The sequence below is a fragment of the Girardinichthys multiradiatus genome, chromosome 9, assembly GCF_021462225.1.
Source record: "Girardinichthys multiradiatus isolate DD_20200921_A chromosome 9, DD_fGirMul_XY1, whole genome shotgun sequence".
Classification (NCBI taxonomy): domain Eukaryota; kingdom Metazoa; phylum Chordata; class Actinopteri; order Cyprinodontiformes; family Goodeidae; genus Girardinichthys; species Girardinichthys multiradiatus.
Genome location: NC_061802.1, coordinates 47,694,675 through 47,766,763, shown reverse-complemented (window position 1 = coordinate 47,766,763; position 72,089 = coordinate 47,694,675). Strand labels below are relative to the sequence as shown.

Genomic DNA, 72,089 nt, shown 5'->3' with positions numbered 1-72,089 from the left:
TGCCAACAAAAGTGACGATACTAAGTACTGAGTTAACTTTTTGTTATGGACCAAATATTTATTTCCCACCACAATTTACAAATAACATCTTTAATAATCCTACAATGTGATTTTCTGGATTTGTTTTCTCATCTTGCCTCTCATACTTGAAGTTTACCCATAATGAATATTACAGATTTTTTTGTCTTTCTAAGTAGGAGAACAGTATTGTGCTAATGTTTTAGGCAGATGTGAAAAAATGCTGTGAACAAAGAATGCTTTCAGAAATATAAATGATGATTGTTTATTTTTATCAATTTGCAAAATGCTAACTGAGCAAACCCAAACATACAGCCAAAGTTATTAAGAACTATCTTAGGTGTAAAGAAGAATAAGAATTACTGATCTGAACATCATCAAGTGTGTCTGGGATTACATGAAGAGACAGAAGGATGTGAGAAAGCCTACATCCACAGAAGATTTGTGGTCAGTTCCCCAAGATGTTTGAAACAACCTTCCAGCCAAGTTCCTTCAAAAACTCTGTGCAAGTGTACCTAGAAGAATTGATGCTATGTTGGAGGCAAAGGGTGGTTACACCAAATATTGATTTGATTTAGATTTCTGTTTTGTTCATTCACTGCATTTTCACACCTTTTTGGAGGGTCTATGGGGCGCATTTGCACGCTGTGGGCTTTGTGCATGGCTTTTGCTTGGAGTGCTCATCGCTGAGTTCTGTCCTCTGCTTTATGTCATGCTGTGGTGTTGGGGCGCTGGTCCTGTGCACGCCGGCTCTGGCCTCCGAGTGTGGTTGCTGCAGGACGGGCATCGCTGGGCTTGGCGGTTACATCGGCCTTCTCGGCCTTATACTGAGGTGGGGTTTGCTTGACTGTCGGGTGGTTCCTGGTAGGTGGTTTATGCTTGGGGTTGGTGGTCTTCACCATGCCCCTACCGCATTCTCTCTTGCTCTTGGTGGAAGACACACGTGTTTTCTCTCCCTCCCTCCCTGCTTCTAAGTCTTTACTTATATGTGTGTTGCTTACCCCTGCTGAGGTTTTTGTACTATTTCAGACTCTATTCTGCTAAGAATAGAGTCTGAAATATGAATTTTTTTTCCTCCTATCTTACTTAAATGTGTGATTTCTTTACTTTTCATAGATTTTCTGATTTCTTTGAAGGATTACCAACAAAAGCCAATTATTAGTAGTAACTTGGACTTTAGCTGCTCTTACACCAATGACCCAGCTTTCTAAATTAGACTACAGTGGACTGTTATTACTTAGTTCATCTTCAGTACCAGTAAAAGCAATATATTATTAGCACCTGAAAATGTGGATTAAAGCTGTTTTGTACCAGTGACTCAGCTTCCCTGGTTAGAATTCAGTGGAATGATGAGACTATCAATATTATCATCTTCTTATAGCATAATATGCTTTATTATTAAGAGTGGCTTGGAACCAATTTCTACCAGTAAACTTGGAAGGATTAATTATTATTACTCCCAAGGATTATTAGTGTAATTTGATTTGTTCTGTATCTGTGTTTATTTTCTTTGCGATTGTATTGTAATTGTTCTTCCTCATGTACAGCACTTTGAATGTCTTGTTACTGAAAAGCACTATATAAATAACCTTACCTTACCTTACCTTAGGTGCGGAAGGATGGGTGGTGTTACTGTGGCGTTGGCTTGGGCGGAACTGCGTCTTGGCTTGACTTTTTTGTTTTTGCTTGGCTGACTTGGATGTTGGTGGTTCTGCATCTTGGGGAGGAGTGCAGCCTCTTTGCTGTGCGTGCGGTTGGGTGGTCCCTATATTTTGGCTTGATGGATATGCCTCTCTCTGCTGGAACTCAGGGAATAGGGGTGCCTATTGGGGTCAGCCGGGGAGCTGGCTCCCTGGGAGAGCATTTTATCCCCCAGTTCTTCCCTCCCCATGCCCGGACACCTCCCTCCTCCCACTCCATCAGATTACCACTCATGTAGGGCCTTGGGGTGTCGGTGCATCATTGTAGTGCCGCAACGGTTTTCCATCTCTGTGGTCTCATGGCACTTAGACTCTCATTTATAACATTTTCATGACATTCATATGTAGGGCCTTGGGGGCGGGCGTGCTCAATGGCATCAAGAGGGAGTGTATTTTATTAATTTAGCCTCTGGTGCATTCGCTCACCTCTAAGGGTTAGGTTGCATGTAGAGATTAAGGGTTGTGGGTGAGGGGGCAAGGAACCCCATGGTTCTCCTGGGGTTCCTGAGGTCTGGGAGGCCTTTAGATGGCTTTGGCTCGGACCTCCACCGTATCTGTCCCAGGTCCAGGGGGGCAAGTCTATGGCTCCTTACACTCGCTATTGCATATTTTTATGGAGAAAGCTTGTTCTTGTTTGTTCCTGGCCTGCTTATACACGGCCCGGTCTCCACTCCTGTGAGCCTCTTCCGTATCCCTGCACAGCTGCCTCAGATGAGAAATTGTTAGGAATAACTTTGCTTACTGTTACTTATAGATGAGATTTCACTCACGGACCAGAATGATAAAGTATGAATGCTAATGTTTTTACTTCTTTCTGCACTTCTCTGAGAGGGTTAAGGATGGGAGCCATCAACGCTGATCTCTGTAACCATTCCTCTGCCTTATTTAGAATAAAAGTGTTGAGAGTAAAGAACAGTTTGAGTCATTCCTTTTAAGAGAAAGTGATTGTAAGCAGAGAGAATGCTTCTGGGGAAAAGAGTACGGGGGAGATCCGAGGTGTCTGACTGCAAACAGGATGCGGTAGCTTGGACAAAGTAAACCGATATGCAAAGGTTTTTGGTCTGCACACACATCCTCACAGAAACTAATGTATGATGTCACCACCTCAGTGAGTTGGTTTAAGTCAATGGCTGAAGTTTCAAAATCAGTCCAATCTGTGCAGTCGCAGCAGGCCTGTAACATCTGCTTTGACTCATCAGTCCACTTCTTTACAGTCTGATCCACAGGTTTGGAAGCTTTTAACTTCTGTCTAAAGGTTGGGATGAGATGGATCAGAGATTAGTCGGAAAGTCCAAAAGCAGCCCTGGTGACAGCATTATATGCATCCCTTAAAGTAGTGGAGCAGTGGTTCAGAGTGTTTTTATCCCTTGTGGGGCACTTAATGTGCTGTCTATATTTGGAACGTTCAGTGGAGAAGTTTGCACTGTTAAAATCCTCAAAAACGATGATGAGAGAGTCTGGATGTTTTTCTGTTGTTTTTAAGCATCTGATGTGGAGCCTTGAGGTGATATGTAAGCACCAACCAGTGCAGATGAGAACTCCCTCGGTGAATAACACAGTTTACAGTTTATGAGAAATGACTCCAGTTCAGGACTACATGTCTTCTTGAACACTTTGATATCTCTGCACCAACCTTTGTTTATATCAAACCAGATCCCACCTCCTTTTTTTTTATTTGTCCGTGTTGCGGTCTCCTTTTAACAGCTAAAAGCCGGGTTTCCAAAGTGCACAGTCTGGGGTGTTCTCACTCAGCCAGGATTTGGTAAACCAGAGGGCGGATCAGCAGCATCACAGTCAGGGACTTAAACAAGTTTAATACGCTAATAAAGAAGACTGGTGTCACGATGTGGTTTTGGATTGGACCAAAGTGCAGACAAGAGCTCGGCAGGATCATCTTTGTAATTCAAAGTTTTATTTACAAGGTCAAAAAAACATAGCAAAAACACTGCAGGAAATGAACCAGAGCCTAGATACAAAGCTTACAAAAATCACTGCAGGTTTCCCAAGGTAAGGCGTGGCAAAAGATTCCCAAGGCAAGGTAATGCAAAAAACATAGCATAATCATGGACGAGAACAAGGTGTGACGAACACAAGGAACCAGCCCTGAACAAAGACACAAAACCAACTTATATACTGTGAGATAACAAAGGCAGATAATCAACGGAACAGGGAACAGGTGTGACAAGGAGGCAGGGAAGCAGAAGGAACAGGTGAAACAAATACAAAGGCTGAGGATGGGCAAAGTAACTAATAAACAATAAACACAGACCAAGCAAACCTATAGACAAAGATAAATAATCAAATGGGGAATAAGAAAACTAGAATAATCATGACTAAAGCAAACAAAGAAACTAGAGGGAACATAGGAACAACAACAACCTAAGAACAAACAAAGAACCCATAAAGAAAACCTGAATACAAAAGTTAACAAACCTAACCACACCGACTGAATTAACTGGAAAGGAAACAGAAAATAAACTAGTAAACAAGAAGAGTGCAAAGGAACAAATAAAACACAATTAACCACAAAGATACTAAAGAGAAATAAAACTAGAGAATCCAGGGAAGACCAAGAACTATAATAATTACAATAATAATAATAAACCATACAATGTAATAAGAAAACAACCATAAAAAGAACTTAAGTCGTAAACATTGGGAGGCGGAAGAGGGAGAAAAGAAAAACATGATACAAAAACCAAAATAGAAAAATCTAAGCAAAAGGTAAACAAACACAAAGAAACAAACAAAGTCCAAAAATGTCACTCCGTGACAACTGGTTCTGGTCTGGGGACTCCTATAGAACTTTTGGAGATGATTGTGCAAAGAAGGATTCTTCATAAAATGAGGAACATTATGGAGAACCCTGAGCATCTTCTTCATGAGACTGTTGTACAACAACAGAGTGTTTACGGTCAGAGGCTTCTACAGATCTGCTGTAAGACAGACCGCTACAGGAGATCCTTCCTGCCCTCAGCCATCAGCATCTATGATGGCTCTTTAAAGATACCTGGATAATATGAGTTACAACAACATTTAATTTCCTGTAAGGACTAATAAAGTATTTTTAAATTTCGATTGAATTCAATATAGCACCGACAGGGAAGATGGAGAACCCTGTCTGGAGCCTCTTTTAAGATTAATGTTCTGCGAAACTCATTCATCTGCCATGGTGAGCTATAAAATATTCTCATCCATGACAGCAAATGCATGTCCAAATCCAAATTTATTTGGGGTAGCAAAAATACATTTTCAATTCATCCAATCTAAAGCCTTTCTGCATCTAATGAATGGAATAAACAAGTTCTTTGGGGGGATGTTCCCGTAGTCTATAAAATTTTTCTTGTCCTGTTGTATTTTTAATAAAATATCAATATATTAAATCCAGTCTGTTCTGGATGTATAATATGAGGTGTTAATTTTTCCAGCCTTGTGGTAAATGTCTTGCACGCCATTACATTCTGGACTATTTTAACATGAGTTTGGGTAGTTATTTAATCAAAAACACAGAGGACGTGTCTAGGCCTAAGAAAAATCTAACAAGGAAGGTCACGATCCATGATGAGAGAGGACTGAAATGCTATTGTTACTACTACCCTCAAGTGAGCGAGGAGGGGATAAAGTCAAATGCTATACTATAAGTGAGTGAATTGGGGCTTAATGCTAATACTACAACCGAAGCTACCACAGCCCCCTGTTGTGCCCTTGAACCTTTTATGCGAGCATTGGAATGGGTGACTGATAATCTCACAAGGGTTTTTTAATGTCAAGATAGCTGCAGTCCTTGAGGCCATCAATAAACAAACTGCTCAGATAGAAGCAGTGAATCCTAGAGTTGAAGAAGCGGAAAAAATGGATCGCTGATGTTAAGACTGTGGCTACTTATTTAGAGACGATTATTGCTAACATGAAGAAGCAAATTAAATGCATGCTGGAGCGCACTGACAACTTGGATAACTGGGGCCTCAGGTACCATGTATGAATAATGGGCATCCCGGAGGGGACAGAAGTCTCTGATCTTGTGAAATTCTTTGAAAGGTGGATTCCTGAACATCTGCAGTTGGAGAGAACTACCAGTCACTTGAAATTAGACAGGCCTCACAGATCACTAATTCCAACACCGGATCCCAACCAGCGTCCGAGATCTTTCATCATAAGTTTCATAATTTCACAGACAAATGTGTAATGGAGGCTGCTTGGCACATTGAATCCCATCGACTGGATCAGGAGAACTGGTGCAGAGACGCAAAGTGTTTGATGGTATGAAGACAGACTTAGGGAAATTAACGTGGATTACTTGCTGATGTATCCGGCAATTTTACGGGTGAAAGTGGATGGGAATCAGCAGAGATTTGATTCACCTGAGGAATCCGTGTTTTATTAGTTCTTTGGAACATAACAGCAGTGGCACTGTTACTCACTGGGGGAATGCTGTGTTTATTAAGATTTTAGTTCATTGGCTTTGGGATAGTAGAGTTAATGACTGTGTACTTTACCATACACAGGATTATAATGTTTCCAGGAGCCACCTCTGATACAAGTCTGTTGGTTCTAGGTTGTACTGCCAGAAGGAGGTGAATTGCAGTCCTATTAGCGTTTTTGTCCAAGAATGTACATATTTATTTGGGACATGGGCTGCTGTTGCTGAAGTTTTGGGGCAGGTAGCCTCAACACAGAACCAGTTTGAAGTTTCCTGTAAGTTTGGTTATGGAGAAACTGACCTTAAAGTTTTGTTTGTATTTTGTTTGTGTGATTACTGTATGTTTGCTGGTTTAGCAGTTCATGTGTACGCCTGTTCTTTTAAGCTTAGACTGGATCTGTCCTTGCATTAGTTTGGTTTTTTTTTTATTTAAACCCGGTTTAGTCTTTGTTTACCTTCTGTCTGTGTTATAATGTAAATTGGTCTCACTCCTTCTGTCTCCGTGCAGGTAGGTCATGTTAGATTACGCCTGGTTCCTGTTTCTTATGTCCTGGCCCGGTCCTGGTTTCCCTGCCTAGCTTGGGAATAAATTAGAAAGAGATTTCGCCTCACATACTCAGAAATATGTCCAAACACAAGCAGAGTTTAAAACACGACAAAGTCAGGCAGCTGCGAACCCCACAGCACCTAGTCCAGCAGCACCAGAGGGGAGCTTTTTCACATGGAATGTCTCATCTTAAAAGTACTTAAAAGTACACAGCGATTACGATTATAAGCTCAACAAACCACAAGACAAAACATGTGTTGACATTCACAATGATTACGGAAATAATATGCAAACAACCACCTATCACGGACAAACAGACTCCAGTCCACTGGAGCCAGCCCATTACTACTACAACCCTTCACTGAATCCCTTCACTGAATCCAAAAACACCATCATTCATTCCTCAAGCTATGACAACTCTGAACATTGTAACACATGAAACAGAACAACTAGCACGATACCTGGCTCGCCATGAACTGGTGAGGGCAAGCCTGTTACAATTTAATGACATACCTGCGTGTTATCGTCCATGGCAGTCGTTATTCAGCAATACCACCTCAGGCATAGGACTGTTGGGAGTATGATTATTGATTGAATAATCTTGATCAATAATTATAATTACAAATCATAATCTGACAAAATCAATTTCTTAACCATAAATCCTCATTTACGAATCGAGACCAGAGAGGTTTCTGGTGTTGTAATTGTGGCTCAACGCCTCTGACAATTACAACCGTTAAATACTCCGTAATAGTTAATAACTATTGCCGGAGATGTCACTGTTTAATCGACCGTTTCTGCCGAAACGTGTGGAACTTGAACCTTATTTTGACTGACACATCACTTTTTGCACACAATGAAACACCAAACGCTCTCTCTTTATCTATGTGAATATTTATTAATTTTCACCTACTCAACATGCAAAATTCTACACACACAGGGGTAAACACATCTAAATAAGCAAAATCAACAAACGGTAGTGGGTATGGATTGAGTCAACCAGCAGTTTATGGCACAACAGAGGAAAGGAGAGGATATGAAAAGGGGGGTGTGGTGATGACTGGTGGGGGGTTGGAGCGCAGCTTAGAGTGTCTTTTATGATCTTCTGATCATAAAACTTCCCCCCTTTACTCCTGAAACAAAGGATTGATAGCTTTTGGCGGCAAGCTAGCACAGTGAGATTGAAGACAAAGGTAAAATGGAGAATTTTACCATGAGGTCGTTTTAACAGTCCAGTTTTGCAACGCACCTGCGTTCAGATAGTAAACACAAACAGCTCTAGGAACACGGCGGATCCCGATATTACATAACACATCAAAGTTTCAACAAGCAAGGTTACATGCACATATTATTCAGAACACATGAGATCCTAACCAGCGATTCTGATCGCTTCTACAACCTCTGACCCTGCCCAGGCCTTCTAATAAAGAAATAAAAAAAAGAAATGGGTTTTACTTGTGTCGTCTTCTTCCTGAGCGAGGGAATTCGAGCGAGGAAACGTGGGGTTGAGTTAATTGTGCGTCCACAATTAACTTCAGGGGAACGGTCAGTCTTTGTCCTTCGGTCTTCTTGACAAAAAGGAAAAATATGATCTGGCCATCAAAGTCGACTTGAAAATGAAACACGGTAGCGGTTCGTCTCTCCGAAGCTCCGTGTCTCCAGTTACGTGTTAACTCACGTCTTCGATCGGCAAAAGTGAACTCTGCGGCCTTCTTAGTCCACAGACTTCAGTTATGAATAGTTCGTTGTCCAACGAGAGAGAATGAATGAAACTCTTCACAGAGTTCTTCTCTTAAAGTGGCGCTCTTCGATCCCTGGATCTGATTTCCAGCAGAAGGCAGCTTTTCAAACATGAGCGCCTCCTATATAGCATCCTGTGACGTCAGACTGGGGACGCCCAGTCATATCAGTCGCAATGCTTGATGGGATATGTAGGAGCGGGCTGTCCTGGGTACAAAATGGCCGATGCCATTGGAGGGGCACAGTGACGTCCAACAACGGGCAGATAATCCAATACTCAGCAAACAAGTGGTCCAACAGGACTCAGCTAATGAAATAATGGATTTGATGGTTAAGTGGCTTGGGCCTGAGTCTGGCAAACATGTCAGAAGAAGTCCCTTTGTACATGCTGAAAGCCCACATAGCGCTGCAGAAATCCTGGACACAACTTGGACACAGAGGAGTCTTTATTTAAAAGAATCGACGAATTCCCCAAAATATCCACAAAACATTGTGGAAAGCTAAGAGACTTAGGTGATCTTGTCATGGCGTTGCAAGGTGCCTAGGAAGAGGGCTTCTGGTCAGATTAATATACCTGGACTTCTAGAAAAATTACTCAGCCGGCTCAAAATTCAAAAAGGAAAATGATTATTTTCCCCGTTTGATTACTGCCAGTTTTTACTGTCATAAGGCACATAGGAGGAACAACCCAAGTTTTATTTCTCCACACACAAGCGGGTAACCAAATCAGACTCTCTTGAGGAGTTACGTCAGGAAAATATCTATTCACAAAACTAATATCTCCAAAGAGAAAGAGCAGCAAGCAAACCTGTCTGCACAGAGAACTGATGGATTCGAAAGAAATTGTCCCATCCACAACAAACCCTACTCTACTGCGCAGTGATTGGCATTGAAGCTCTGACATCATCAGACCTTATAAAAAGCAGAGGAAACAAACCTTTAACTGCCATTTCCAGTCGTAGCTTACGAGACTACTTTGAAGAGGCAATCCCTCTGTCTCCCTGCTACCCGGTTCCTCACCTATTACCATTTACCTCTGATTGCTTTCCACCTCTCTCTCATTGGTCCATACTCCACCTCCCTCTGCATATTAGTTTGGTTGTTTTCATTGTTCCTCACTTGGTCCTCCTGTTAACTTCCCTGCTGCTAGTCGCTGTCACTTGCTGCTCAGAGACGAGGACACCAAGTAATCCTGTTCCTTTTGTTGGTAGTATAAAATTGCCTGGGCAGGATAAAGTAGGATAGTTAGGGTGATTTTAGAATCAGCTCAGCCCCTCTCTTCACCCGAGCGTCCAAAACATGCGGCCGAAGGTCTGATGATGCGACAACAAAGTCGATCATTGACCTCCTGCCTAGGGTGTCCTGGTGGCAAGTGCACTGATGGACACCCTTATGTTTGAACATGGTGTTCATTATGGACAATCCGTGACTAGCACAGAAGTCCAATAACACAGCACCACTCGGATTCAGATCAGGAAGGTCATTCCTCCCGATCATGTTTCTCCAGGTGTCACTGTCATTTCCCGCGTGGGCGTTGAAGTCCCTCAACAGAATATTGGAGTCCCTGGTGGGGGAACTATCCAGCACCCCGACCGGGACGCCAAGAAGTCCAGATATTCCGCACTACCGCTCCGCCCGTAGGCCGAAACGACAATCAGAGACCTGTCCCCAACCCGAAGGTGCAGGGATGCGACACTCTCATCCACTGGGGTAAACCCCAAAACGAGAAGGCTGAGCTGGGGGGCAACAAGCAAACCCACCCCAGCCTGCCGCCTCTCCCCGTGGGCCACGCCAGAGTAGAAGAATGTCCAGAAAAGTTTAAAATATTTTACATTAAATTTTATTACCAACCTGCATCTGGCCAGAGTCGTTGCTTTACGACTGCATCATTAATTTACAATAATTACCAAACACTGATGAACACACTTATTTTTTTTTTATCACAGGTAAACTATTATCAGAACTACGGAACATGTAAAACAATTTAAATAGAAAAACTGATAGTCAGTCGAGAATTACAGGGAACTGATACATTGACTAATCATAAGCAAATATTTATATGAAGCAGAAGATGATTAGACAGTGGAGTAGAGGATGGCAGGACATGAAGAGGATCAGAGCTTCTGGCATCCAAACCTGGAACCGTGATCTCTTCTACTGCAGAGCCATCTGCATAAAACTATGAAAAATTAAAAATATAAAAGAGTTCATACCCCACCAAGCTAGGTTTACATGAAAAGACAGTCAGGGAAATGTGTATTTTTTATGTACTTGGAAAGTTTAAAGTGCTTGATTATCAGCACTGCATCAAAACATTTGTAGTGAAATAGTTAATTATTAATTCCCAAAATAACTTAATATGTCACAATTTCCGTTGAAAAAATATTAAACGTTTCATATTCACTTTCAGCCGCCACAAACAGTTAACAGGAAGTGGGAAACAGGAGAAAGTTTAAAATGTTTATTGTAACTGGTTTGATAAGTGAATCAGGAATCCGCGACAAGGAACAGAGAATGAGTCTTTAACTGCACATGGAAGAGGACAGGTAAGATTAGTAATGATGCTGGAGGATATTGGAAGTTTGAGAAGGGAGAATGTGCTAACAGCGGGGTCTGGGAGTCAATGATCAGCCAGAGGAGAGTGAAGTTGATCCAGGAGGAAGATGAGCTTGGCGCAGCGTATGGGTCTTTGCAGGGCGACTTAGAAAGTGAGCAGGGTTCGATCACAGATGCGTCCAAGGAAGGAGGAGTCAGTTCGCTGCCAGACAGAAATTTAAGTCCAAAGGAGACCTTTTGAATTCATGCAGGTAAGTTCAGGAACCAGGAAACGAACTGCAACGGAATTCAGAACACAGAGGCAACCTGAGGGAGAACGGCGTTAGTAACTGCATTACTTTTTCGGTAACGGAGTAATCTAACTAATTACTTTTCTCATATCTGTAACGCCGTTATGACATTTATAATGTAACGAAACGCATTACTACAACTCAATAAGCGGCGTTTAATAGGAGCACATTCTGCTGCGGCAGAGTAATCTGCTTTTCTCCCGCAGCTGCAGTGACTGTTTTTTAAAACTCTTCAAGGAAAAAGCAGGAGATGGGGGACAGGGGGCATGAACCAATGGCGGCATACGTATGCCGAGTGGCTGAGAAGGTATCAGCAGGCTGGTTTTCACCACACAGAGCAAACCAACAGCAAGAAAGAAACATGACGATGGAGAGGAGTCTTGTAAATTCAAAGACAGCATTCGAAAGATCGAAGCATTGGCAATATGTCACGTTCACTGAAATTAAAGGCAAAAATGTGCATGTGATTTGCAAGTTATGTCCGGGAACAAAGAAATGATCCACATCTGTAAGCAGCAAATCCAACCTTTGAAGCACCTCGCATCGTCTCTAGGGTGACCAAATGTCCCAACATGTGTGAGACTGTGGCGTATTTTTCAATCTTGTCCCCAGTGTCCCTCAAACAGAAACAATGTCCCGCATTTGACTGGGTCAGATTCTGATAAGTCAAAAAACTATCCCACTGGAGCTTTTCTGAAATGTAAAGAAAGCAGAGCTGCAGTCATCATCACAGAGCTGCATCAGTGTCCCACATCATGTCCTAGTGGCACGCAGGTAAAATAAAACAAGAAAATTAATTTCTGAATATAAATTACAGACTATAAAGTATGTCACGGAAAAGAAAAGGGATTGTTATTAAGTTTACCAAAGTTAAAGCGGATCATGATGTGAAGCGACACAGTAAAAGTGAGTTGCACAAGAAATGCACAGCTGAAAATCCACCTGCTGATCTATGGACTCATTTTTACTCAAACCCAGAGATGACAAGGTAACAGCAGCTGAGATTACCAGTGATAAACTTTAAAAGCTTGTAATGTTTTTTCAAACTTGAGCTAATTCATTGTTTTGCACTAACAAGCAAAGCAGAGATTGATGAATGTAATGAGAGATCTTAGTAAAATTAAAATGTATGACCTCATCGTAGTGTTGATGATGTGTCCCATCATTGGCATCCTTGTTGCCCCGCATATCTGGTCACCCTACTCGTCTCGCCCTTCCACGTTACTTGTGGCTAACAACCCTAACCCTGCTGCGGCCAGTTCCACCATCCTACACCGTGCAAATAGAAAAGGCTTGAATTTTCTGGTCAGAAACTGGTAACTTCATTTTAGTTTCTAAAAGTAACTGAATAATTACTTTGCCTAGTAATTGGTTACTTTGATAGTGTAGTAACTGAGTTACTAACAGTAACTAGTAACTATAGCTAGTTACATTTTTAAAGTAACGTTCCCAACACTGACTTAACCTAAGCTATTTGTGTCTGATGATAGTAAAATAAAACACAACTTCATTACAACCTCCGTTGGGGATAGAACCCTGGTGTCCCGCAAGACAGGTAAGGACTCCAGGAGTCCTTACCTGTCAAGTAAGTTCTGGGGCACATACTTATCCCAGAACTTACTCTTGAGTTCTCACTGACCCTGCTCTCTAAATGAGACCCTGAAGGTGAATCTTGAATGATCTTTTTAGTATAAAAACAAATCAGCTTGGCTCTGCATTGGTTGAACCATGAACTGAGGGATGGGGCCAGTCAATTTTTTAAAATGAAGACATCAATAAAAGAAGCAAATGGATGTCCATGTTCTTTTTACAACTGAAGGTAGCCTGTTTCTGTTCTTAGTCGTAACATACAACCTATAGAACAATGTAGACATTTTCCCTACAGATAAAAGACTGCTCTGCTTTTTTAGCGTCAGTCATCAAGGCTCAGTGAAGGTCATCTAAGTTCATGTTCAACATGTATTACTTAAGTGTCTTCACATACAGGAAAAAAAAAATTCATTAACTAAGGTAACATTTTATTTTTTGTATTTGCTCTGGTTGAGCAGAGCTAATGGAGTCAAAGCTGCATTGACAGGTTTATCTGTTTTTTTTTTATAGAGAACATCTGGTGTTCCTTGCAGATGAGTCATAGTTGGGAACAGGTGTGTACAACACATTGTGTGTGGTTATAATGGCTGTGGTTTTGATTTCTCTTTTAGGCTGGCTGGACTCTATGTCTTCTCAGGGTGTGATATTGCACAGGATTAGCACTGAGAGCTGACTTCTTCAATGAGAAATGTGTTACTTTTCTGGCTCTGGACCCAAAACTAACTTTGCAGTAACGTGCCACGTCTTATTGAAAATGTATTTATTGCTTTAAAATAAGATAAGATAACCTAAGATATAAATAGCATATCAAACTGAAAGTGATGTAGTCAGATAAAACAAAAAACTGCAAACAATACTCCACTACTAGTGCTGCAAGTCACCAGGGATGAGTGAGATTCATCCACAGATGTTGAGAGCCCTCAACATTATGGAGCTGTCATGGTTGACACGTCTCGTCAGAGTTGCATGTTGGGCTGGTACAATAGCTGTAGAATGTCTGTTTGGGGTGGTGGTTCCAATTTCTAATGACCCTGTCTCTCAAGGTACTATTTTAGGTGGGTGCTGAGGAAAGATGGGATACTGACATGTTCTAGGCAGGGGCCAACAGGGGCCAGTGCTCCTATAGAACTGGCCCTGGCCCCAGTTATGACCCCTGTACTGAAGACACAATACTAAATCAATTTCTTATGATGATATGCACTGGCACAGAAACTATAACTGATTGGTCCCTTTAAAAATGAAGATGCACTTTTAGCTTCAGCCGTATTGAGATAGGATCACAGTTTTCATCTGCAACCAGAGCTGGAAGTGGCTCTGTGGCTCATTTAATATATTAAACGATGAAATATTGTCCTGTTTCTTTCCTTTTCCTTCTTTTATTCTGTGCCCACATGAACAAACAATGGCCCCACCCAGGCCATCCTGGTAAATTTGGTCTAGTACCGCCAATGGATACTGAGGATAGTTTTAAGGGGCATTTGCTTTTTTTATAACCTAAGGATAAGCTGTTTCCACTTTCTTGGTACAGTTCTAGTTTGTGGCCAGTGTGGGTATGAGTCCATGGTTCTCAGCTAGTTCAGTGTCTGCCTCAACAGGAGGAGGTTTACAGTGGGGGCTAGAATGGAGAAGTAAATAGATAGAAGCACTGAGGCCTCTTCTGCAATAATGCAGGCACAGCTCCGATATGTTACGAAAAAGAAATAGCCGAGCCAAAACGGGAAGCTCTTCATTTACCAGTCTTTCATCATTCTGACCTTCACCTTTGGCCATGAGATATGGGTCACGATTGAAAGAACGAGATCCCAGATACAGGTACCTAAAATAAACCTCCTTTATAGGGGTGCAGACACAGCCTTAAAAAAAGGGAAGTAAGATTAGTCATCCGAGGGAGCTTCACATACAATTACTGCTCATCCTTAATAAAAGAATTCGGTTGTGGTGATTCAGTTATCTTTTTAGGATGTTTCCTGGGAAGGTCTCCTTTTGGAAGTCTTCCAAGAATATTCCACTTCGGGGAGACAAGTCCAGTGCCAGAACTTGCTGGAAGGACTATATTTCCCCCAGAATAAGAGCAAGTGTATTGCTGAGGAGAAGGATGTCTAGATCTAACTCCTGGACCTGTTCTCTGATGGACCTGATCTTGAGTAAGTGGAAGACAATGGACTGATGAAGTGTGGTGCACATATATGCTGGTAATGTATATCATCAAATGAATGATTTCATATTTTCATAGCTCTTTAATCAGTTTGGTATTTTTACACAACATGATCATACAGGCAAGTTGCGTTTCGGTGTCGTTCCGGATATGAAATGGTAAAGCTGGGCTCAAACTGACAGCGGTCCAGCAGGCAGACAACACCCCTTTTGGTACAGCAATAAATATTACTTTGTCAATGATGTTGAAGCTGTATGTTGTCACGTGTTCCAATGAGCTGCACTACAGAGAGTTTAAACCAGGTCAGGGACACAGTCCCTTTTTACGTACTGTTTTTTGACACTGAATGAGGAACTACATCGAACTGTTTTTGCACTTTTTGGTACTTAAATATAATTTTCATTGTATGCAGAATGTATTTGATAAACTGTTGAGCATCACAATAACCATACTTTATTTGAACTGTACAGTTCATACCTACACACAACATAAGCCCCATTCAGTGTTCTGTTTGTGCCAGAAATACATTTGTCACAATGAATGTCTCTGTCTACACATTATTGATAAGAAATGTATCTGAAAAAAAATGTTGGAACATTGAAAAAAAAAATTTTTTTCTTAAATAAACGTTAATAAAACAATGAGCTCTGGTATTCTGAGAGCTTTATTTCAGAAAATGAAAGCTGTTGTGGTGATTCACTCTCTCCATTAAGCCAGTATAATTTTGGCCTCCGGCTGTTATCTACATATAATTCCGTGTTTGAGCCTGTATGTCTGGGAATCTGTAATTAACAGGCTTCTAGAGAAGTTACAAACACCACACCTTACCTTAGGGGTGTGGACTGTTTGGTACTCTGTGTGATCGTTGGGTCACTCCTAGTTAAAGTCTCCTTCCTAAATCTGATCGGAGCAGACGAGCAACAAGCCCATCTGGACTCCGTGGGTTTACTGAAACCACTGGACTTCATCCGGTTATCATGATTCAATTGTCCTGGTTTTTGTTGGGGTCACTTTTGTTTGGGGTGAGTACAGCTGAATTTTGCGTATTTTAGAGGTACTTTTAAAAACAAAATCCCCATTTCTCTCAGGTAGAAACTCGCACCTTTGCTTTTCACTACAAGCCCAGGGCGTTGGTCTGCATCAGGGAAATCGCACTCTGACTCAGGAAACAAATTCAGTCTGTTTTCCACGTTGGCTACTACCCAAAAAAACACAGCGGACTGTCCTAAAATGTAATCCGTCACTTCTTTATTCATTTCCGGGCATGAGCTGATTTGCTGAATGATGGGATCTTTATTACTCATGATTCTGACGATGCTTTCCTTTAAATCCGGAAACATTACGTCAGTTGCAGGCCTTGTTCTGGAACTGCAAGTGTCGGCTTACAGGCCTGCTTTTCATTAAATGTTTCTGCATGTTACTGTTGCCTTTAAATGCTTTTACTTGAGTGACGGCGGGATGATGTAGCCCTGTTCCATACAGCTGATCAACGACCATACTCCTGCTTTGTTTGCGATCAGGACAGTTTCATCCACTCATCATGGGTTGAACCCAGCACCAAACTGAATGTATTTAGGTCACATGTATTTGTTTCCCCTGTTTCCCCTACCGCTGTAATAATCTAAAAATGTTTCATACATTAATAATGTATAGTCAAATATGAACATACAAACATACAAAGTTAAAATGTGAAAAAGTTTTGTAAGAAATACTAAATGTAAACGTCGACAAAATTATTGAAAGTATTTAATAATTTATTTGCTGGGGGGTTTGAGGACCTTTTAATGGAGCTTCGATCAGGATCCTGAGCAGACAACCCTAATAAACTCTTTACATTTTAAAGTCATAATGCTGACACTGGGCTTCCATAGTGGCCCCTTGTTATTTGTGATCGATTAGTCTTTCATATTATCTTCATCAACGATGCCTTTGATTACCCAACTGTTCTTATTATGAATGGGGTTTTCTGCTGCTGGAGACAATTTGCCATGCTGTTTCTTTGAAGATATTAAAATAATATTGAGATTTTGTTTACACTGAGAGGACTGGTTGGGATTTTACCCATTGGTCAGTATGGCTGTTATACCCACAAGAATTGCTTAACTACATAACAAAATAAATAAGAAAAACAATGTGAGAGTTTGAGTCAAGTATCATTGTTCAAAGACACTAAGAGCAGGTTCAGGGTTTGTGTTATGTTTACTTGAGGCTAGAAATATTAAAACCAGCTTTGGGGGGCTTATTTTAGCCAAATCCATCCAACCATTCTGAACATGGTTCTCAGTACTTTACACATCCGACTGATGCCAAAGCATGCAATTTAGATTCAATTCAGAATTACTTTACTAACCACAATGGGAAATGATCTTCAACTCATATTATCCAAGCTTCTTCAGAGGCTGTGGGCAGGAAGGATGAGTACTCATGATATGCAGGCCGTATTTGTTCTGACGCTAAGGAGACTGTATTATTTAGCTGTCAGGGTTGTTTATGTCAGGCTACAGGATGGCGCAGTTGGTAGCACGGTGGCCTTGCAGCAAGAAAGTCCTGGATTCAACTGGGTCCTGGGTTCCTATTTTATGGAGTTTGCATGTTCTCCCCGTGCATGCGTGGGTTCTCACCGGGCACTCTGGCTTCCTGCCACAGTCCAAAAAAAATGACTATTAGGAGAACTGGTCTCTCTAAATTGCCCTTAGGTGTGAATGGGTGTGTACGTGGTTGTTTGTCCTGTATGTCTCTGTTGCTCTGTGATGGACTGCTGACCTGTCCAGGGTGTACCCTGCCTCTCGCTTGTAGACCACTGGAGATAGGCACCAGCTCCCCCTCAACCATTTTCGGAAGAAGCGGATATAGAAAATGGATGGATGGTTGTTTATTTCCTGGTTCTGCTAGAAAACATCTCTCAAAATGATATCACCCGTTTCTGTTAAATAACGTACAACCTGAACACTGATGAAGGGTCTGTGGCTGGAGGATCACTTTCTGTATCCTCCTGTACATTTTCTGAAGTCTTTGTTTTTTTGTAACTGTGGGTGGAGCAGCTTACCTGTGGATGATTCCAGGTCTTTTTTATAGTAAATAAAATGGTGGAGTCTGTCATGATTGCTGTTTGTAAAGAATGACAATAGATTTGGCTTCAGTGAGGAATATACTTTTTCTCAGTTGATTCCATTAGCCAACACATCAAACCCAGTGGTGCTTATACAAGCTTATGAAAATAAAACTGTTAATGACAATTAAAAAGTTGAGGTAACATCCTAGCCTCTTGTTCAATAAATTTACTTAAGTATGTAAGAACCTTTACTTACAGAGGAACTAAACCCAAAGCCAACTATTGTTTGCAAATAAACTGTATAAATGGTGCCTTAAGGGAGCTATCTTTATGTTACTGTGCAATGTTTTTTAAATTTCATGTAAACGTTTCTAATTCTGGAATATCTGTCCTAAAACCATCTTTGTGCTGCTCTCTTTGGGTTGAACGGTGGTTACTGCAGTTGAATTTTTGTGTTGGTTCAAATGGTACGGCTCGGTATATGCTTGTTTCACAGCCCCCGCGTTCGGGTATAAAATCGTCTCACTCAGACACGCCCCCGTAGCGAGTCAGGAGTTTGAATTGCTTCTCCAATGCCGCGGCTGCGCCAACTTTGGGCATCGCTGAGTCAGTGCCTTTAGCCAGCGGCTGGAAATGATTAGGCTCAGGCCAACTGGGCTCCTTAAAGGCTTTCTCGACCTCCGATAATCGGGATTAGTTCCACTTTAAAAACACATCCAGACACCCTGCAGACAGAGTTAGGGTCAGAGGAGCAGCTGCTTACCCGGGGGTCACCAGATTTCACCTGAATCTTTATTAGTTTTAATTATGAAATAAAAAAGAAAAACTCCTTTCAGTTGACTTCTTCATTAACCAATAGCTATGGAGGATAAATGTAGAAGATTAAGAAGGCTTAATTATAATACAAGCTGATGTCATTTTAAGTTTTTTCACTGTTGATAAGAAACATTCCAGTACCTACAGAGGTGGACAGAAAATTCACACATTTCGGTCCAAAGCTGTGTGCTCATCTCATTGTAAGGCAGATCTTTTTAAAAATACGCTTTTTTTTAATTTATTTTTATTTTTTACAAAATATGCCCTTGGCTGCTTTCCCTGAACTAGTTTAAATTGGATCAACAAATCCAGGCAGCAACATTCTGAGGTGTCAATATCAGCAAAGGAAACAACACCAAAAAAGAAGAGGACTGAACTAAAAAGCCCTTTTACATTATCATTTACCATTATCACTTACAGACCCATTCAGTAAATTAGAATATTGTTGAAAAGTTCATTTATTTTAGTAACTAAGCTCACTGAATGAAACACATTATATAGATTAACTGCATACAAACTGAAGTTTTCAAACCTTTATTTCTGTTAATTATGAGGATGCTGCTTACAGCCTAATGAAAACATGATATTCAGGATTATATTACATCAGAGCAATAAAAAAACTTTTAACATGATACAGAAATGTGGGGCTTTTGAAAGGTTTGTATTTGACCTGGTCAAAGGTTATTTTCAAAAAATACTCTGACAAACTTCATTGGAACACATATTCTACGTTATTGAATATGACTGCAACGAAGCAGAGGGCTATCTTCATTAATTATTATTACTATGTACTGATTCATCCATTCTGTGTTTATTAAGTAATATTGTGACCATAACATGTCCTCAGAAACCAAATAAAGAAATCTCACTGATTTGTGTTTCTATGACTTGTGTGCTTCCCAATCTAAAACAAATGTTTTCTGTCAAATTTGACCTAAATATGATTTTTTTTCTTGTGTTCACAGCTTCAGGCTGCTGTGGTGATAAGAGCTCATTCTGGAGTTAATCTGGTGCGACATAAAAGAAACTGGGTTCCCCCTCCATTAACTTTGAAGGAAAATGTTGACTACACTCAACTGGAGTCTATTGCCAAGGTGAGTGACTCAGAGCCAATTCACTGACATGGAAAATCTGGTTGTGGTGGAACATGAAGGACAGAATTACAGTTAGACCAGGTAAATTAGATTCATTCGTGTTGCTTTGTTTTCTCAAATTGTAATAGATGTTTGACAGTTAGAGCAGGCACTGCTGCTGCTGAGTGGACTGGGGGCCACTTTCAGCAGGTACAGTCATCACATGAAAACCATGTCATAGCAGACTCAAATAATGAAACAAAAGATCGAAGGTCATTATTAGCATTAGCGCTGGGTGTAAGATCAGGTACCAGCTGTGTGTGAGGTATTTACATGCAGAACCATCTTCAAAGTGTCTTCAGTGGTTCTCCTTTTCGCTCCAGTGAAATCATCGAGTCTCCTTTTGTTTCAGATCCGTTCAGACCAACAAACTGGAACAAATATTCTCTACTCCTTAGAAGGTATTGGAGCAAACCAGCATCCTTTTCATGTTTTTGTGGTTGACGCTCATACTGGAAACGTTCGAGTGACCAGAAAGCTTGACAGGGAGCAGATTGACAAGTACCAGGTAAGTTTCCGGCTGTAATTCCAAACACATGGTTGTCTGTGAGAAATGTGAACAAAAAAAAAAAAAGATTTTCAGATACAGTACAACAAGAGACAATAGAGCTCCAATCTTGTTCAGCATTAGTTGAGCTTTACCCACATTAAATACGCTAATGACCCCACACAACATAAATGACACATGATTTGTGTAAGAATCAACATTTTTATTTTTACTAAGATAGTTTTTTTGGGCTTAAATGACCTTGATCAGGATCATATTTTAACTTATATATGTGTATGCAGAGATGATGATGATGATTTACTGAGGTGTTTCTGAGCTTCTGCAACAATGTATACTATAGAAAAGTCATGACCTTTTAGCTTTAATTTTCTTTATAGTCTGTTGTGTGAGAGGATAAATTCACCAGTGGTTTTCGAAAATGAGACTGAGAAAAACGGACGAATAAAAAGTGTTCTGCACAGAGCGAAAAACCTTGGTTCATCCTTGCTTCTTTAGAGATATTCTAGTAGTTTGTAAGCCCACGCATGGCCGCATCATCTGCTTAAAGGTTGGAGCCTACAGATTTCAACATACTGCATATGCAATTGCTCTCTCAGTATGAGGTTTTTAGGCAGCATTTCAATCAGCAGCCTATCTGCTGAAATAGTAACTGCATGTGTGGGACGGTCTACGCTCAGTTTTTGTCAGTTTGGGACAGGTCTTGGCAAAAACAATTTTAGGCAGCTGTATCCACCACTGCCACTCCCACAGCTTCTTCTGTGAGCAGTACTGAGAACATTTCTATCACCAGCTGAACATGTGGGGGTGAAGAACAACTGCAATGAAGTCACGTAAATCCTGTGCACCTTCTGCTGGACAATCTCATTTTAATACATTCAAACTTTATGTATTCTTAGTATGTGTCTGTGATTAATTTTTATTTTTGTTTGTAAGCATGACAGGTAACAGCACTATGATTTATCGTTTCAGCTTGGAGGTTTTGCTAAATTCCCAGATGGCACTGAAGCAGAGAAAAAAATTGACCTCAAAATTAAGGTTATTGATGAGAATGACAATCCTCCGATCTTTGATTCATCACTGCTGAGAGCTTCGGTGGACGAGAACAGTGCTGCAGGCCAGTGTTGCAAATATAAAACTCACAAATCAATAAAAATCAAAATGGAACTGTTTCTAAATGGATTAAACTGATATCACAGAGTATCACAACTTGTTCTGTTTAAACAAACGCTCAAGCACCTTGTGATCCACATTTTATTACTCAATTAAATACATTTTAAATGTATCATTCTCAAACTCTTTATTATCTCTTAAACCACGTATTATCCAGAGTAAAACATTTTTTACGTTGGTTTCATTTAAAACTGTTTTTACAGGGACGTCAGTTACAATAATCAAAGCCACTGATGCAGATGAACCAGGGACGAACAATTCTAAGATCGCCTACTCCATCATAGATCAGAAACCCCACCACTATTTCGGCATTACCAAGGATGGCGTGATCTTTGTTCAGAATGCTATGTTGGACAGAGAAGTATGAACTCCACCAGGAACTGCTTTTTTCCTGTTATTTTGGTATTTTGTGCATCAGTGTGTTGTAAACATAACAGACCTTGAGCAAACAAACAGTTCATTGCAAAGAGGTCACAGAGGTTTGCATTGACACTTTACTGTTTGTCCTAGAAAAGCTGCCTTTATATAAGAAAACATTTTCCACATAACTGCTCACATGGGTGCCAGTTATGGTCAACATTTAGTTTATGTGCTCTTTAGCACTGAAACAGACTCCCTGACAACCTGAGATGTGCAGAAACAGTTGGTTATTTTAAATCAGGACTGAAATGTCTTGTTTTACTGCAGCTTTTGATCAGAACATCTCATTAAAGTGTTTCCTTGATCACTGACTAATGGTAGAATTGGTAATTAAATTTAAATTTTAAAATTTTATTGTTTGAATGTAGTGGTTTTGGGTGTCTTGTGTGTGTTTAGGGTTTGAGAATTAAACGTGTCTTACCTTTGTTAGGCTAGCAATGTATGCTATTTTTCTTTCAGGAAGAAGACACATATATTCTAACAGTGACTGGTAAAGATCTATATGGTGCAGAAGGGGGAAACATTGCAACAGGAACTGTTACTATCACCATCCTTGATGTGAATGACAATTTTCCAACTTTGGAAAAACCAGATGTAAGCTTTTATCATGTAAAAATGTTTCAGTTAAAACATGTTGCTGTTTAGTGGAACAGCTAACCTGAAGAATTGGGCACTTTGTGATCCAAGCATAAAATCTGGTACAGTTACAGCCAAAGGCATCCCAGAAAGATGTGCATATGGAGCCATCCTGAATTTTCAACATGGCAGCCACTTTTAGAACTGGCCACCAATAATACCCGATTTATGACCAACGTTTTTATCAGGGATGGATATGTAATTATATCTAAGATAAATTTATTCCAAATTATCTATCATACACAGTTTTTAGAAATTGCAACATGAATGATAACATTTTCAAGATGGCTGCCATTAATTGCTGTGAAAATAGTTTGCAATCAAGTTAAAAGATTTGCCTAATTAGGATGATGTTGTGTCAAATCCTACATTTTTTTTAAGATGGGAAATTCAAATTTAAAACTGAAATTGCAGAGAAGCGTCCCTCCATGTCACGCTTTAAGACCACCATTTTTATTCAATGTGGCGATGAACCAACATTTAAAGAAAAACATAATGTAATTTCGACCAAATAAGTTAAGGCCGCTATACTCATAAATCCCTAAGTCTGTGAAATGAAGACTTTTTATTGTTAGAGTGTTAAAGTATTGTAGAAAATGTAATAGATAGTAGGTGTTGAAGCATAGCCAGGGCACACTGGTGACACCACTCAGCATGGGGTTCAGTGTCAGCTAAATACACTTATTCTGTTATTTCTGAAGTTATTGAAAATCTACTGCTTGTGGGAATAGTTTAGTGAAAATGTAGTTTCCTAAAATCTATCTAATGTTAGCCCCACATGTAGTGAATATCATGTAGATGTAGTTGGATAGACAGGATGTGCTACCGCGGGACAGCCGAGCCAAGGGTAACGGGGCTTTACTTGATTTTCAAATAGTTACCTGGATGGTGTACAGATCGCACATACAGGTCCTTCTCAAAATATTAGCATATTGTGATAAAGTTCATTATTTTCCATAATGTCATGATGAAAATTTAACATTCATATATTTTAGATTCATTGCACACTAACTGAAATATTTCAGGTCTTTTATTGTCTTAATACGGATGATTTTGGCATACAGCTCATGAAAACCCAAAATTCCTATCTCACAAAATTAGCATATTTCATCCGACCAATAAAAGAAAAGTGTTTTTAATACAAAAAACATCAATCTTCAAATAATCATGTACAGTTATGCACTCAATACTTGGTCGGGAATCCTTTGGCAGAAATGACTGCTTCAAAGTGGCGTGGCATGGAGGCAATCAGCCTGTGGCACTGCTGAGGTCTTATGGAGGCCCAGGATGCTTCGATAGCGGCCTTTAGCTCATCCAGAGTGTTGGGTCTTGAGTCTCTCAACGTTCTCTTCACAATATCCCACAGATTCTCTATGGGGTTCAGGTCAGGAGAGTTGGCAGGCCAATTGAGCACAGTGATACCATGGTCAGTAAACCATTTACCAGTGGTTTTGGCATTGTGAGCAGGTGCCAGGTCGTGCTGAAAAATGAAATCTTCATCTCCATTAAGCTTTTCAGCAGATGGAAGCATGAAGTGCTCCAAAATCTCCTGATAGCTAGTTGCATTGACCCTGCCCTTGATAAAACACAGTGGACCAACATCAGCAGCTGACACGGCACCCCAGACCATCACTGACTGTGGGTACTTGACACTGGACTTCTGGCATTTTGGCATTTCCTTCTCCCCAGTCTTCCTCCAGACTCTGGCACCTTGATTTCCGAATGACATGCAGAATTTGCTTTCATCCGAAAAAGGTACTTTGGACGACTGAGCAACAGTCCAGTGCTGCTTCTCTGTAGCCCAGGTCAGGCGCTTCTGCCGCTGTTTCTGGTTCAAAAGTGGCTTGACCTGGGGAATGCGGCACCTGTAGCCCATTTCCTGCACACGCCTGTGCACGGTGGCTCTGGATGTTTCTACTCCAGACTCAGTCCACTGCTTCTGCAGGTCCCCCAAGGTCTGGAATCGGCCCTTCTCCACAATCTTCCTCAGGGTCCGGTCACCTCTTCTCGTTGTGCAGCGTTTTCTGCCACACTTTTTCCTTCCCACAGACTTCCCACTGAGGTGCCTTGATACAGCACTCTGGGAACAGCCTATTCGTTCAGACATTTCTTTCTGTGTCTTACCCTCTTGCTCGAGGGTGTCAATAGTGGCCTTCTGGACAGCAGTCAGGTCGGCAGTCTTACCCATGATTGGGGTTTTGAGTGATGAACCAGGCTGGGAGTTTTAAAGACCTCAGGAATCTTTTGCAGGTGTTTAGAGTTAACTCGTTGATTCAGATGATTAGGTTCATAGCTCGTTTAGAGACCCTTTTAATGATATGCTAATTTTGTGAGATAGGAATTTTGGGTTTTCATGAGCTGTATGCCAAAATCATCCATATTAAGACAATAAAAGACCTGAAATATTTCAGTTAGTGTGCAATGAATCTAAAATATATGAATGTTAAATTTTCATCATGACATTATGGAAAATAATGAACTTTATCACAATATGCTAATATTTTGAGAAGGACCTGTAAATGAAATGGCACTGGATGAATGATCGGGCTAGCTGTAGGTCAATTTTCATATCCGAACCAAGTTGTATCCCATATCTGAATGTGTATCTCTCAAGTAAAAGGTGGTAAAAGGATAACCCTTCTGCCATTACTGCCAGACAAAATGTCAAAGTGTTTCAAACTTGTTATTATTGATGGTCAAGGGCCATCGGCTTCTTGTACACCAGTAGACTGACTGGAACCTTTGTATTATGTGCCAATAACACAAGGCAGAGACATTAACATTTCCTTTGCAGTCCAAGCGAATTGACAAGGGAAGTGGATACAGTTCACTTGCAGAACATTTGATTCAGTTCAATGAACTTGGCCAACTCCCTTCCACACTCCTTCTTGAAAGACTGGATGAGGGCCAAGGTATTGAAGCAGCCATGGTTGCGAACAAAGTTCATTACCATAAAACATGCAGGCTGAAGCATAATACTAACTAAGCTTCAAAGAGCAGAAAAGCAAACACTAGGAACAGGCAGTGACAGTCATGAACCACAGAAAGTATACAAGCGCACAAGGTCCAAGTTACCAAGTACTTCTGAAATAAGACAAGACATCTGCTTCTTCTGCAGAAAACCTCCTGGCCATGGTGGCCTGCTTCAACACTTGAATTGGACCAACGAGTGCGTAATTGTGCAACCTTACTTCAAGACACAGAATTACTGCAGCAACTTAGTGTGTTATGTTGACTGTTTCCAGTTTAAGTTTCACATTTACATGAAACCTAATTATATTACTAATGTGATCAAATGCCGTTGTCAATTCAAGTTTCAAGAATATGTAAAATGTAGAGTAAATTGTAAACAGTTATTTTACACATTGGATCAAAACATTCCACACAAATCCATATTCTAGATTTCAAAGAAAAGAAAAAGAATTCTGACCCAAGTCCCGCCCACTTCTGTTTTAAACCCCTGCTCTAAGCAACATACTTGTCAATATTATGGTAGACAAACCAATTGGGCCTTAAATATTAGTAGATATATATATCGCTGATCAGAAAATTTATAAGAAACCAGTTGCAGTGGCGGTCATTTTGAATAATGACTGTCATGGGCGCCATGCTGAAAATTCAGAGTGGCTCCATATCAACATATTTCAGAATGATTTTGTCCATAACAATTATTGTGAAATGTCTAGCTAAGCTGCTCCAATAATTGAGGTTTTCAGATGTTATAATTGTTGTGGACTGAGCAGCAGTGTTAATATTACTGTTCTATGTGTTTCAGTAACTAACCTTCTTTAGGTGTCAGGTTTCTAATTAGCTATAACTATTGTTAGAATCACTTGAGTCTATGACCAACTTGTTCCTGTTAGTCTTTGGGACATTGTCGCCTATGAGATATTCACCAACCTGACCAACATTTTGGGTCCTTCTTCCTCATTTCGTTAAGATGTAAAGGCTTAAGAACCTTCTCCAGGGACAGCCTGGTCCTGAGGTGTTCATCCAGCCATGACTCAGACTTAGTTTATGGAAACCTGGGTTTCAGCGGAGCTGCAGCTTTTACTAGAGTCTGGCAGGTGGAATGAAACCAAGAGCTAGGGTAATCTGTATCAGGTCATACAGTCCCAGACAGGACATGTTTTTGATTGAAGAAGTTAGTAAACAGGACTGCAGTGGAAGGGTTAATAATCTGGACTTGGTGAACAGAAGCACTAGATTAAAAGTGTTACCAGGAATTAAAATGTCAAACAAGACAGGCCAATGGTCTAAAAACACAGCGTCACAGATCTGCAAACTTGGAACCAAAAGGCAACACAAGGCACTGACAGCCCGAGGAGCTTTGCGGAGAAGTCACAGGTTTCCCACATTTCACCCTGCGATGCTGGAGAACTTCTCAAGTAGGACTCAGTTGTCCACTGAGCCCTTACTTAAGAACCTGGCTCTTCTGTGATCTGTCCACTCCTTGCTGCTGTAGACTGGAAACCTCAGAAAAACATTTTTCCAAAACAACATTTCAGTGTCCTAAATACCGAGCAATACACCTAAACAAAGAGATTCACTGTAGGACCATGATAGAGCTCTTGAATTATTCTTGACATTATAGGACTGTCATCAAGCACCTGGAACAATTGTGACACGGAATGAAAATCCACGCTATTTCTTTGTTACATATGCAGGTCACAAAAATTGTGATGAACAACTGTTCTATTTTACGTAATTACAATAACAATAATTATTATAATGAACCCTCCTACCATCATGTTGTACTGTACTGTCTTTTTGCAGTATGACGGAACAATTGAGGAGAACACATTTGGTGTTGAGGTGATGAGGATCACAGCACAGGATCTGGACCTTCAGAACACAGACAACTGGGAAGCGGTTTTTGACATAGTCAAAGGCAATGAGGCCGGATATTTCAGTATAAAAACTGATCCCCGGACCAACGACGGCATCCTAATGCTTGAGAAGGTATAATACTTTTTTTTTTTTTTAAGCCCAAAATTATTCAGACCCCTGGCAGATTTAGGTTTAAGGTAATCTTTTCATTTGACTAATATGTTTCTTCTGACAGGAAGTAATATTAAAGTTTTCGAGTGACCCAGCCAAAATCTAGACATGAATCTGATAGAGAATCTGTGGAGAGAGCTAAAGATTAGGGTGATGGCAAGGAGGCCTTCCAACCTTAAACAGGTCCAAGTCTGTGAAAAGCTGCTCAGTTATAAGCAGGCTTTACTGTAATGTCAGTAAAGAGTTTTCTATTGATTGATTAAGAAGGATATAAATAATTAACATGCTTTTTTTCATAAAATGCAAAAAACATTCAATATTGATACTTCTTTTACATTGCTTTATGATACTTGTAGAAATGCTTGTCTCATTTACTGTCAAAGACAAACTTCTTGGTTGAATAAAAATCAGTTTAAACCTAAACCTGCCCGTGGTATGAATAATTTTGGCCAGAATTCTATGTGGGATTCTCTGTTTAAAGGCAAACATGAACTCCTGAACCACTGCCAAAACATGTCACTATGTACAGCAGAAACCGCAGATATTCTCGCTTAATCTCTATGTTGAAATTTTTGTCTCTAAATTGATACCCAAGATACTTATATATGTTAATGATGAACTGTTAGCAATTACTTGATCATACAGTTGCTGTCTGAGTTGCTGACATTTTGTTTCAGCCAAAATGTTGTTTTTCTGTATCCTTTTTCAGCCTGTGGACTACGAGGATATGAAAAACCTGGAACTAGGGCTAGCAGTGCGGAACAAGGCTCCACAGTTTGATGGATCAGGCTCAAATGGAGCTAGTATAGGTTTTGGAGGAGGAGCCGGAGGGGCCACTGGCGCCAGTGGTGTCAGTGGTGCCAGTGGTGCCAGCGGTGGCAGTGGTGTGGGTGGCTCCACTGGTGCCACTGGCGCCAGTGGTGCCAGCGGCGCCGGCGGCGCCGGCGGCAGTGGCGCAGGTTCCGCCAGCGGCACCAGTGGTGCCAGTGGAACAACATTTAAAACCTACCCAATCAAAATCGCTGTAAAGAACCAGCCAGAAGGACCACAGTTTGATCAAGCAGTTAAAGCTATTCCTGTCGTAGAAGGAGGCGATATTGTTAATAAAGTGATTGGCCGTTATCCTGCAACAGATAAAGACACTGGGAAACCAGCGGAGAATGTCAGGTCAGTTAATCACACAAACACAAGGTTTATAAAGATAACGCTTCAGTTTTTCTTAACTCATCTAATTATTCCTTTATATTATTTGTAGATATTTAAAAGGCTCAGACCCTCATAACTGGTTTACAGTTGACCCCGAGACAGCTGAGATCAAACTGAACAAGATACCTGACAGGGAGTCTCCATTTCTGGTCAATGGGACATATACGGCTAAAATACTCTGCATCACAAAAGGTACAGTTTTATAATTGTAGGTTTAATATATTAGGACACAATAGAAAAACTTTGGAATTGCTAGATGTATTAATAATTTTGTTCCTTGTAAATGCTGAAAACTTGAGATGCAGGAAGTTGCTATTTATCAAATATCCACCTGCTGTACGTTCAAGTTGTCAAACAACATTATATCTTACTCAAGTTCAGTAAAACTGTCTTGAACTGGTCATTTTTCCAGGACATCTGGTATTCCATATAACACACAAGTGCACCCATGTGCCTTATGTATCTGGTGTTGTGTTTTTGTAAGACTCATCTCCATGTAGATATTAAAGGCCACTAAACACCGTATAGCAGTTATCTTAGTCACTGAAGGTGGGTTAGAGATTAGCAGAGCAGGATTTCAGGGGATTTGTTTATTGTGAGTTTTTGTTTTCTTTCAGCTTCTTATTTGATAGGATGAATAATCATGAAAAAACATGCTTCTGAAATAGGAATTATCTTTAGCCAGAGAGTTTTCCTGACCCTAGACCTCGCATAAGTCCAGGATGGAGGGAAGGTCAGCCCTGAGGATTCTCTCTGCAGACCTGATTGTTTGTTGCAGTCTGGACCTGTCCTGTATTGTGGATGAGCCAAACCACACTGAGATGGAAGAAGACAGGACAGACTGAATGATGGCAGTGTAGAAGATCTGGAAGGTTGAACAGTCTCTGCTGAGCCTTCTTCTGAACATTATCTATGTGTGAGGACCATCTCAGGTTTCGAGAAATGGTGGTTCCTAGGAACCGGAAGTGGTACACAGCAGACACAGTGTTGTTGAGGATGGTGTGTGGGGGTGGTGTTCTCCGAAAGTCCACTATCATCTCCACAGCCTTGAGTGGGTTAAGTTCCAGGTGGTTCTGACCACAGCAGTGTAACAGCCAATCCACCTCCTGTCTGTATGCAGACTCATCACTGTCCTGGTTCAAGCCAATTACAGCGGCGTCATCTGCAAACATCAGGAGTTTCACAGACGGGTCTGCTGAGGTGCAGTCATTTGTGTCCAGAGAGAAGAGGAGTTGGGAGAGAACACACCCCTGGGGGTCGCTAATAGTTCTGGTGTGGGAAAAGATGCTCCCCAGCCTCACTTGCTGCTACCGGTCCTTCAAGGAAACTAGTGATCCACTGACAGGTGGAGGCCAGGACTTTGAGCTGGATGAGCTTCTGGTGGAGGATGTCTGGATTGATAATGTTGAAGGCCGAGCTGAAGTCCACAAACAGGATCCTGGCGTATATCCCTGGGTGGTCGAGGTGTAGCAAGATGAAGTGTTGAATTCATCCTGTTTACTAAGTTGACTGCATCATCTGTCAACCTGTTTACCCAGTAGACGATCTGCAGGGTGTCCAGCAAGGCTTGTGATGTCCTTCAGGTGCTTCAACACTAGTGGCTCAAAGGATTTCATGACCTCTGATGTCAGGGTGACAGGCCTGTAGTCATTTAATCCTTTGATGGGGGGTTTCTTGGGTACTGGGATGATGGTGGAGCATTTGAAGCAGGTGGGAACCTCACACAGCTCCATTGACTTGTTGAAGATCTCAGTGAAGATGGGGGCCAGTTGGTCGGGTCAGGGTCTCAGGCATGATGGGAAGACATTATCAGGTCCTGAAGCCTTCTTTGTTTTCAAGCGCTGAAAGATCATATTTACATCTTCCTTTGAGATCCGTAGTGCATGCAGGGGGTCTGAAGGTAGGGTGGTGGTGGGTGTATGGCAAGAATTTGTGTCTGAATAGGATGTGGAGGAGTTGGGTTACAGTGCAAACTGCTGCTTTTCATACCTGCAGTTAGAAGCTATTCAACTGATTTACCAGGCGAGGATTCTGCTCAGGGTTGGGGGGAAGGTCTCCTGTAGGCAGTCAGGTTTATCAAACCATTCCATACAGCAGAGGTGTCTCCATGTGAGAAGAATTTCTTTAGCTTCTCTACGCTGCTTTGATCTCCTTGGTCAGTTTTGCCCCTTTTCCACTGGCTCCATTTGGCCTGACTCGGCTCCATTTGGTTTGCTTCGTGAGCATTTCCATTACTGTTATTTCAGTGCCGGTACTTCCTTCTTAGCAGGGCTAAACGAAGCCGAGTCGGTACTGTATGTGACGTGAACAAACGACTGTTCACTGATTGGCCGTGGGCGCTGCCAGCCGTAAGAATCGACCAGCATAAAAAAAAAAACAACCACCATTTTCAAACGTGCATTCAAGCGAGTAAGAGAAACATATGATGGAGTCCGGACAGTTATCCAAAAAAGTCACCCCCTGGGTGCAAGCTTTTCTGGCGATCATAGGAGACTGCAATATTCAGTGGCAGCTGGATGGGGCGACAAGGAATGAAAAGGTGTATGCTGATGTAGCCGATCAAATGGCCTGCCAAGGTTTTCACCGCACATCGCGGCAGTGTTTTATTCGCGGTTATACAGCATGACACATGATGCTTTAAAGCTGCGCCTCCAGGAGGTGTTCCTTTCAGCGGAGTGAAAGCGGGTCTATGGAAATGCAACACACAACGTGCAGAGCCATGTGGAGCTGTTCCAGGCTGGCCAAATCGAGCCAGTGGACAAGGGGCATTTGTTCCTGGCCTGCTTACACAAGGCTCGGTCCTCACTGCTGTGAGCCTCTTCCTTATCCCTGCGGAGCTTCTTCTTCTCTAGATGAAAAGTAAACCAAGGTTCATTGTTGTTGTATTGGTCTGGTCTCCACACAGGTGTCCTCACAGAAACTAATGTATGATGTCACCACATCAGTAAGTTGGTTTAAATCAGTGGCTTAAGTTTCAAAAACAGGCCACTCTGTGCTGTCAAAACAGGCTTGTAACATCTGCTTCCAGTCATCAGTCCGCTTTTTAACAGTCCGAACCACAAGTTTGGAAGCTTTTAATTTCTGCCTTTAAGTTGGGATGAGATGGAGTTTTCAGAAAGTCCCAAAGAAGCCCTGATGACAGCATGAAATGCATCTTTCATAGTTGTGTAGCCGTGGTCCAGAGTGTTTTCATCCCTGGTGGGACACTTAATGTGCTGTCTGTATTTGGGACATTCATTGGAGAGGTTGGCACTGTTAAAATCCCGAACAACAATGATGAGACAGTCAGGATTTGTTTTTTCTCCACATCTATCAGCTCAGTCAGTTGTTTTTCAGCATCTGAAGTGAAGTGGAGCGTTAAGATCCAACAGCAAGGGCTACGCGCAACCCTGCCTTCAATGCACTTGGCAAATGTGCGTTGCCTGGCCAACAAGATGGACGAACTCCTTCTCACCTATAAAAGCTTGAACCTCAGCGGATCTGCCGCCCTCTGCTTTACCAAAACCTGGCTGAGTTAGAACACCCCAGACTGCGCTTCTGATAATGGGCTTTCAGCCGTTTAAAGCGGACTGCAATGCAGACTTATCAGGGAAAAAGTGAGAAGGTGGAATCTGCTTTTATATAAACGAAGGATGGTGCACAGACATCAAAGTGCTGAAGAAGACATGCAGTCCTGACCTGTAGTCATTTCTCAAACTGTAAACTGTTTTATTGACCGAATGAGTTTTCCTTGTCTGTACTGGTTGGCGCTTCCATACCCCCTCAAGGAGCGTACCAGCTTTTTTCCCTCTCTGCTGTTGCCGGGGGTGTAGCCTATAGAGAGCCGCAGCTCTGCTGGCCAGGATCGTTGAAGCCGGTCCTCAATGAATGATGGTGGAAAAAATGCCAAGAGAGGACTGTCTGATGTTTAGAAGTTCCTCTCTGCTGAATGAGACCATTAAATATTGGCAGAAAACACCACAAAAACATGAATAAAACAAGAGAGCAAAGCTCCGAGGCTGCCATCAGCAGCACCATCTTGGTCAAAACGCCAACCACTGAAAGATTGGGGTTTCACCAAAATCTAAAATTGCATTTAAAGATGGAAACTGGGCATAACAATGGAGGTGATAACCATGATGGGTATTGAACACTTCACAGCAAAAAAATTTAAAAAATAAAAACCAAGCAGAAACATTTCTTGTGGTATTTACTTGTTTCTTAGTGTGTCACCTATTCTCTGTTGGGATACTGTCCCTTCTATTTGTCACAGAAATGTCTTTTTTTTTGTGGCATTTTTCATTCATCAATTTGTAAAATTCTGTGGAATAGCTCAGCTGCTGTCCCTGTACAGGACGGTGACATGGCTAAACATAGAAATTGCAAGACAATAGGAATTTCTATTAAGAGAGAAAAAAAAAAACTGTGAACTTAAAGTTGATGGCAGCGGTAACTGCAGATAATGTATATTTGGTGAGTAGTAGGATAAAGTAGTAGAATGAGGAAAAGTAGCCAGTATGTCCTCCAGCATCAAAATTCTATAGGAACCTAAAACTAGAGATTGCTCTGGATGACCTAAGCCACTCTAACCATAAGCTTTATAGCAGAGTTTTAAGAATTAACATTATCAACAAGACGATAAATTTGTAAGGAGATAGACAGGGGTGAAAGTGAGCCGGTACGGTACGGTACTGCGTACCACTAAAAGATTCTGCGCCAGTACGCAGTATCGGGAAGAACGGCTGTCTGCTATGAAGCCATCATCCAGAACCAGTTACGGCTGCAAAAATTCACGAGCACACAAAGAACATCAGATTCGCTACCAATAGGCAGTCTAAAACATAAATATAGCTTTTTCCCCCCTCATTCCAAATTGTTTCTGAACTGTTCTGCTATGCTGGAGCCTCAATGCTCTTTGCTTCTCTCCCCTCGGAGCTCGAGGCTTTTGTGAACGGCCAGCCTTTAAAACGAGCACCGCTATGTTTAATGTCTGTCTGCTCGCTGCTAAATACCCCAGTTAAAAGCAAAGGGAGAGTAACTAGTTGTGTTTCATGTTATTTTGCTGAATTACAGCAACACAGTACAACTCGAAAACACCGCTTATGACCAGAGAGTTCACATACGCTACACGAGAGCGCATGCGCACTTACCTCCGAAACAGAACGGTTACCAAGGAAATCGGGGTGTTCGATTTAATGGACTGGGATATTTTACACAGGTGGTGCACAGACATAAAAAAACCTCAGCTTGCATTAGGACAGGACAAACAATAAATCACTTAGTATCTGCAGACTTTTATATAAAATCGCGAAAACAACCGAACTGTCAATTTTTTTATTTAAATGAAATCAAAACTTGACCAAAAAGCAGAGAACAATAACTTATTTGTTCAAAAGAAAAGACGGAAACTGAAGATGAAAAGTTATGCATCAGAAAATGGTTTATTATTGTTTCATACATGGCAGTTCTTTAACAATTGAAATATATATTACATTGTCAAGTGATTCTAATTTCTGCCTTATACAGACAGCCTACAGTAAAGTAAAATATTGATACATTTTAATTAGTTTGAGTGGACTTTGCTGAGAGAAAGAGATCTCGAAGGGGCCACAGATGAGAGTAACAAATACAACACCAAATATTTTATATATATATATATATATATATATATATATATATATATATATATTTATATATATACACACACACACACACACACACACACACACACACACACACACACACACACACACACACACACAGGGGTTGGACAATGATACTGAAACACATGTCATTTTAGTGTGGGAGGATTCATGGCTAAATTGGACCAGCCTGGTAGCCAGTCTTCATTGATTGCACATTGCACCAGTAAGAGCAGAATGTGAAGGTTCAATTAGCAGGGTAAGAGCACAGTTTTGCTCAAAATATTGAAATGCACACAACATTATGGGTGACATACCAGAGTTCAAAATTCAGTTTTTATTTATATAGCGCCAATTCACAACACATGTTATCTCAAGGCACTTCACAACAGTCAGGTACATACATTCCAATTAATCCTAACCATTGAACAGTGCAGTCGGAGTTAGCTTTTTATTCAAATTGGATAAAAAGTTTTTCTATCTAAGGAAAACCCAGCAGATTGCATCCAGTCAGTGACTTGCAGCATTCCCTCCTCCCAGCTGAGCATGTAGAGACAGTGGACAGTCACTGGCGTTGACTTTGCAGCAATCCCTCATACTGAGCATGCATGTAGCGACAGCGGAGAGGAAAAACTCCCTTTTAACAGGAAGAAACCTCCAGCAGAACCAGGCTCAGTGTGAGCAGCCATCTGCCACGACCGACTGGGGGTTTGAGAGAACAGAGCAGAGACACAAAAAGAACACAGAAGCACTGAGCCAGGAGTACTTTCTATGGGAAGGAAAAGTAAATGTTGATTGATGTAGCTCATTTAGTTGTTCACCTAGAAAGAAAGAACAGATAAACTCTGAGCCAGTTTTCAAGGTTAGAGTCTGAAAGAGAGCACAAAGAGTTTGTTACAGTTAAGCTCAGTGAATTGCCATGTCTAGGAGAGAGAAAGGCTTAAACACTAAAAGACAGGGCTATGTGGATCATCGGTACAGGGTGAGCATTAAGTTGTTGCCAGCAGAAGCTCGGATGATTCCCCTCTCCAGAAAGGTGGACACAGAGCCAGGCCAGGTGTACCTTCTAGGAAGAGAATAGAGAGAACAAAGTTAAAAGCTGGAATAACAGCAAATAATGCAAAATTGGAGAGTAGTGTGAGAATGTAGCGAAGAGGGTGAAAGTAGTCGTTATGTCCTCCAGCAGCCTAAGCCTATAGCAGCATAACTACACAAATAGTTTCAGTTCAGATTATTTAGTTAAACTGTGCTTATTTACAACAATGTCGTCTCAAGGCACCCCACAAAGGGTCCCACTGATGGTCATTGTTATACTAAAAACCACAAGGATTGGGATACCTCTCTTTGTCAGACTGATTATAACCATTGGAAAAGAGAAGGGGTCATACAGGTAGCAGAAATGGAGGGTGTGTTTGCACCTCAACCATAACTGAGCCGGTTTAGGCTAAACCTGACTCCCCCTTACTCCAACCAACTAAGCCACTCAAACTATAAGCTTTATCAAAAAGGAAAGTTTTAAGCCTAGCCTTAAAAGTAGACAGGGTGTCTGCCTCACAGACTAAAACTGGGAGCTGGTTCCAGAGGAGAGGAGCCTGATAACTAAAGGATCTGCCTCCCATTCTACCTCTAGAGACTCTAGGAACCACCAGTAAACCTGCAGTCTGAGAACGAAGTGCTCTGTTAGGAATATATGGAACAATCAGATCTCTGATATATGATGGAGCTAGATCATTAAGGGCTTTATATGTGAGGAGGAGAATTTTAAAATCTATTCTAAATTTAACAGGGAGCCAATGAAGGGAAGCTAAAATAGGAGAAATATGATCTCTCTTTTTAATTTTCAAAAGAGGACAAATTGTTGGTGCACGTCTTGCTGGCGCATCTTTGACCAAGACAGCAAGTCTTTGTGATGTATCAAGAGCCACGGTATCCAGGGTAATGTCAGCATACCACCAAGAAGGACGAACCACATGCAACAGGATTAAATCTGGACGCAAGAGGTCAAAGGGATGTTCGGTGCTAACCGGGATTGTATCCAAAACACATAAAACCACGGCTGCCCAAATCATGGCAGAATTAAATGTGCACCTCAACTCTCCTGTTTCCACCAGAACTGTCCGTTGGGAGCTCCACAGGGTCAATATACGTGGCCGGGCTGCTGTAGCCAAACCTTTGGTCCCTCATGCCAATGCCAAACGTGGGTTTCAATGGTGCAAGGAGCGCAAATCTTGGGCTGTGGACAATGTGAAACATATATTGTTCTCTGATGAGTCCACCTTTACTGCTTTCCCCACATCCGAGAGAGTTACGGTGTGGAGAAGCCCCAAAGAAGCGAACCACCCAGACTGGTGCATGCCCAGTGAAGCATGGGGGTGGATCAGTGATGGTTTGAGCTGCCATTTCATGGCATTCCCTTGGCCCAATACTTGTGCTAGATGGGCGCGTCACTGCCAAGGACTACTGAATCATTCTTGAAGACCACGTGCATCCAATGATTCAAACATTTTATTCTGAAGGCGGTGCCGTGTATCAGGATGACAATGCACCAATACACACAGCAAGACTGGTGAAAGATTGGTTTGATAAACATGAAAATGAAGGTGAACATCTCCCATGGCCTGCACAGTCACCAGATCTAAATATTATTGAGCCACTTTGGGGTGTTTTGGAGGAGCGAGTCAGGAAACGATTTCCTCCATCAGTATCACGTAGTGACCTGGCCACTATCCTGCAAGAAGAATGGCTTAAAATCCCTCTGACCACTCTGCAGGACTTGTATATGTAATTCCCAAGACAGTGGTCAGAGGGATTTTAAGCCATTCTTCTTGCAGGACAGTGGCCAGGTCGCTACGTGATACTGGTGGAGGAAAACGTTTCCTGACTCGATCCTCCAAAACACCCCAAAGTGGCTCAATAATATTTAGATCTGGTGACTGTGCAGGCCATGGGAGATGTTCATCAAACCAATCTTTCACCAGTCTTGCTATGTGTATTGGTGCATTGTCAACCTGATACACGGCACCGCCTTCAGGATAAAATGTTTGAACCATTGGATGCACATGGTCCTCAAGAATGGTTCGGTAGTCCTTGGGAATGACGCGCCCATCTAGCTCAAGTATTGGGCCAAGGGAATGCCATGATATGGCAGCCCAAACCATCACTGATCCACCCCCATGCTTCACTCTGGGCATGCAATAGTCTGGGTGGTATGCTTCTTTGGGACTTCTCCATACCGTAACTCTCCCGGATGTGGGGAAAACAGTAAAGGTGGACTCATCAGAGAACAATACATGTTTCACATTGTCCACAGCCCAAGATCTGCGCTCCTTGCACCATTGAAACCAACGTTTGGCATTGGCATGAGTGACCAAAGGTTTGGCTATAGCAGCCCGGCCGTGTATATTGACCCTGTGGAGCTCCCGACGGACAGTTCTGGTGGAAACAGGAGAGTTGAGGTGCACATTTAATTCTGCCGTGATGTGGTCAGCCGTGGTTTTATGTTTTTTGGATACAATCCGGGTTAGCACCCGAACATCCCTTTCAGACAGCTTCCTCTTGCGTCCACAGTTAATCCTGTTGGATGCGGTTCGTCCTTCTTGGTGGTATGCTGACATTACCCTGGATACCGTGGCTCTTGATACATCACAAAGACTTGCTCTCTTGGTCACAGATGCGCCAGCAAGATGTGCACCAACAATTTGTCCTCTTTTGAACTCTGGTATGTCACCCATAATGTTGTGTGCATTTCAATATTTTGAGCAAAATTGTGCTCTTACCCTGCTAATTGAACCTTCACACTCTGCTCTTACTGGTGCAATGTGCAATCAATGAAGACTGGCTACCAGGCTGGTCCAATTTAGCCATGAAACCTCCCACACTAAAATGACAGGTGTTTCAGTTTCATTGTCCAACCCCTGTATATATATATATATATATGTATGTATACCCCCAGTGCCTCCCCAGCCCCCCCACTAGCTCCGCCCCAAAGCACCGGCAAGAATTTAAAACTACTTTCACCCTTGGAGATAGATATGAGGTTGCTTCCCTCTGCTGAGGAAATGATCAACTGAGGAAATGATCAACAAAATAGACGCTTTACGATTTGGGATAGCATTGCCTGAGAAAGACCTACTGTATTAAAATTTTCTTTCAGAGTTGTGGGGTCAGTTGGACTTAGCTCAGAGGTTCTTAAAATGGCAGAATCTACATCTTCTTCCAGATAATGCATAAAACGTGCAACCACAAAGCCCCCATCACAAATCACTGTCCATTAACATCATACAAATAATTTTGATAAATACATTTAACATGTAATATATTGAAAAATTTTAGAAGACGTTAGAATAAAATGTAATCTGGATTTAACAGAACAAACAAAGTCATCGACATTCAGACATCCATATCCACCACAGAAAAATAAATGTTAAAATCTTCACTCTTTACTAATAAATGTCATCTGACTTCTGTGTGTTTTTAAGGATATTTGTAAATTTACATTGTATGCACCTGTTTTACTAGCTAGTATGGTTCCTACTTGTTCTCCGCGTTTACTCTATTATCAAGTTTTTAGAAAAAAAAACTCCAAAACAAATTTTTATCCCAATAAACAAAGGAGCTTTATTATGGGGAAATAGCACATTATTTGTAGGATAAAGATTATGTCCTTAACTGTGTTACTGAGGGAAAAATAGAGCAAACCAACACTGTGAATTATATACTGTTTTTACTTTTCCATGACAGACATGCCAGCTAAAACGGTTACTGGAACTATAGCCATCCAGGTAGAGGATTTTAATGACAACTGCCCCATGCTGACCAGTGACTTCCAGTCTATGTGCACATCAAAGGACAGTGTCATTGTCAATGCTAAAGATGAAGATCAACATCCTAATGGAGCACCTTTTGAATTTACCATTGTCTCAGAGGACAGAAGGGGAAATTGGCAAGTGGAGCACTACAATGGTAAGGGAATTTATTAAAAGTTCTTCACCATGAAGAAAAGTTGTGTGATGCAACTATTGATGGAAATAACATTATGATGTGTTTTGAGATTTTCAAAAGTTTTTATTTTATTTTAAAAAATGTCAAATGAAAAAGTCACAACATGGGAAAACCTGACTTTTTTCAACTGTCAATAGTAGGATTAGGCTTTTGCAAAGAAAAACAAGCTTACAGTCTGCAGTGCTCACATGTTGCCATTGTGAAAAAAACAGAGACATAATCTCAGCTGTGTAAATGGTGATTTATTATGCATACGATAATTATTAAAAAGAATGGTGTGTATCTAGAGTCTGTCCACACAGTAAGTGTACAGCAGTGGTACTCAACCCTTTTACTGAGAGTCTTTTTTCTCTTTTAATCAGTCTGAAGAATCTTAAGGGCATCACAGCTAATTATATGTCTTTATTGCCACACTTCCTTTGAGAGGCAGGCTTTGTGTAAACTCAGTAAAACCAGACTTAATTAAGTTCCAAATTATGTTACAAAACAGTGCTAGAAGACTCACAAGTTTGACATGTTTTCATATTTTTTTTCTTCAGGTGATCTACAGTGTTTCATTTGAAGGCTGCATCAGCCTGTAGATTTCAGTGAGGCCGATGAATATGTTTTATTATGAAAACATTTGTCCAATATAGTTAATACAATGTTTTCCTATAGTGTATTTTAGTCCTCTATTAAAATATATAAGTGTATAATGATTAGTAACTCATTTAACTAAGCAGTTTTTACCAATGGGAGATGAACGTCTTTTCTATTAAGTTGTCAGTTATTATACATTTAAAATGCCCAGTTTTTCAGCATAATGACTTCTTTTCAACCAACAACAGGAATGTGCCAGTTACCAGTTGAATCTAATAAACTGATATGTATCTACACACATTTATTAATTAGAAATTATAACTAATAAACCAAATTAGAATAAAATCAAGATGAAAAACAAAGAACATATAAACTACTCCTACAAAGAATCAAAGGGTCTGATCATGAGAGAACATTCAGCAAAGCTGAAATGGATTTTAAAAAGCTGTTGTCTCAGTTGAGACAACCGGTTTGGTCTTTCAGGTTTCAGGTGTAGCAAGGACAGGAGTCCAACCTTTTTCTCTCTATTTTGAGGGAGTCTGGACCAACGTCCCTGGGGCTGGAGCAGGTGATCAGATCCCAGCAAGCACCTTGTGTTAGTTTATAACAGCTGACAAATTAAATATCACTTATCCAGTTTTGTTAGTAATGAATGCTGAAAATGGGACACAGAATCACACAGAATAATCTTGTCAAGAAGGCTGGTAGAAAAATAGCAGGGTTTTTGGAGTGCAGCAGGGAATGATGCCGATAGGCGGCAGCAGGTGATAAAAACTACATACAGCAAGATAATTTTCTCTGTCAGTCTGGCTCAGTCCATCAAGATGGCACATAGGCTCTTTTCTTCTTCATTGTTATTTTTCATCTGATGGATTGTTTAGGTGTCCACTTTTTAATGTCCTCCTCACTTCCTGGAATGTCCCACCAAATCAATAGTAGGTGATGTGTATTTCAGGAGACACATATGATGAATGTGGAGATATTCCCCCAGAAATCTCATAAAATTCTCCAAAACACTTAGGAATACATTACATGGTGTTATGACCTCGCTCAAAGCCCACAAAAAAAAGGGAGACACGTTCAACAAAACTATAGTTATAAATCAAAAGTTTCTAATATGAAGTCAGTTTAAACAGTGGCGGGTGTATGGTGTGCATGAGTAGAGAATAAATGTGAAAGTGTTGTCCACACAAAAACCTTGCTGCACAATGTTTTACGCACAACTTGGCATGTACAAAAATGAGCGTTGCATGAAAGTTTGCAGAAATCCATGCACACTTTCGATCAGCAATAATAAATCACCACTAAATACACTAAAATATGATATTCAGTTTTATTGAATTCATGGATCATCAAACCTGATGTTTTTTCATGAGTTTGACCTTTTTTGGTTTAAACCCTAGTGATGAAACTGAATCACATTTGGCCTCATACAATAACGTAACACGCCTCAAAAAATGATGGAAACAACTTCAGTCGGATATAAACTGTAAAACGTCCTCTGTTTCTGTCACCTGTAGATGTTAATGCTCATCGATCTGTCCGCTGAGGAGCAAAAAATGATCATAAAAGAATCATTTTCATTCTCACTGAAAAATAAAACGGTGTCGGATCAGCAGATTAATTCCTAACAAGTCAGGTTTGATGATTACTAAGGTGGACAAGTTGTAGACAAGCACACGTGTCCATAAATAGCTGTGAAAAGTTGCGCGTTATTGGCTCAGCTGGAGGACATCGCCAATGGAAGAAGGTGGAGTGAGCGTTTTTTTTTCCTGGCACTTGATGATGCATGGCTTATTAGCTGCTTCAGATTTCCCAGGGTAATTATTTGGAGTTTAGTGTGGAGCTGGCCTCAGTGCTTTAGATGGATACCTGGAGGAACCGTGCCAGTTCAAGTTCTCATGCTGCGAGCTTTTCAGACGGAGCTGACTGACAGGTCGGGTATTCAACAGTCTTCACTCAGATATATAAAGTTCTCCTAAACTGTGGTTCTTATTTGCGGCCAAAAGCCGATTTGTGACTGTAATCAGAGCTATGGACTGCCCTCATACTGCTATAAGGGCACCAACTGTGTGATTTATTTTTTTTGTTTCTGTGAATAGAAAGCAATTTTATTTAATATATGTGCAACCTATTTGTGATGCACAAATGCACTGGCATGAAGGCCTCCTCAACTCATGATTCCTTTATACTATAAAAATAATTATAATTAATCTAATAACAATATTTGGGAACAAACCTCAATTAGGCTCCATGTGTGATGGCTGGCTTCTTGGTAATTTGTTTATATTTTTATGTGGCGTCCTGTGGTGACAGTCTTCCTAATAGAAATATGGGAGGAATATTCAGGTCATTATTATAATCAGCATTGAGCTATGACTAAGCTTAGTGCAACAACTAGACAGCACCATTTGGATTTGATGCAGACCTTGTAGAACTAAACGGGTTTGAGCCGACAAACGCTTTATTTTCAGTCAGGTTTTAGTTGCTGATGTCATTAAAAAAGTTGTTGGTTTACTGTAATTTGCTACAAAAATCCCTCGTGGTGTTTTTCCACCAAAAAGAACCGTCACGGACTGTAGCAGCAACGTTGCCATGGTTATTTGGACACGTAGTGTGTTCTTTCGGGTTATTTGTACTACTTTGCATATGTGCAAAGTAGTACAAATTTGTACACATTAGTACAAATAGTTGTTTCTTACAACCGGGAGCAGCTGATTAATATCTCAAAAGCTCAAATAATACTTCAACTACAACCCCAAATCCCTGATGAGTTGAAAAGGAGACGCCGTGGATGCAGAGCAGGAGCTAAGAGAAGAGAGAGAAGGAGGAAGTTCAAACCATCTCTTCCGTCAATTATGATGGGCATTGTGAGATCGTTGGGAAACCAGTTGGATGAACTCCAAGCCCTACAAAGGACCCAGCCAGAGTACCGGGCATGCAATATTATGTGTTTTACTGAGACATGGCTGCAGGATCATATCCCCGACTCCAGCATCTCTCTGCTGGGCTTTTTAACCATATGAGCAGACAGAGATTTAAAGAGGAGCGGCAAATGTAAAGGAGGTGGACTGGCAGTACTTGTGAACAACAGATGGTGTAATCCAGGACATGTAACTGTGAAGTGTCATCTCTGCACTCCAGATATTGAACTGTTGGCAGTCATTTTTTGTCCATATTATTTACCCAGAGAGTTCACCAGTTTTATTTTGGCAACAGTTTACGTTCCACCTTCCGCTGTTGCCGACACTGCATGTGATGCCATGAGCTCCGTTGTTGCTAAGCTACAGACACAAAACCTCAATGCTTTTGTGGCAATTTCTGGTGATTTTAACCATGCTTCACTCTCTGCTACAACGTTTCAACAGTTTGTCAGCTGCTCTACCAGATAAAACAAAACATTGGAGTTGTTTTATGCAAATGTCAAGGACTCATACATCTCTACAGCAAGACCTCCTCTAGGCAAATCAGAACACAATCTTGTTTTTCTCTGCTCGAAATATAAGCCCCTTGTTCAGAGGCAACCTGTAATAAAGAGGACTGTGAGAAAATGGTCACAGGAAGCTGAAGAAGCTCTGCAAGGTTGCTTTGAGGCTACAGACTGGGACACACTGTGCTAGCCACATGGAGAGGACATCAATGCCATGACTGAGTGTGTAACCGACTATATAAACTTCTGTGGGGATAACATAATCCCCACCAGAACCCTGAGATGCTTCCCAAATAACAAACCTTGGATCACCAGTGACCTGAAGGACCTGCTTAACAAGAAAAAAAGAGCCTTCAGAGAGGGAGACAGAGAATTATTGAGGAGTTTACAGAAGCAACTTAAAGTCAAGATAAGAGACAGCAAGGAGGTGTACAAGAAGAAGCTGGAGAGAAAGCTCCAGGAAAACATTATCTGAGATGTGTGGACAGGGATGAAGAAGATCACGGGCTTCAGGCATAGGGATGATCGGACTGATGAAGGTCTGGACAGTGCCAATGAACTGAACACATTCTTCAATAGGTTCGGTTCAGAAACAAGCTTCGCATCCTCCTCTCCTGCTCACAGCCAAACAGACATTCCACCTTCCTTTGACCCACAGCTGTCCAGTAACACCTCACATTTTTTATCTTCCACCTCAGCCCTAGACCCTTCTGCTTCTACATGTTTGCCTTCAACCATATCAGAAGATGCTGATGCTTCCTTTGCTTCCCCCTTCCACCTGTGTGTCTCAAGAAGTCAAGTGAAGAGACAACTGGAAAGACTGAATCGAAATAAGACTGCAAGTCCAGATCATGTCAGCCCTAGAGTCCTGAAGGCCTGCGCAGAGCAGCTCTGTGGGATTCTGCAGCACCTCTTCAACCTTAGCCTGGCCCAGAAGAAGGTTCCAGTTGTTCTGGGGACTTCTCTGGAACCTCTGGAGATCATTGTGGAAAGACGGATTCTTCATAAAATGAAGAACATTATGGAGAACCATGAGCATCCTCTTCATGTGACTGTCCTACAACAACAGAGTGTCTTCAGTCAGAGGCTTCTTCAGATCTGCTGTAAGACGGAGCGCTACAGGAGATCCTTCCTGCCCACGGCCATCAGCATCTACAACGGCTCTTTGAGGAAACCCTCATAATGAGCTACAACAACATTTAATTTCCCTTTGGGATTAATAAAGTATTTTTGAATTGAATTGAATTATGGGCAGAGACCGAGCGATCCAAGCACCACATGCAGAATTCACAGTAAAGTGGGATGTATGAAAGCTAAGTGTGCGGTGACATGTCTGCACACAGTTTGTACATCTAAATTATTTTGTGCGCCACAAGTTTCAGAATCTCTCCCTACTGCAAACTTTTAGAATGAAAGCTGTGCAATCTTTAGTACATGAGGCCCCTGGTCCTTAGGTGTCCCACATCAGCAATCAATGTTACACATAGGAGGCAAATGCCCAACCCAACCACAAGGGTGCGTAACACACTGGAACATTATATTTGTAACCATATTAATATTCAAAATCAATATAATCCATAAAGATTGAATGGCCACATTAGATAATTATTTCACAGATTAGATTTCAAATACAATCATAAAGAGAAAAACATTGAGCCCATCTCTGGATAAAATACAAAGGCTCCAGCAACTCCTCCATTAATTTAAGATCTAAGCTGTGTGTGTATAACAGAAGCGAACAATTGACACTAGTCTAATGCTGTTTTACCTGATTTTAATTCCATTAACACATTCTTAATAGGAAGATGTATGTGTAAAAGCATATGATGCAAATAATGTAATTGTTATTAATACGTCCTTCAGCTGATCGTCTTAGTGTGATATTATTTTGAATATATGTAAAACTACCAGCGGCCTGCAGGGTCTTTCTGGTACCCCAGGTTGAGAATCACCAGTCTACAGGACAGCAATACTTCAGCTTCGGCATCCAGAAAAAAATAGTAAACATACACTCACCGGCCACTTTATTAGGTACACCTTGCTAGTACCGGGTTGGAGCCCTTTTGCCTTCAGAACTGCCTTAATCTTTTGTGGCATAGATTCAACAAGGTACTGGAAACATTCCTCAGAGTATTTGATTCATATTGACATGATAGCATCACACAGATGCAGCAGATTTGTCAGATGCACATCCATGATGCGAATCTCCCGTTCCACCACATCCCAAAGGTGCTCTATTGGATTGAGATCTGGTGACTGTGGAGGCCATTTGAGTCCAGTGACCTTATTGTCATATTCAAGAAACCAGCCTGAGATGATTTGAGCTTTATGACATGGCGCGTTATCCTGCTGGAAGTAACCCATCAGAAGATGGGTACACTGTGGTCATAAAGAGATGGACATGGTCAGCAACAATACTCAGGTAGGCTGTGGCTTTGACACAATGCTCAATTGGTACTAAGGGGCCCAAAGTGTGCCAAAAAAATATCTGCCACACCATTACACCACCAGCCAGAACCGTTGATACAAGGCAGGATGGATCCATGCTTTCATGTTGCTGACGCCAAATTCTGACCCTACCATCCGAATGTTGCAGCTCAAATCGAGACTCATCAGACCAGGCAACGTTTTTCAAATCTTCTATTGTCCAATTTTGGTGAGCCTGTGCGAATTGTAGCCTCGGTTTCCTGTGCTTAGCTGACAGGAGTGGCACCCGGTGAGGTCTTCTGCTGCTGTAGCCCATCTGCCTCAAGGTTTGACGTGTTGTACGTTCAGAGATGCTCTTCTGCATGCCTTGGTTGTAACGAGTGGTTATTTGAATTACTGTTGCCTTTCAATCAGCTCGAACCAGTCTGGCCATTCTCCTCTAACCTCTGGCATCAACAAGGCATTTGCGCCCACAGAACTGCCGCTCACTGGATATTTTCTCTTTTTCGGACCATTCTCTGTAAACCCTAGAAATGGTAATGCGTGAAAATCCCAGTAGATAAACAGTTTCTGAAATACTCAGACCCGCCCGTCTAGAACCAACAATCATGCCATGTTCAAAGTCACTTAAATCACCTTTCTTCCCCATTTTGATGCTCAGTTTGAACTGCAGCAGATCGTCTTGACCATGTCTACATGCCTAAATGCATTGAGTTGCATGTTATTGGCTGATTAGAAATTTGCGTTAACAAGCAGTTGGACAGGTGTACCTAATAAAGTGGCCGGTGAGTGTAAGTCGTGCTAAAATAATGTGGCCAGCTTGAGTTTGTCTGCCAGAAAAGTATATCTAACAAAGATATTTTTTATAGTTTCATCTCAGTGTGGAGCTGATTTGATCCTCATTAACTATATGTGCTTTGTAATCTATGTATATTTCTATTAGCCTTACATGCACCTCACTGAAAGTAAATTAGAATGTGAACATTTCAATAATGCATATCAAATGTCTTGTATCTGACAGAGACTGCAGCTATTGTGAGGGCGCAGGAGGAGATGTGGCCTGGTGTCTACAACCTGCTGTTTGTGGTGAAAGACCAACAGGGACTTGCCTGTCCAAAACCACAAAAAATGACAGTCCATGTCTGTGTCTGTGAGGATGGAGTTGTCTGTGCAAAACGAGGTTCCAGCAGTCAATTTGAGCGAAACACAGAGTTAGGAGCTGCAGCCATCGGACTTCTTTTTCTGGGACTTATGCTTTTAATACGTAAGTGTGACTCCGTTCTTATTACAATGAGGGATCATGCTAAACCGCGTTTAACAGCTCTAAGCTGCTAAATGAGAGATGGTGTCTTGGAAAAATGAAACTTTTTATAGAGGTTTCTGGTCCTATTGCTTTACATTGTTACAAGCTTTCTGCCTAGGTTGGACATGTGAGATATTCAGATTAAAAACAAAGGAAAGACGAGAGCAGGGTGGTGCCATGCTTCAGAGGAAATGCAAAAACTAGCACAAGGATACAGACATTATCACACTGCTTAGTTATAAATAGCACTGAGCTGAACAAGCTGAATCAAAGAATCCTAAATCCTTTTGTAGAGAGATTGAAATTTGTACGTCAGTTTTTTCTATAGGCCCTTTCTCAGATAAGTCACATAGTGCTTCACAAAGAGAAAACACTCGTACTCGTTGTCTTCCGATTTATCTGATCTTCATCCGAGCTGCTTCAGACTCGGCTGCGAACTGCCCCAGCGTATGCTGTAGGTCTTGGCTAGAGGGTGCCTGCAGGACCATGTCATCTGCAAAAAGAAGAGACGAAATCCACTGGTCCCCAAACCAGACCCCCTCCGGCCCTTGGCTGCGCCTAGAAATCCTGTCCATAAAAATTATGAACAGGACCAGTGACAAAGGGCAGCCCTGCCGGAGTCCAACATGCACCGGGAACAGGTTCGACTTAGTGCCGGCAATGCAGACCAAACTCCTGCTCCGCTTGTACAGAGACTGGATGGCCCCTAATAAAGGGCCCCCGATTCCATACTCCTGGAGCACCCCCCACAGGGCACCACGAGGGACACAGTCGAATGCCTTCTCCAGGTCCACAAAACACTTGTGGACCGGTTGGGCAAACTCCCATGAACCCTCGAGTACCCTGCAGAGGGTATAGAGCTGGTCCAGTGTTCCACGGTCGGGACGAAACCACACTGCTCCTCTTGAAGCCGAGGTTCAACTATCGGCTGGACTCTCCTCTCCAATACCCTGGTGTAGGCCTTACCAGGGAGGCTGAGGAGTGTGATCCCCCTGTAGTTGGAACACACCTTGCAGTCACCCTTCTTATGAAGGAGGACCACCACCCCAATCTGCCAGTCCAGAGACACTGTCTCCGACCGCCACACAATGTTGAAGAGGCATGTTAACCATGACAGCCCTATAACATCCAGAGATTTGAGGTACTCAGGGCGGATCTCATCCACCCCCAATGCCCTGGCACCGCGGAGCTTTTTAACCACCTCGGTGATTTTCAGCCTGGGTGATGAGTCTAACCCTGAGTCCCCAGCCTCTGTTTCCCCCAGGGAATGCGTGATGGCAGGATTGAGGAGAACCTCAAAGTACTTCTTTCACCGCCCGATAATGTCCCCAATTGAGGTCAGCAGCCTCCCACTCCCACTGTAAACAGTGTTTGCGAAACACTGCTTCCCCCTCCTGAGGGGCCGTGCGGTTTGCCAGAATCGCTTCGAGGCCAACCGGTAGTCCTTCTCCATGGCCTCACCGAACTCCTCTCAGGCCCAGGTTTTTGCCTCTGCCACAGCCCGGGCCGTGGCACACTTGGCTTCATGGTACCCGTCATCCACCTCAGGAGTCCCACAAGCCAACCACTGCCGATAGGACTCCTTCTTCAGCTTGACAGCATCCCTTACTGCCGGTGTCCACCACCAAGTTAGGGGATTGCCGCCATGACAGGCACCCCAGACCTTACGGCCGCAGCTACGGGCAGCAGCATTGATAATAGATGTAGAGAACATGGTCCACTCGGACTCTATGTCTCCAACATCCCCCATAATATGGTCAAAGCTCTCCTGGAGGTGGAAGTTGAATACATCCCTGGTCGAGGGCTCTGCCAGACGTTCCCAGCAGACTCTCACCTTGCACTTAGGCCTGCCAAGTCTGTCTGGTTTTCTCCTCTTACAGCGGATCCAACTCAGCACCAGGTGGTCATCAGTGGACAGCACAGCCCCTCTCTTCACCCAAGTGTTACAAACATGTGGCAGAAGGTCTGATGATACAACAACAAAGTCGATCATCGACCTCCTGCCTAGGGTGTCCTGGTGCCAAGTGCACTGATGGATACCCTTATGCTTGAACATGGTGTTCATTATGGACAATCCGTGACTAGCACATTGTTGGGATTATGATTATTGATTAATTAATATTCATCAAGAATTATAATTGAAAATCATAATTTGAGAAAATGTATTTCTTAACCAAAAATCCTCATCTATGAATCGAAACCAGAGATGTCCTCTGGTTTTGTAATTGTGGCTCAAAGCCCTTGATAATTACAATTATTAAATTCTCAATAATAGTTGATAACTATTATTAAATGTCACTGTTTGATCAACCGTTTCTGCCGAAACGTGGGGAACTTTCACCTTATTTTGACTGACAAATCACTCTTGCACAAAATAAACACAAACGCCTTCTCTTTATCTACGTGACATTTATTAACTCAACAGCCCTGATACAACTCGCTCTCCGATTCAATAATCTTCACCTAATCAAACATGCAAAGTTCTACACAAAAAGGGAATAAAATATCTAACTGAGCAAAGCAAACAAAACAACATTGGGTGTGTATGAGATCAAACCAGCAGTTATGGCAACAAGTGATAATATGGTGTTGAGCGGAGCTTCAGGAGCGATTTTACTTGATTTTGTCTCCTCTGAGCAGAGGGAGAGAGAGAAAGGGGTTGAAGAGTTTCCATGCGTCCGTGGATACTCAGCAAAGCGCTCTGTTCTGGTCCCTTTTGGCCTCGCTTGGCAGTGAACAATATGACAGACCGTCACTAGTCGACTGGAACAAAAAAAAAAACAAGGAGGAATAATTGCGTCTCCTTGAAACATCTGTGGTTTTTTGGTTATGTGTTAAACCCACGTCTTTGACCGTTAAAGTTGAAAACTTACAAGCCTTATTATTCCTGTAAGCTTAATTCCCTTAGTTTCTCGTTGGCCAACTGGGAGAATGAATGAAAGCCCACGTGTGAGTTTCTTCTCCAGAATGACACTCCAGTTGCGAGGTAACCGTGTCTCGGTTCCAAGCTGAAAAGCAATGGTGGGCGGTCTTAGAGTATGATATATAGTCCACTGTGACATCAGAGCTGCGACGCCTCCATCCTATCAGCCGCGGAGCCCGCTGGGATTTGTAGTAGCGGACTATCCTGGGATACAAAATGGCCGATGATGCTGGAAGGCATTCAGGTGTCCAGCAACTTACAAAATGGTCCAATATTAAGCCAGACATGGTCCAACAACAGAAGTCCAATAACGAAATACCACTCGGATTCAGATCGGGGAGGCCATTCCTCCCGATCACGCCTCTCCAGGTGTCACTGTCGTTTCCCTCGTGGGCGTTGAAGTCCCCCAGCGGAATAATGGAGTCCCCGGGAGGGACACTATCCAGCAACCCCGACAGGGACGCCAAGAAGGCCGGGTACTCCGCACTACCGCCAGGCCCGTAGGCCGAAACGACAGTCAGAGATCTATCCCCAACCAGAAGGCTCAGGGATGCAACCCTCTCATCCATGGTAAACCCCAACACGAGACGGCTGAGCTGGGGGGCAACAAGTAAACCCACCCCGGCCCGCCGCCTCTCATCATGGGCCACTCCAGAGTAGAAGAGAGTCCAGCCCCCTCGAGGAGATGGGTTCGGGAGCCCACGCTCTGCGTAGAGGTGAGCCTGACTATTTCTAGTCGATATCTCTCGACCTCCCGCACAAGCTCAGGCTCCTTCCCCCCAAGTGAGGTGGCATTCCACGTCCCTAGAGCCGGCCTAAGCATCCAGGAATCAGGCCACCGAGGTCTCCACCTTCGTCCGCCGTCCAATTCTCTTTGCACCAGTCCCTCACGGTTCCCCCCGCAGGTGGTGGGCCCACTGGGGGATGGCTTTGCATCTCTCCTTCGGGCTTGGCCCGGCCAGGTCCCGCCAGGAGCAACCCAGCCACTAGGCGCTCTCCGACGAGTCCCGACCCCAGGCTTGACTCCAGGGTGGGACCCCGGGTCTGCCGTACCGGGCGACGTCATGTGCCTTGTTTGTGTAGTCCTTATAGGGTGTCTTGAACTGCTCTTTGTCTGACCCGTCACCTAGAGCCTGCTTGCCATAGGAGACGCTACCAGGGGCATTTAAGCCCCAGACAACATAACCTCTAGGATCATTCGGGCACTCAAACCCCTCCATCACGTTAAAGTGGGGGTTCAAAGAGGGGTGACTGCCTTGAACAAAACATAAATATTAAAACAGACAAAAACAAATGAAATTATTACAGAAAATAAAAAAACATGGACTTAAAAAGATCTTAAGGACAAATATGTTTGGTATCTCAGCTGGTTTTGAAATGAGTCCAGATTCTGAGGACAGCATAGAAGCAAAGGTAGCTTGTTTCACAATAAGGATCTCCTGTAGCGGTCTGTCTTTCAGCAGATCTGAAAATGACTCCAACTGAAGACACTCTGTTGTTGTACAACCGTCTCATGAAGAGGATGCTCAGGGTTCTCCATTATGTTCTGCATTTTATGAAACATCCTTCTTTGCACAAAGATCTCCAGAGGTTCCAGAAGAGTCCCCAGAACAGAGCCAGCCTTCTTTATTAGCTTGTTGAGCTTTTTTAAGTCCCTGGTTCTGATGCTGCTACCCCAGCAGATGATGGCAGAAGAGATCACACTCTCCACAACAGACTTATAGGAGATATGGAGCATCTTAAAGCAAACACAGAAGAACCTAAGCTTCTTCAAGAAGTCGGCTCTGTTCCTTCTTGTAGATGGCTTCAGAGTTGCATCATCACTCCAGTCTGTTGTCCAGATGAACACCGAGGTATTTATACTCCTCCACCATCTCCATTTCTTGTCCCATTATGGAAATAGGTGTTGACCTGTTTCTCTTGAGATCTACAGTCATCTCAGTTGTTTAGTTTTTTTTCCACATCATGGCTACCAGTCTGTAGCCTCAAAGAAACCTTGCAGGGCTTCTTCAGCCTCCTGTGACCATCTTCTCACAGTTCGTTTTACTACAGGTTGCCTCTGAACAAGGGGCTTATATTTCAAGCAGGGAAAAACAAGATTGTGATCTGATTTGCCTAGAGGAGGTCTTGCTTTAGAGATGTATGAGTCCTTGACATTTGCATAAAACAAAACCAACATTTTGTTTTCTCTGGTAGAGCAGCTGAAAAACTGTTGAAATTGTGGAAGTGTAGCAGAGAGTGAGGCGTGGTTAAAATTACCAGATATTGCCATAAATGCATTGGGGTGTCATAGACACAGCTAAGCTGGTGATGTCACATGCAGTGTCAACAACAGCAGATGGAGGAATGTGTACATTTGCCAAAATAGCACCGGTTAACTCTCTTGGTAAATTGTATGGATTAAAATTTATTGCTAACAGTTTAACATCCTAGCATAGCATGTCCTGGATTACACCATCTGTTGTTTACTGCTAATCCACCACCTTTGCTTTTGACGCTTCTCTTTAATTTCTATCTGCTTGTACTGTCAGAATGCTGGGCAGAAAGATGCTGGACATGGAGATATGATCCTATTTGTATGTATATATAAACTGTTGGTTTGCTCTTAGTTGAATAACAGCTTTTTTCTTACAGTCATTCCGCTTTTGTTGTTCGTTTGCAAATGTGGAGGAGCTGCAAAATATACCGACCTCTTTACTGAAATGCCTTTTCCCACAAAGACACATCTCATTAATTACCACACTGAGGGCCTTGGAGACAATGTGGTGAGACAAACATGTTTAGAAACATGTTACTTTTGTGAGCAACAGTCTTGTACCTAGTATATTTTATTTGTTTTCAAAAATATTTATTGGAAAGTTGTTTATTGAGTTTCTGAGTTGATTTAACAAATGTATATATAAACATTCTGCTCTAACAATTGTATCTTTGACCTTTTATAGGAGGTTCCTTTGTTGAATATGCCACTACCGGGGGTTACTGGCATAGCTCAAAGTCCTGTAGAAATGATATATGGGGGGGGATTGGAAGTGCAGCAATCTGTTGATTCCATGAATGCGGGCATGTTACAAGGTTTTTCTTCAAGTGGCCACAAAGAAGGAATGTGGGGGATGAACCAGTGGGTGAGCAGTGCCTTCAACTCAGAATCTGAAGGCAGAGAGTCAAGAGGAGAAGGAGGATTTCTTAGTGGCATGGCCTTGCCAGAAAACTTCCTGAATAAATACTACAACATGGTGAGAACCCAGTTTTCCATGTAATTTTAAATAATTTGCATGTGTGACTGACTGACAGTAGGACAATTGTGGATAAGGGCAAATCGTTTCGCAGTCTTTCCTGCTCATGGACTCACTTGTGATATTCTCATGCCTTTGTTTTAACATGCACTGTGGAAATTGTTTCTGCACATGAACTTCAGTTCTTTTATTAGTTGGTCAAAGAGTTTAGTTTAGGATGTTTGTGGAAAAAATGTGCATCACAGGCCTTGCTGTCGAGTGGATTCTGAAGCCATGAATGGCCTTAAAAAAAACACTGGTTATAAAAATCTAAACCAGTTTGAGATTAGTGACTTGCTACTGAATAACATGTCATGTAAAGTTTAATAATGTAATGTACACATTAGTCAAATCAACATAAACATTAGCAGGTAATTTTAATTACGATGAATTTGTTCTGCTAGTCAGAACTTGGATCTGGGAATGATATCACATTCCACTTAACAGTTTCAGTGTTAGGTCAGAGATCAGTAGGCTCTGCTGATCAGGGGACCTTCTAGACAAGCTCTTAGCAATGTTTTTTTTGCCATTTTATCCAAACAGTATAGGATCATACTTATTAAGTGAGGTGGGATGAGTTCATGTAACTTTAGAAGTGCAAATAAGCAGTTTGATCACAATGAAGTCATGCAACATTTTATGCACATAACATAACACATAACATATTGAAAATAAAACGTGTTGGCCGGGATCCTCAAACCTTTCAAGGCAGAATTGCAGGAGTTTCACCTTATTTTTTTAATGGAACAGAATTCATCAGAAGACTGCTCATTCTTTTAATTCTGGTAAAATCTGTGTTGTGATATTGACATAATGTTTTTTTTTTAACCCTATTGCCTATCTACCCATCTTTCATTATAGTTCCATCCCCACAGCATATCTTCTCCTCCGCCAACAAACCTCAACTCTCCCAGTATTACAACCCCAATTCCATTGAAGTTGGGACATTGTGTAAAACCTAAATAAAAACAGAATATAATGATGTGCAAACTCTGTTTTCAATGGGAGATAGGTCTGGACTGCAGGCAGGTCAGACTAGAACCTATGTTCTCTTTTACTACGAAGCCACGCTGTTGTAACACGTGCAGAATGTGGTATTGTCTTGCTGGAATAACCAGGGATGTCCCTGAGAAAGAAGTTGCTTGGATGGCAGCAGATGTTGCTCCAAAACCTGTATGCACCTTTCAGCTTAATGGTGCCTTCACAGATGTGCAGGTTAGCCATGCCACGGGCACTAACACACCCCCATACCATCACAGATGCTGGCTTTTGAACTTTGTCCTGATGGCAATCGAAATAGTCATTTTCCTCTTTGGCCCAGAGGACACAATGTTCATTATTTCCAAAAACAGTTTGAAATGTGGACCACAGCACAATTTTCCACTTTGCATCAGTCCCTCTCAGATGGTCTCGGGCCCACATAAGCTGGTTGTGTTTCTGGGTGTTGTTGATAAATGGCTTGCACTTTACATGGTCGAGTTTTAGCTTGCACTTTTAGATGTAGCGACAAACTTTGTTAACCGAAAATGGTTTCTGAAGTGTTCCTGAGCCCGTGTGGTAATATCTGTTACAGAATGATGTTGTTTTTTAATGCAGTGACTCCTAAGGGATATTCTCTGAATCATTTAATGATATTATGGACTGTAGATGATAAAATCCCTAAATTAATATCTGTGAAATGATCTTAAACTGTTTACAGTAATTGTTCACAAACTGGTTAAAATTGTCCTATGCTTGCATGTGAATGACTGAGCCTCTCAGGGATGTTCCTTTTATACCCAATTTTTATACCCAATCATGACACTTACCTGTGTTAGGTTAAGCAGTAGATGAGCAGGTCTATCTCTCTTCTGTTTATCAACAAATCTAGATGAAGGTTTCATAATTTAGGGAAATGTTTTCATTTGTGGATTTAAAAGTTTAATTTTGTTTTCCATTTTTATATGACTGTTAATGTGAAAACTGATTAACTCTTATTTTACCAACAGGTGACCAGTGGAAATGATGACAAACTTGGGTTAAAAGATGGCCTGTTGGTGTATGACTATGAAGGCCAGGGCTCCTCCGCTGGTTCTGTTGGCTGCTGTAGCACTTTGGAATCAGACACTGACCTGCATTTCCTTGATGATCTTGGAATAAGGTTTAAAACACTTGCTGAGATATGTGAAGGCAAAACAATCCAAACTGAGATTACACAGGTGGACACTCCTCGACCTAATGCTCCTGTAAACAAGATTCAAATGTCAGAGCCAAATTTGGTGACACGCCAAGAGATGTCTTATTCATCTAAAATACAACCGGCTAACTCCAGAACCGAGCAGACTTTAGTCAATGAAACAACTGAGCATTCTAAAATAAGGGATAACAAGGCCGCAGTAAGGAAAGGGATGACCACAGTGCAAACAGAGATGGCACATCAGAACCAGATGTTAGTTTTAAACCAAGAGCAGCCTGTCTACTTCACCACGACACCTGTGCTGCAGCCCATGCACTATGTTGTTCAGCAGCCCCTTCAGAATGCCATGATGGTAGCTGAGGCACCTATCCCCAATCTTCAGCCCATGGTAGTGTTTAATGGCACTGACATTGGGTCCTCACAGGTTATTGTTCAAGGGCAGACAATGATGCCCAATGCACAACTCCAGAGCCTTGGGACTGTGCTGGTGGACAGCAGGGAGATCCAAGGAACTAGTGGAAACTTGGTCTCTGGGTCCCAAAATATGATGTTTCTTAAAGGCAAGGTCCCAGCAGGATCACTGAAAGTATTAAGTGGGAACCAGGCTACCCTCATTCAGGGTGGTACTGTACTAAATGAGCAGTCAGGGTCTCAGACAATCATGAATATTGGGGAATCAAACACCAGAGGGCATCAGCTTCTGGAAGGAAGAGGTGTCTTCCAAAACACTGAAGAGTCTGGGATTCAAATAGTTCATGACATCAGTGGTGGTGCATATAGTGGCTCTCAGGGTAGCACCTCTTTCAACATACTTAGCAAAGTCCCCACCATTCAAAACATTCTGCAGAAGTAATAAGAAATTAACTTAAATATTCTGCCTGTAAAGTGGTCAACATACACCGCTAATGTGGTCTACGCTGATGGGAGCTTATTGTTGTCAAAAGTTGAAATGTAATAAAAAAAAAATAGAAGGTTAGAAGGTTCTACCATGGCCCCGGGGTTCTCCTGACCTAAAGAAGATATATAAACAACAACCCATAAAGAAATGGCTTTTCTCACCAGTGTCAACAAAGTTAAAAATCAGCAGTCTATAAAATGTCCAAACCTGATGTCATATGCAACAAATGCTGATGTTCAAACTTTTACTTCATGCAATTTTCTTTTTGCATTTTCAGCTTTTGAAATGTAAAAGCAAAACCACAATCTTACCTAAACTCTTGAAATAGTGTGTGAAATTTAAATTTAGGTCAAAATGGAACGTCATGCACAAATTCAATTCAGTTTTCAGTTAAATTGATTCATACAGATTTCAAGTCATGTACATACATTGCAATTAATCCTAACTATCCAACAGTGGAGTCAGATTCAGTTTATTATTCAGATTGGTTAAAAAGTTTTTCTATCTAGGGAAAACCAGCAGATGGTATTAAGTCAGTGACTTGCAGCATTCACTCCTCTTGGATGAGCATGTAGAGACAGTGGACAGCCACTGGCGTTGACTTTGCAGCAATCCCTCATACTGAGCATGCATGTAGTGACAGTGGAAAGAAAAACTCCCTTTTAACAGGAAGAAACCTCCTGCAGAACCAGAACCAGGCTCAGTGTGAGCGGCCATCTGCCACGACCGACTGGGGGTTTGAGAGAACAGAGCAGAGACCCAAAAAGAACACAGAAGCACTGATCCAGGAGTACTTGCAATGGGAAGGAAAACTAAAATGTTAATGGATTTAGCTCCAGAGTATGAGTATGAAAGAGAGCACATATAGTTAGTCACATTAAAAGCTCAGTCAGTAGCTATGTCTAGGAGAAAAATAGGGTTAAACACTGGAAGACAGGGCCAAGTGTATCATTGGTAGAAGGTGAGCATTAAGTTGTTGCCAGCAGATGCTTGGACAATACCCCCCTCCAGGAAGGTGTCACAGGTAGACACAGAGTCAGGCCAGGTGTAGCTTCTAGGAAGAGAAAAGAGAGAGAACATAAAGTTGAAAGCTGGAATAACAGCAGATAATGCCAAAGTGGAGAGTAGTATGAGAATGTAGCAGAGAGAGTGAAAGTGGTCATTATGTCCTCCTGCAGCCTGTCAATCAATGTACCACAGTAAGTCAGCAAAGGGAGCTGTCCAAATTTAACTCCAAATCAAATATAAAGCTTTGTCTTATAAATCTTTTTACATAGCTAATGGTAACGGTAGTGGAATTTCACTTTTGTATGCTGCTGAAAATAATGGCAACTGTAAAGACAAAAAGCTGATCCCACCTGGTTAATCCTAATAAATACACCACATTATATTCATTCAATTAAAGCTATTGCATTTGTACTTTTTGCGTTAGCTTAATACTATCTGAGGTACTTTTTCTGTGTACAAATATCCATGCTGTCATTCATTAGCTCAAGACTGGGCCTTGGCATAGACATACACACACATGCACACACTCACACTCAGACAGGGTATCATATGGGACAAAAGTATTTTGTTTAATACTGTTTTTTTTTTATTATGCACACTGAATTTTTTTTGGGCTACAGAAATTTATTTTATGTTCATTAGCCATAAGACTGTACTATTGGGTGTAAAAATTCCAATATTATTAAACAATCTAAATGCTGGAAATGGTGGTGTTCCTTTTTAAAATAATGGTCAAGATGTTTTCATAAATGATGAGACTTAAAATAAAGAAATGTATGTCTGTCATGTCTGTAAAGCCTTGTTGCAGCTAAAGTACAAGTTTGATAATAAAGGAGATTTTACTTTTCTGTTCAGTTTAGTTCTTCCTCAACTACAATACACTGTGATTTTCCTGGGATTAACGTATAAGTAGCAGGTGTCCACACCATTTAATGTCTAAATGTGGAAAAACTGGACTCCTACCTTTGTGCTGGAGAAAAGCTTGTGAACACTCTTTAATATTTGCATACTTGCTTCTTGGTCAACATAGACAGTTGCTTGACAGCACATATAGGAAGCGGGCTTTATTTACAAGTCGCCCTTGAACATGTTAGCCTCTTCACAACAATAACGTGCTACATAGTCCTACAGTTAGAATCAGAATTAGCTTTATTGCCAAGTTTGTACAAGGAATTTGACACCGGTATACTTTGCTCTCAATAATAAAGAATATATTTTGAAATATACATATATACACAATTGACTTTACAATAAAATATAGTGTGAGATCAGTCCAGGTATGCATGGTCTTCTAGAACTCTGTCCAGTGTTAATGAGAGAAACAGCCTGGGGAAAGAAACTGTTTCTGTGGCGGCAGGTTTAGCAGACAGCGCTCTACAGCGTCGACCTGAAGGTTAAAGCCTAAACAGTTTGTGTGCAGGGTTTGTGGGGTCTGTAGAGATTTTAGCAGCACTTTTACTGACCCTAGACCTCTATAAGTCCTGGATAGAGGGAAGGTCAGCCCTGATGATTCTCTCTGCAGACCTCATTGTTAGTTGCAATCTGGACCTGTCCTGTTTTGTGGATGAGCCAAACCACACTGAGATGGACGAAGACAGGACCGACTGAATCACGGCAGTGTAGAAGATGACCAGCAGCTCCTGTGGAAGTTTGTGCTTCTTGAGTTGCCTCAGGAAGTACAGTCTCTGCTGGGACTTCTTCTGAACATTGTCTATGTTTGAGGACCAACTCAGGTTTCGAGAAATGGTTGTTGCTGGGAAACGGAAGTGGTCCACAGCAGAAACAGTGTCGTTGAGGATAGTGAGGGTGCATTTGGGGGTGGTGTTCTCCAGAAGTCCACCATCATCTCCACAGCCTTGAGTGGGTTAAGTTCCAGGTGGTTCTGACCACATCACTGTACCAGTCAATCCACCTCCTGTCTGTAGGCAGACGTATCACTGTCCTGCATCAGACCAATAACAGTGTCATCTGCAGACTTCAGGAGTTTAACAGATGGGTCTGCTGAGGTGTAGTCATTTGTGTAGAGAGAGAAGAGGAGTGGGGAGAGAACACACCCCTGGGGGGCGCTGGTGCTGATGGCTCTGGTGCGGGTGAAGATGCTCCCCAGCCTCACCGGCAGCTACCTTTTCTACTGGAAGCTGGTGATCCACTGACAGGTGGAGGCCGGGACTTGAATGAGCTTCTGGTGGAGGATGTGTGGGTTGATAGTGTTGAAGGCCGAATTAAAGTCCACAAACAGGATCCTGGCTTAGATCCCTGGGTTTTCGAGCTGTTGCAGGATTAGGTGTAGTCCCAGTTTGACTGCATAATCTGCCGAGTTGTTTGCCCGGTAGGCAATCTGTAGGGGGTCCAGCAGGGGTCCTGTGATGTCCTTCAGGTGCTTCAACTGTTGTAAAATGGGAGTTTTACTCTCTTTCCGCCCTGTGCACCACCGGGTCCATTTCTCTCCAGTTCCGAGACCCAACCAGTAAAACCAGCAAAGTATTTACCTTGTGAAATAATGAGAAATTTATCAGTTTATGTTTGACTATGTGTTGCGTCTTATGTGATATCAGCAGTTATGTTGTGTAAGCTGTAGCAGTCAGCGGTTCGGCAGATAAGCAACAAGAGCAGATATATTTAATTAGGGCAGCAAAGAGATGATTAGAAAAGGCCACAGAATTATACAACCATAACAATCCCCCTGTTTAGGTGGAAAAACCCCACCTCACATCAATCAATGTGTCTAGTGCATTTGGACCTAAGCTACAATATGACAGGCAGTTCCTTCCGGCCGTCGTGAAACCCTGCCCCCCCCAAACCCAGTGCCATCTCTGATGTAACTGCCTGCAGCCCTCAGTGTGTGCACCCCCACTGTTTCTGATAGAAAAGACCTATGCTGATGTGTGTTTAAAATTTAAATGATTAAAACATCGCAAATAGATAATAATGCCCTGTTGAAAAAGTAAAAACAACAAAAATAATAAAAACCTAGAACCACAGCGGTATTTTGCTCCCATTTTCAGGCTAGCTCTGAACAATGGGTTTTGTCCTCCTCATAGCACAGTATCATAATTTCTCCAACACTTTGGTTTGGTCCCATGGGATCCACATCATCACTTGTGCTCAAATATTCAGTGGAAAACATCAGTGTGTGCTCTGGCACCACATCCATTTGATACTCTGGTAATCTCAAACCTCTGGTATCACTGGAACCAATCGCACAATCAATACACCTGAGGATGAGAGCTCAAATACACGGTACACAACAGCATACACAACCTCCAATCCCCACAACAGTCAGTGGATTGAATATACTCATCAGTAGGTTTCCCCATTTTCCAAACCACATCTGAAACATGTTTGTGAATTGTTCATCGATTCCTGAGTGCAATTTTAATTCAATGGATAGTGATTGCAATTCTTTTTAGGGCCTTTGTCAGAGATCTATCAGGTGCTGTAATTGTTGGGAATAAAAGAACAGAAAACCTCTCCAAAAACACCACACACCCCTTCTTCTTTTGCTAGGATCATATCCAAAGCTATTCTATTTTGACAAGAAATAATTTCAACATCCTGTTTACACAGCTTTCAGCTGTCTCTCCTGTTTTGCTTGGTGTCAATTAAAAGATTACAATCGGTTCTAACAGGAAGCAGTTTGTATTCTAGCAGACATATCAAATTCAAAAACACATTTTCTGAAAGGTTCCCCCTGACGAAGTAGGCCAATCAGTGTCAGGGCATCTTGGATGGAGAGGGAAACCAGGGGACATCTTTCCTGTCCAGTCAATAGGTAGCCCCCCCCCTAAGCAATTATTCCCCATAAATCAGTTCTGTTCAGCAGCAAGTAAAGGTTCAAGGCCTTGTATCAAGTTAGTTTACAATCTAAGTTACAAACAACATCATCTATAAATAAATAACTCAGAAGCACATAGGAAGTTATAATTTCTATTCATTAAGTTATTTGAATTGATTAAATAGTTAAACACTCCTTTAACCCTTAATGCAATTTATTCCACAATTTCCCATATTCACAGAAGTAAACATTTGTTTGTTGATTAATCACACAGTTTTAGTTTAGAAATCCTTCTCCCCTCTGTGATTATTGATTTTGTGACCTCCTATCAAATTTACTGGGACTCCTTCAAGCTTTGACCCAACAAATATAATTTTTATTGTTTACTTCTTTATCACGTTCCTTCTGTTGAAGTAACCCAGCCCACTCAAAAATTTATAAAACAGGTCCCACATTATTGTATTTTGTTAGTTGAAAGCAAAAAGATGAGTTAATCTTACCTTATGACGTTATGGTTACTGGAATAAATGAATTTAATTCCATAAGCACATTTTTGATGTGTTAGCTGGAAATGAAATGTTAAGTCAAAAGATATCCAATTGAATCTATTTGTATTGTAATGGAAATTCTTTTATTAAGTGTTCCAAAGTGTGTGACCTTTGGGTTACCTCACTTCTGTGAACATCTGTGTTAGGGAGTAAGCTGTGAAAGCCATTATCAGAAGTTTAATGGTTCAGACTCATCTTTTAGGACAATGTCAGGAAGGGCAGTTAGGTCTATTCCTAGATAACCTTGTCACCTTTGAACTCAAGAAGGGTTTGGGTCATAAAACACAGACTCTTTGCAGTTGGGATAACACTGTCATGTTCTGGTATAAATACTGTGTGTAAATGTTGATCGGGGCTCTGTTTAACTGACTTGCTTGGTGACAGTCATTCAAACGCTGAATGCCTTTGAATAAAACTTATAAAGACAAAGTCCGGATTTTCTCTTGTTATGAGTCAACTTCTACCCACTTTGATAAGAAAATTCCACAACAATTTTAGCGTCACGAACAGGATCTAACGTGCCAGAGGAGACCGCAGGACGGGGACACGGACACCTGGCCAGCCTGGAGACGTTGTCCTCAGTCCACTTCCATTTTACGGAGGGGAGTCTTATGGTGCCCGCCTGCGGCTTCTGGCTGATTGGATCCGAACTATTTGTCTTCAAATATATCTGGGTGAGAAGTTGCTCTGTATGATATAATGTATATTATTATTTTTATTACACATTAACCATCATCTCCTAACTAATTAATTAGGTTCCAGAGTTGCGAGAGGGAGGACATCAGCTGAGGGCCCGGTTACCCTGCAAAAGGAATGGCAGGGAGGTTCTCATTGGTAACAATGGGATAAAGCAAAACACAGGGTTTTGCGGGTGGTTTTTAGCAATTTTCTACACCTCATAAAGGAGAAAAGCCAGAGGGCAGACGTGCCGCTCAACGGGTAAAAACAAAAATGGTTCTGGAACCTTGAGGCATCAGGGGTGTCTCCTTCTTCATACTCTGATTTATAAAATAATTAAAGGAAAAAGTGGGGATAATTGTGTTAAATGTGCTTTAATTTGGAAGATAAGTTAGGTTTTTCACAGCGTGGAAGTTTGAGTGTAAATAAGTTAAATAGTTTAAATAGTTTCAAGTAAAGCAGTTGATGGAAAAATAAAAAACATAAGAAAAAGATTAAAAAGCACAGAGTGCATCAATTAAGGGGTTAAAGAGTTAAAACTTTCCTGAAGGAAGTTTCATTTGTCTTAAATATTGCGATCAGTCGGAAAATAAGGTAAAAGTGAAAAGGGACATTAGAGATGCGAAAAGAAAGTTGTTTTAGAGAGGAGTATAGTGCATGTTGTGAAAGGAAGTGACAGGCAGGTGGACAACTGACTGACTGACTGATAATATTTCTTTGTGCAAAATCTGAACCTATACTAAACTTTTCTTCTGCCTCTCTCACACACATATACACACATATATGGGATTTGAGTTCAACATCTGCGTTTTTGAGTCTGGATTTTAGAAACCTGCCCTTCTCCATGGCTACTACACCAGAGACGCTTCTCCAGCACGGCCTGAAAGAGAGAGATCTGCCTTCCTGCATGTTGAATATCGCAGTGTGACTTTCTACAAGAAAAAAAAAAACGAAACTCAGAAGAAATCTGGACCCACTGAGATGGACAACGATCCATGCTGTTTGCAAGAGCCAGAAGAGCGATACACTGGATTTACATTGAAAGCATCTTATGCGGGCAGAAGAGAAACCGGAGCAAAGTTTCTTCTTTCTCCCTCCTGGAGAAGTTAAAGTGGACAAAGAATGAGTGAATGTCTCACCAACAGACCGGGGAAAGGCCTGGTTTTTTTTTTTGGACTGATAGAGAACTGTGTGTGTGACAGTCTGACTCTGGAGCGATTAAGAAACTGATGGGGGTAATGTACAAACACACACACATTTGCATAAATCTTTTCCTATTTTCTGCAACGAAGAACGCTCATTAACCGCTGCTCATGTGACGCTTGCTTGACGTTGATAGATATAGCAGGTTAAAATATTATTTTAGGGTTAGAAAAGTATCTTTAAAAGGGTGATAACTTAGCTCATTTGATACTTTCCAGTTAATTCTTTTAGAGAAACAAGTTCTCTTTTGTCGTGGAATATTCAGGGTCAATTGTTCTAGTTATTAAAAGTTATTAAAAGCAGAGGAAGTTACATCTCCAAAACTCAGCAGTAACCATGTGTTTCTATGTTATTCTCAGGACAGATCACATGAAGGAGTATTTTTAAAACCCAGCGCATGCGTAAAACCTGATGGTTTTCTCCTTCAGGTATAATTTTCTGTTGTCAGAGTTTGTATCCCATAAATCTAATGGGTAGAGACCTCATTAAAACAGGCTTAGTTTTACTGCAGATGGTCTTCATACAGTCTCTGACACAGTACTTCCAGTTTGGTGCAGTTTTTGTCCGCAAGTGTTAACTGACGCTTATGGAAAGTACAAATTCATTGTTTTTCATAGCAGCTGCTGGGAAGAGGTTATATTAGGTTTTTCTTCCCTCTTCTGATTCATGCAGCGTGTTGATTTACACTGTACCTTATATGAGGTCCTGACAAAAACTATGAAAGGTTTGGTTCTGCAGGTTCTTTTTTCTCCCTTTGGAGAAGGAAAGGAAACCTGATCAGTTCTGTGTTGCATAGAAATATTAAAACACTAGTTGTTTTCTAAGATATCAGCAGCTAAAACTTTTAAAACTTTTGAGAGTAATTGGTTTTGTTAAACACATTTTCCTTGGTAATACAAACCTTTAAAATGAGAATGGAAAATTTGGTTATTTAAAAAGAATCTGATTGGACAGTGGTACCACACAAAAATTAAACTAATCTCATGTTTCCTAAAATACTCTGCATGAAAAGGCCTTCAGAACCGTGGAGTTATTTTCCACCACAGTACCAAGTTTTTTTAAGCATGCTTTTTCTTTATTTTAAAACAGATCTGGTTTTTGTTTGTTTTCTTTTTGGCTTTTTAGCATAATGTTTGTCTGAAGCTTCTTATGAACTGGGATAGGAGCAAATATGATCTGAGGTAAATTAGGAGCTGTGAACTAGTGATTTTAAATCTGATTATTGTCCAAGCAGAAATAATATATTTAGCCAATCCTTCAATCTCTGCAAAAAGTTAACACCATTGTTCAATGCAGTAGTACTCAACTTGTGGTTCCTGGACTCCTGAAGCCCGTGAGCCATAGATTTTGGGTCCATAAAATTATAATATTTAATTAAAGGTAGACCGATTACCTATTAAAATAGATCTAAGCCAATGATGAGTTCCAGTCATTTGGTGGCTTTGAAATGCAATAATACTCAAAATTTCTACTCTGGGGACACAGATTGGGGTTGAAGAGTTTAGTTTTGGAACCAAGGTTAAGACTTGCATAACGGAATAAAGACAAGTAAAATCCTTCATTTTAGGAAAAGAAAATAAATAAAGGCTCTCAACACTAAAGAGGATGATCGGCTCAAACTCCAGTCTCCTTGTTTGATTTCTTAGGGTTTAAAGATTAAAAGAATACATAGGAGTAGAAAGGTACACAAGGTGATTTCAGATTACTAAGAGATAAAATATTGGAACATTTATCAGCATTTGGATTCTAAAAGAAGGGTTCTAGTAATAAGTTTTCCCCAACTCTCAAAATTTAAATAGCCCAAATTAAAGAAAATGATGTTTGTTCTTTTTGAAACACTATGTGGGAAAAAGTTCAGTTTGGAGACAAGCTTCTTATCTTAATTTATGATTAAGTCAAACACTGCAGTTTTGTTTAGTTTGGGTATAACATAAAAATGTCAACGCTGACTTTTCTAATTTCCCCTCGGGGATCAATAAAGTATCTTTGAATTTGAATTGAATTGAATTAAAATACTTCTTTGCATTTAACTTGAAATTCTGCAATACAGCTGCGATCAAATTGAGCCAAACAAAAAGAGAATTATAACAATAACTCTCAGGATTGTAGTTATTATTATAAAGTTACAGAACAAAGAATTAGCAAAAGATTTCAGCATCAGTGAATTTGGATTCATTTAAGAGAAAACTGTTGTTGTGCTTCTAAATACTTTGAGATTTTGTTGGACTATGTAAACTCACTTTTAAAAAAAGGATCCTGAAGATTGTCATAACTAAATTGATCAATTATAGCATTAAAAGATATGGCTGAGAAAACATATTCTGAAAAAAGATTGTTAAAAATTTCTTTGAATTCTTGAAGCTTCAAATTTGGCCATTTGTCTGTCTTTGATGTTTTGTCTTTGTTTTGTTGGAATTAATGTTTGTTTATATGTTGCATGAAACAATAATCCATGTTTAGAATAATGTTTCTAAATCCCAGATTGATTAAACTTTGAGTTTTCAGGAGGGTTAAGAAGCAGCTTGTTTCTGAGGTAGGTGCATGTTAACAGTTTTGTAGTTTAAGGTTCACTAAGATGGGTTTGAATGAAGAAACTGTGGGTCCCGCCCATAGGCTGCCAATCAACGGTTAGTTCTGCCTGACTCCGCCCACCTACCAGGTTGATTCATGCCTTTGCTCCCATGGTAACGCTCAGCACCTCCCTTCCTGAGTTTTAACACTGTTTAAGAGACAATAGATTCAAAATGCTTGTAGTGATTGTTGCCTTAATAACATGTTTTTTTTGGATGTAGGATGACTTTTAGATTTATGTGTTTTACTATTAAAAGGTTTAAACTAATTTGAAGAATTAGTTTTGCATACAGAATCATTGGTAATTTATTGGATTGAAAGTTTTCCCTGGTGCCATTAAGCTAACTGACAGTTCAAGATATGCCAAAAGTAAGGAATATATTTCTGATAAACAGTCCGAGTTATGATTTCATACTTGGTTGGAGTTATTTATTAGATTCGAATTTGTAGGGTTTATGCATCTGAATTACATTAGATGTCCATTAATCTAAAACTTATCTTCATACAAGACAAATCAGGATGATATGTGACTAATTTCTAAGTGAAAATATACAACGACTGAAGTTTGTGTTTTGTTGTTAATGGAAGTGAGTTACAGTTAAAAACATCTGGATTTTCTTTATGCTGCTTTTGTTAAATTCAAAGTGGCACATAGTTATGTCAGAATTCATTTCTTTGGTTCTATCTAATGTGATCTTGGTTACTAGAACATTCTTGTTTAAACCTTTTGCTGGATTGTCGCATGGGTTGGACCCTGCGCCAGAAGGGGGGAATGTCAGAATAAAGTAACATGGAGACATTTCCAAGATCAATTTCTTCCACATTTTTGTGTGAAGATAGGATGTTGTTTTACTGTCAAAACCTGTCCACTGTGTTTTCTCAGGTTTCACAGATGGTGAAGGCTGCATTACCAGAGACAGCCACTTCCACCCTCCAGTCCTTTATTCCTGGTGACTGGATTCTGCTCAGAGAATTTAGGAGAAAACACTGGAAGTCCAGGCGCTGGAATGGCCCATATCAGATCCTACTAGACACCCAGGAAAGCTGCAGGAAAGCTCTAGCTCCTCCAGCTTCATCTGGCTTCCAGGACACAAGTCATCTTCCAACTGGATCATCCACGGCCTGAAAGGTGTGAGGACAGCGGACCACCACAAGACAAAGAACTGTAAGCGGATCACTGGCGAGTGATTGAACAGGTGGTTGAAGAACACTGTTCTTACAAGGGCACAATAATCCCTTGGGCAGTGCAACGTTATTTCAGAATCTACTTAAGGCCATCGCATTGCCTGAAAGTTAGAAATCATAAAGTCATTTGCCTCACTGCACACACACCACAGTGAGACACACATAGAAAACATACAGGGAAGACCTCTACACATTTGCACATAACGTTTCTCTGGATGATGGACTGGTGACGTCTGCAACAGAGAGAGAGTCAAACATGCGCCATGATGCTTATTCTCCTTAACTTCTTAACATTTGGTGGCTACTAGGGGCTCCTTTGCCTGGACAGCGAGGGTCAGCCAAATTCTTTTCTCCCACTTTGACAGCGAAACTGACTCTGAGGAGGAAATCTTGGATGCTTTTATCTAACTTTCATGTTTATTGCTTGATATCTATCATTATGGCACAAATTCAAAATGTGTTCATTTCCGCCGTTGTTATAATTTGTTTTCTTTGAGGAAAAAACTGTTTGCTTTCAGTATCAGAAGGAAGGAGTTGTAATGGAAATTATTTTATTAAGTGTTCCAAAGTGTATGACCTTTGGGTTACCTCACTCCCCTGAACATCTTTTAGTGGTGGAAGCTGTAAAAGCCATTATCAGAAGTTTAATGGTTAAGGCCATTTGTTAGGGTGATGCCTTTGGAAGAGCAGATGTTGTTCCTAGGTAACCTTCTCACCTCTGAACCCGAGAACGGTCTAGGGTCATAAAGCACAAACTCTTTTAAGTGGTGATAACACCCATATACTCTTTAAATACTGTGTGTAAATGTTGACACCACACTAAACCCAAAAGCAGATGATTATGATGACATGTTGTAAATGAATATATCTTCCATGCCTGAGTGTATTCATAATTGTACTTCATAAAATGACCTTATAGCAGAAAATTGAAAGAAGTTGCTGTTTAAGTAAAGTGAGAAAAAGTGCAATGATGATATGAACAAGGCTTGTTTTAATTCTTTTATTTTTTATTCTTACATTTTATTTCTTTGCTTTATAATTGTTTTACTCTGCCATGATTGGTGGTCGCCTGGCGGAGGGTCCGTGTAAGTGTTTCCCACAAAATAATCTGTTTTCCGTCCTGTGCTTACACAGTGTTTCATTTTACATGTATTTACTCATGACTTATTTGTGATAAAACAGGGGGGAACTGTTAGGGTTTTTACGACTTTTTGTATTGTTTATCACTCATCTAAGTGCTTTTCCCTCCTTACATGTTGCAGGAGGGGAGATGGTCACAAGAATGAGTTATGCTTTTATTACTAGCAGCATCTGGGGGCTATACACCAGGTGCCCACTTCCCACCTCCTGTTTGTTTATAATCAAGACAGATGGACCCTAACCTTTCTGACCCCACACACACACACATATACACCCCCACCCTGAATGATGTTTGAACTGTGTGTGACCAAGCATGTATAAATAAAGAGAGAGGGGGATAATACTTCGTAGTCTGTAGTGCACAGCTACCCTTGCAAGTAAAACTGACTCGGTGTCTTTCCTTACCTCTGAGTTGATTAAATACAGGTCCTTCTCAAAATATTAGCATATTGTGATAAAGTTAATTATTTTCCATAATGTCATGATGAAAATTTAACATTCATATATGTTAGATTCATTGCACACTAACTGAAATATTTCAGGTCTTTTATTGTCTTAATACGGATGATTTTGGCATACAGCTCATGAAAACCCAAAATTCCTATCTCACAAAATTAGCATATTTCATCCGACCAAAAAAAAAAAGTGTTTTTAATACAAAAAACGTCAACCTTCAAATAATCATGTACAGTTATGCACTCAATACTTGGTCGGGAATCCTTTGGCAGAAATGACTGCTTCAATGCGGCGTGGCATGGAGGCAATCAGCCTGTGGCACTGCGGAGGTCTTATGGAGGCCCAGGATGCTTCGATAGCGGCCTTTAGCTCATCCAGAGTGTTGGGTCTTGAGTCTCTCAACGTTCTCTTCACAATATCCCACAGATTCTCTATGGGGTTCAGGTCAGGAGAGTTGGCAGGCCAATTGAGCACAGTGATACCATGGTCAGTAAACCATTTACCAGTGGTTTTGGCACTGTGAGCAGGTGCCAGGTCGTGCTGAAAAATGAAATCTTCATCTCCATAAAGCTTTTCAGCAGATGGAAGCATGAAGTGCTCCAAAATCTCCTGATAGCTAGCTGCATTGACCCTGCCCTTGATAAAACACAGTGGACCAACACCAGCAGCTGACACGGCACCCCAGACCATCACTGACTGTGGGTACTTGACACTGGACTTCTGGCATTTTGGCATTTCCTTCTCCCCAGTCTTCCTCCAGACTCTGGCACCTTGATTTCCAAATGACATGCAGAATTTGCTTTCATCCGAAAAAAGTACTTTGGACCACTGAGCAACAGTCCAGTGCTGCTTCTCTGTAGCCCAGGTCAGGCGCTTCTGCCGCTGTTTCTGGTTCAAAAGTGGCTTGACCTGGGGAATGCGGCACCTGTAGCCCATTTCCTGCACACGCCTGTGCACGGTGGCTCTGGATGTTTCTACTCCAGACTCAGTCCACTGCTTCCGCAGGTCCCCCAAGGTCTGGAATTGGCCCTTCTCCACAATCTTTCTCAGGGTCCGGTCACCTCTTCTCGTTATGCAGCGTTTTCTGCCACACTTTTTCCTTCCCACAGACTTCCCACTGAGGTGCCTTGATACAGCACTCTGGGTAACAGCCTATTCGTTCAGAAATTTATTTCTGTGTCTTACCCTCTTGCTTGAGGGTGTCAATAGTGGCCTTCTGGACAGCAGTCAGGTCGGCCGTCTTACCCATGATTGGTGTTTTGAGTGATGAACCAGGCTGGGAGTTTTAAAGGCCACGGGAATCTTTTGCAGGTGTTTAGAGTTAACTCGTTGATTCAGATGATTAGGTTCATAGCTCGTTTAGAGACCCTTTTAATGATATGCTAATTTTGTGAGATAGGAATTTTGGGTTTTCATGAGCTGTATGCCAAAATCATCCGTATTAAGACAATAAAAGACCTGAAATATTTCAGTTACTGTGCAATGAATCTAAAATATATGAATGTTAAATTTTCATCATTACATTATGGAAAATAATTAACTTTATCACAATATGCTAATATTTTGAGAAGGACCTGTAATACTTATCAGCCTCTCTATGGCTACATTAGCCTGACAGTCGTTTGTTTTTCAAGGTAAACCACTCTCAGAGATCAAATGAAACGCCTCTGAAGATCTGGATTATTGCAAAGGAGGATGGAGAAGTCATTGCTGGTCATTGCAATTGCATGGTAGGGTAAGTAATTTATGAATGCTATTATGTAAACCATGATATCACACATGTACAGCTAGTATACTGCCAGTATTCTTCCAAACCAGAGGTTAGAAACATGCTTCACGGTTAAACCTGTCAATTAATTTAATGTAATATTTCGTATTATATTAAGTAGACTAGATTGTATATCAAAATGTGATGATATAGATGTAATGCTGCCCCTGGTAGATTGCATTCTTCACAAACTATCAGGATCGTGTTCTCATGTAGGGGCAGTACTATTTTCCACTGAAGCTGGGGTAAAGATGTGAGATAGAGCTTCTTGCACTACAGAGAATTGCAAGTCGCTGATGCCATCCCATGTAAAAAAGGTAGGGTGACAGAATGGTTTTTGGACACTGTGTCACAATAGGCTAAATTAAGATGGTAACAAACAAATGTTTATGTTGTCCCCCATTGCTTATGTATTTGCTCCGGTGGATAAAGATACTATGTATTTATTGATCCCAGAACTTGAAAATGATTGGGCAGCAGCATAACATACAGAAATACAATAAAAAAATATATCTTTCAAATCACAATATGCCGTAGATGCAGACAACAAGATATCATCTTTATGGGGATAGTCACAATTCACTAACTGACACTTTCTGTGCACATGGAGTGTTCATATAATAACAACTATGATTTTAATCTTGACAGGATTTTACCTGGTTTAATACAATTAATATAGCCCAAGGATTTTTATAATCATACTAAATAGCTAAGACCCACAAAAACATAGTTTGGCATTGCAATCCTGTGACGATAGGCTTACCATTTTGTTTGTTTGTTTACTAGCCATAATACATGCCAGATTTATACTGCATACAGATAAGTTAAAGACCACAGATATGTGGAATTGTTATCCTTTGTATTAACTTATTTTCAGATTCCTGCTTTTCCAGTAGCTATGATCGACTTGTCATCAGCAAAGTCCAAAAAACAAAAGCTTGATGGTTCCATCGACGGCAGGAGAACTGAAAACACGGTGGGGAAATCATCTCTATGTCCAAGAGTGAAGAGAGGGTAAAAAATGTATGCTAGGTTTTTTTGAGACGTTAAGCAAAAACTACCCCAGGAGTGCAGCACTGATGGCTAGGGAGCCTTACCACAAAGAATGTATCCCTAAATCCAGCATGCTACCTAAAACTATTCTTGAATACCGAACAGCAGAGACTCTG

At 41.3% G+C, this 72,089-nt stretch overlaps 1 protein-coding gene across 1 annotated transcript; it reads left to right on the top strand.

The window, feature by feature from the left end:
• The first annotated feature begins 15,886 nt into the window (after positions 1-15,886).
• LOC124873285 (desmoglein-2-like) lies at positions 15,887-57,244 on the top strand. The gene is made up of 14 exons (XM_047373811.1): positions 15,887-16,038; positions 19,850-19,978; positions 20,370-20,525; positions 21,495-21,639; positions 21,899-22,056; positions 22,575-22,709; positions 27,528-27,713; positions 28,462-28,919; positions 29,008-29,150; positions 39,320-39,541; positions 47,038-47,280; positions 52,877-53,007; positions 53,185-53,475; positions 55,503-57,244. Exons 1-14 carry the CDS (start codon positions 15,994-15,996, stop codon positions 56,541-56,543), a joined length of 3,483 nt encoding a protein of 1,160 aa, XP_047229767.1. The 5' UTR covers positions 15,887-15,993; the 3' UTR covers positions 56,544-57,244.
• Positions 57,245-72,089: the final 14,845 nt, after the last annotated feature.

Excerpts from the sequence above, each read along its gene's own strand:
- LOC124873285 (XM_047373811.1), top strand. The coding sequence starts at position 15,994 with ATGATTCAATTGTCCTGGTTTTTGTTGGGGTCACTTTTGTTTGGG. Across the intron at positions 39,542-47,037 it reads GCAAGTGGAGCACTACAATG|AGACTGCAGCTATTGTGAGG; the intron begins GTAAGGGAATTT and ends TGTATCTGACAG. Across the intron at positions 53,476-55,502 it reads TGAATAAATACTACAACATG|GTGACCAGTGGAAATGATGA; the intron begins GTGAGAACCCAG and ends TTTTACCAACAG.